This window comes from Mesoplodon mirus (genome assembly GCF_964341445.2).
Source record: "Mesoplodon mirus genome assembly, chromosome: 2".
Lineage (NCBI taxonomy): Eukaryota > Metazoa > Chordata > Mammalia > Artiodactyla > Ziphiidae > Mesoplodon > Mesoplodon mirus.
In genome coordinates this window covers 217,845,774-217,917,862 of record NC_138977.1, presented here as the reverse complement: position 1 = coordinate 217,917,862, position 72,089 = coordinate 217,845,774, and the positions used below count along the sequence as shown (strand labels likewise).

At 38.1% G+C, this 72,089-nt stretch overlaps 1 protein-coding gene across 1 annotated transcript; it reads left to right on the top strand.

Annotated features, from left to right (window-relative positions):
* The first annotated feature begins 25,581 nt into the window (after window positions 1-25,581).
* Window positions 25,582-67,548, top strand: RAB11FIP2 (RAB11 family interacting protein 2). The gene is made up of 5 exons (XM_082630454.1): window positions 25,582-26,486; window positions 31,903-32,345; window positions 33,060-33,528; window positions 57,132-57,177; window positions 62,962-67,548. The coding sequence occupies exons 1-5, from the start codon at window positions 26,134-26,136 to the stop codon at window positions 63,187-63,189; spliced, it is 1,539 nt and encodes a 512-aa protein (XP_082486580.1). The 5' UTR covers window positions 25,582-26,133; the 3' UTR covers window positions 63,190-67,548.
* Window positions 67,549-72,089: the final 4,541 nt, after the last annotated feature.

Below are 72,089 nucleotides of genomic sequence, written 5' to 3'. Positions count from 1 at the left end.
AATACTGCACTAAAGAAAAACTAATTATTAAGGTCCTAAAGGGTAATATAAGAATACTATCTACAAATTGTCAAATTAAACCGTTAGTGCTAGGTATTTGAGGTAGTTGCTTTTTATGTGGCTCATCCTGTGAGGCAGATATAGATAAATACAAAAAACCTCAGTACCATCAAGTAGTAGAACAGCAGCTGTCAGGCTTTCTAGCTGAAACTAAAGAATTACTTCTAAAATTTGTTTCTTCTGCTTAAAAATAATCATTCTTTTAGCACTTTAGTGAAGGGCTATGTAATACTGGAAAAAAATGATTAATTTCACTAGATCCTCTCATAGCATTTCTTGCCCATTTCCCCCTCAAGCGCCCCATGAAGATATCTGAACACAAGAGGTCCCACAAAAAGTTGTCTGACGAAAAAAAAAATCAAATTTAAGCGAGTTGCAGTTTTTAGAACTATCCTTAACGTAAGAAATTTCAATTAAAGCACCCGTTGTGGTGAAGCATCTCCACTTTCATCCTTAGTTTTTCACAAGAAAAAAAAAAGAACTCACCCTTTTCTTCCTAATTTGAACCTCACCAGGAGGTAGATGAGTTTATTTCCTAGAGGGAAGAGGCTATTGTAAAAGTTGGCCTCTAAAGCGATCTTCCACAGTTTCCAATCTCTCACCCTTTTAATCCATTCTCCACACTAACACCAGAATGGTCTTTATTTTCAGGGGGAAAAATGTGATTATATCACATCTCTGCTTAAAATCCTTTGCCGGGCTTCGGCTGCTTAGCCCAACTCCTAAGCGAGGCGGAGGCCCTTTTGTGATTTGGTCCCCCCTGTCTCTCCGGGCTCCCTGCCTCCGGTCGGGAACGCTCGGCTCCGCGTGATGGACCACTGGCGGCGCGTGCGTGGCTTGCCCGTGATGCTCAGTGTTCTCACCCTTTGCTTCTGCTACTTGAACAACCTTTCTCCTTATTCTTCCTTTTCTTTCAAGGACCAGCTCAAACGCCACTTCACGTGTCCTGTCATAAGAGTAGCAATGGTCCTATCAGCATCCATCATTTTCGCAATGATTCCACTTCATCTGATCCCTTTCCTCGCATTATGGTTAATTGTCTAGGTGCCTGTCTCGTTACTCAAGTGAAAATCGTGGAAGGCAAGGACCTCGTCTTGCTCCTTTTCATTCCCAGCATCTAAGTCTATAGGGATATAATAGTGTTCAATAAACTTTTATTGAATAAAAAGGCTGGGGAAAGGGAATTGAGAGGGGGGAGGTGATTGGAGATGGATTATGAGTCTGAGACAGGGGTCAGTAAAACTTTCTTGCTTGTAAGTCCAGAGTTAAGAGAAGTCTTGGATAGAAACCAAGTTAGCCTTTGCCCAGGTTTCATCATTTCCTTAACAGGCTACTAAATAATAGCATAGAAAAGAATATACATTATCTGAGATTGAAAGATGGGAGAAAGTTAATAAGGAAATTATAACGATAATAACAAAGAAAACAAGGAGGTAAGATCTCTCAATTTGGGACACTACTGTAACACAGGGAAAAGGACTTAAAACAGAAACTAGAATCAGAAGACTGAAATGAAATCTCACCTCACTCTGTGATCTAATGGAAAGTGTTTATTTTTTCTTACCTTGTTTCCACTTCTGTGAAGATGGGGATAATAATGGATACTTCTCAATGTTTTCAGGTGGATTAAAGGAGATAATATAAACAAAATGATGATAATAATACCTACCATTTATTGAAGATCTGCTATATGAGAGGCTTTGTGCTTTATATACATTACATTTAATTTCATTTTGAAAAATGTACAGTGTTTTTGTAACCACCCTGTTTATCACTTAGACATTGGTACTCTTTTCCAAACAGTCATGAGAAGTCTGACTTCTTTAGATTTTGTGATATCAGATTCTTAGTGGAGAGACGGGCTCACCGAGTGTCTTTACCTTAGACAAAAACATTCCATAAATGTTTCTAGTGTGTGCAAGTGGCTGATGTCTAGCATTTTAGCCATGTGCTTCCTTAAAAAGAAGGCCAGTTACAGTCAAACTGTGAAAGAGGCAAAGATGTCTGTCATTTTCATCTTTCTGTCTCTCCCTGTCCCCAGTGATTGCAGTGTTTGTGCCCCAGGGTCCCCTCTGACCTGCCCAAGGACTCCATATCTGGTGCTCAAAAATGATCTCTTATCCTCCCTGCAACCTAGTAAAAGATCCAGAGAAGCTGATGAAACTAATTCACCCCATGGCAAACTAAGTGTCTGCTTAAGTCTTTCTGGGTAGGTATTTACAATTTTAAAGAAGTATACAAATTAATGAATCTATTTAGTTAAGAATTCTACATTTAAGACTAATCCAGAGGCAGATTCACTTAACTTTCAGGGCCCTTCATTTGCTTGATCCCCCTTCTAAATGAAAATTTACCCAAGTCATTTATGTTTAAGCCCCACAAAACTTGTAATAACCCCTAACAAGTCCTATCTAAAAGGTTCCAGCACAATTCTTCTTGGCTTATGGCTTTGCCTCTGGGATTGGCTCATTTTCTTCTCAACCATTTTCCGTGATCTCTCATTCACTGACTCTCCCATGATCTTTGATTCACCATCCATGCCTTGGGTAAATCTAAGGCTGGGCAAGGCAGCAAGGGTATCACCAGAAACTCCAATGTTACTCCAGCTCTCTATGGCTCAAAGTGTCCCCTCCAATTCCAGCTCTCAGAAAATTCCACCTTTCACCTCTTGAGTTTAAATGAATATGGTTATGATCACCCTATGCTAATAAAACAAATCATTAAAAATTTGCAGTGTAAAAGGGTACCCAAGAGTGTTTCATTGTGGTGATGGAATGCTTCTGTACTGGATAGTGTTGGTGGTTACATGAACCTATTCATGTGATGTAATACTACACATCAAAAAAAGGGGGGGGTACATGTAAAAACTGATAAAATCTAAACAGGGCCTATAGTTTAGCTAATAGCATTGTACCAATGTCAGTTCCCTAAGGTACTATGGTTATATAAGATATTATCATTGGGGCAAGCTAGGTGAAGGGTATATGGGAACTCCACCATTTTTGCAAATTCCTGTGATTCTTAAATTATTTCCAAATAAAAAGTTAAAATATGAAATGGGTTATTTCTAAATTCATCTGAATAATCTTTTCAAGTTTGGGGTTTAGTTGGAAATACTGGTAAAAACCACCTTTAACATACACCCACTCTTACCCTCTGCCCGAAATGGAAGAATGAAACAACAAAGAGTATAGAAAAGTCTCAGTTTTCACTAGCACCTTGTTTTAATATATATTTCAGCGCAGAATAAAAAGTCTTGCTTTCTTTTACACATCTTCCTTTCTCTAAGTGCCAGAAAGGTAGACGGCAGATTTTGGAGGACCTCCCACTGCGATCCTTTTCCCCACCTATCACTAATCTCAAGCAAGAGTCAGGAAACTGTCTGAAGGCTGATGTGAAACAAGCATATCTTATCCAAGGTGGTTTAAAGAGGATGCTTGCATTGAGTGGAAGGTCAGACTACCTCAGTCATTTCTAAAATGCACAGACTGTACCAGTACAATATGAAGATTTCAGCTGTCTGCGGCTAAATGAGAAAAGCAAGGAGAATAAAGTACACAAGTTATTTTAAAGTTGACATAGCCGCTTGGGGGAAGGACCAATCTTTTATCCTGACATTATGTCCTTTGAATTTTGTTTGTGCATGTTGAACTTTATTTATAAACCCCATTTTGTTTTTATATTGTGTTTTATGAAATGATGATAGAAGATCATTGTTCGTTTATACTTCTTGGCAAAATAAAAACTGGCAATTCTAAGTCACCCACCTTCTAATTTCCCCAATCTGTGAAATCTGACATCCAAGAACCACTGGATTAAATGTCTTTAAAGCATCTTTAACATTTAATAGGTACTCATATACTTAGTCATTTATTTTGCTTATTATTTGCAAAGTGTAGTTCCAGGAATTATGGGATTCAGCTCTCCAAAAACTAAAGATAAGACAGGTGCAGAAATAATAATAATAATCCAAGGCAGGAAGTGAAAAGTGCTGTGCAATTTTGGAAAATAAGCTGGAAATTTATTCTGACACCTATAAATACAGGCAAAGTTGGAAAAGGTGAGAACCGAGATGTCAAGTGGCATGAAATTCATTGTCTAGACCTTTTGGGCAGAAAGGGAGTCTCATATCAAGATTGACAAGAGTGAAGGCTGGAGAAAGGCAAAGACTGTTAAACTTGAAATAAACATGCACTACACTAGAGCAAGTTTAAAGGGGCTCAGACATGAACCAGAACACATGTCTCAGGGGAATCCTCATAGCACAAAGGGAATGAAGTCATTTATCTCTGTACCGTAAGCAGTTTAACAATGACACTTTTTTTTTTACATGCTGAATCTGAAAAAAATATTGTTTGACCACAGAATTATTTGATATTAGATTTTTTAAAGCTGAATCCTTAAAGCTAGTAAATTTTTTAAAAAAACAGTATCTCAATATTTGGATTTATATACATGATGAGCAAAAGGGAGGGAAAAAGCAAGAAAGTAAAGGAAAATGTGAAATGAAAGACAAATCAGGATAGTTATCACTGAGAGAAATAGGGGGTTGGGGAGGGGGGAGCAGAGGAAGGCTGGTGATGAAAGAGAGTTAGAAATTCCTCTGTTGAAAAGAAGATTTTGTTTTCTCACTTCTTATTGTCAGTTACAGCTTTTTTTTGGTTTTTTTTACATCTTTATTGGAGTATAATTGCTTTACAATGGTGTGTTAGTTTCTGCTTTATAACAAAGTGAATCAGTCATACATATACATATGTTCCCATATCTCTTCCCTCTTGTGTCTCCCTCCCTCCCACCCTCCCTATCCCACCCCTCTAGGTGGTCACAAAACACTGAGCTGATCTTCCCGTGCTATGCGGCTGCTTCCCACTAGCTATCTATTTTACGTTTGGTAGTGTATATATGTCCATGCCACTCTCTCGCTTTGTCACAGCTTACCCTTCCCCCTCCCCAAAGTCAGTTACAGCTTTGTTCATGAAACATATAAATAGCTGTGAGTCTGAAGGCTCCAGTGCGGTGGCTGTACTTGTTTTAATGTCTACATAGGTGAAATACCACTAGTTAGAGTCATCATTAATTATGCTAGGCATTTTATCCAACATACTTCCAGGAATTTTAAAACTTAGTCTATCAGTCCCCCCTAGTTTCTAGGCTTCCTCTAGTACATTAACAGTATAATACAATCTTGAAGCTACTTTATAAGGGCTAGAAAAACATAACAATTTCCTATTTCATAAAGCATTATACTTTATGGCACAGCTTTCTAATATGATTATGTATAGTGCCAAAGAACTGATAATTCAATTCTCTAGTCCTTACCACTTTTTTTCCCCTAAAGATATCTGGGTGTATTTCAAATGTGGGTGCTATTTTAGCTACCTATTGCTGTGTAACAAACTACTACAAACATAGCAGCTTAAAGCAATACATGTTTATTATTTTAAAGTTTCTGTGGTTCAGGAGTCTGGCATAGCATAGCTGCTCTGCTAAGAGTCTAACAAGGCTACAGTCAAAGCACTAGCTAGGTTGTGATCTCATCTGGAGACTCGACTGGGGAAGAATCTGTTTCCATTCTCCTTCTGGTGGTTGACAGAACTCATTTCTTGGTGCTGTGTGACTGACATCCTTAGTTCCTAGAGGCTGTCCAAGCTACTTGCCACATGAACTTCTCCATAGGCAGTTCACAACATGGCAGCTTAATTCTTCAAGAGCAGCATGAGACTGAGATCTAGAAAGAAAGTCATATAATATGATGTAATGGGAGTCATATCCCATCATCCTTGCCATATTCTAAGAGTTAAAAGCAAGTCACAGGTCCTGCCCACACTCAAAGGGAGGAGATTATATAAGGATGTGAACATCAGAAGGCAGGGTCCATTGGGGGTCACCTTAGGGTCTGTCTGCCACAGGTGTTAAAATAAACCTTTCATATTTTGATATCCTTTTACACAGACAAAATTTAAAAGGTGAAAGTGATAATATGGAACAGTGTTTTTAATAGGGAAAGAGTTAAGGTCTAGAGAATTTAAAAGGTACTTTTAACAAACTCAGAGTATAATAAATAAAATTCAAGTTTAGGTTTTAAAAATTATTTAACTAATGTGGAACTGAATATATATATATATATATATATATATATATGTTAGCTAACTGATTTCTTGAAATGTTTAAGTGCTAGCAATAGTTTTACATGCTCCAACAGTATTCAAAAATAAACAAAGCAAAAAAAAAAAGAAAAAAAGACTAGTAGAAAATACTTGCAACAAACTTAACAGAGAGAAGATTAAATCCAAAATACATAAAATCTTCAACAAATTACTGAAGATAAATTAAAAAAAAAGAAAAATGGACAAAATATGAATAGGCAATTCACAAAGAAACTGTATACTAAATAAAGAAATAAATGCTCAATTAAGTTTATTTATAATTAAGTAAATAATTTATCAAAACAATAATAAAATATAAACGTTCACTCACACAATTGAAAAGATAAAACAAACAAAAAAAAGGTGTGTAACCTCAAGGGCTTTTAAGGAGGTGAGAAAACAGGCACTCATACATTTAGTGAAAAGATAAGCTTTTTAGAAGGCAGTTTAGCAAAACCTATAAAATTTTAAAAAGGCTTACTATTTGACCCAGCAATTTCATTTCTGGGAAACTGTCCTAAAGAAATACTCCCACTTTTTTTTTGTTATTTTTTACAGTTTTACCGTTTTATTATTATTATTTTTTTGGCTGCGTTGGTTCTTCATTGCTGCGCATGGGCTTTCTCTAGTTGTGGCGAGTGGGGGCTACTCTTCATTGCGGTGCACGGGCTTCTCAATGCGGTTGTGGAGCATGGGCTCTAGGAGCACAGGCTTCAGTAGTTGCAGCATGCAGGCTCAGTACTTGTGGCTCGCGGGCTCTAGAGCGCAAGCTCAGTAGTTGTGGCGCACAGGCTTAGTTGCTTCGCAGTATGTGGGATCTTCCCAGGCCAGGGCTTGAACCCGTGTCCCCTGAATTGTCAGGCGATTCTTAACCACTACGCCACCAGGGAAGTCCCAATACTCTCACTTTTTAAAAAGCAATTCACAGGGATATTCACTGTAGAATTTTATAACGGTAAAACACTGCAAATAACTACAATGTACTATAATAGAAAACTGAATAATGATAGATTCATGCTATGAAATTCTATGAGGCCAATAAAAAGAAAGAAGTTGACTTATGTGTACTTGCCTAAAAAGAGCTCCATGACATATGGAGCTTAAGAAACTGAAGAATTTATATACATATATATATATATATATATATGTGTGTGTGTGTGTGTTGATCTTATGTATATAAACAAGATACCTATACATAGGTACATATATGTGTGAAACACATAGAATGTACATCCAACTCTGACCACGCCCACCTTTGAGTGGGACACAAGAGTAGGAGGGTGATCAGAGACTCTCACGCTTTGTTTTGTGTCACTTGATTTGTTTGTCTTGTGCACTAAGAATGCACAAGAGTAGAAATTAATGAAGTGCTATCACATTTTTGCCATTCTAAATAGAAAAAAACACTTCAATAATTAAAAATAATAAATATTTTTAAGCCAACCATCTAAATTTCTTTATGTCCTTCCTTGAAAACTTCTTGCTAAGTCAGCTAATTTTCCAGCATATGATAAATACAAACAAGAGATTTGAAATTAAGGGGCACCATCTATTTATCATCTATCTATCTATCTATCTATCTGTCATCTAACATCTACCTATCTACCTACTTATCTAACAATTTTCTATCCCTGTTATTTATACTCTCTGCCTTCCCTAAATTGTTTGTACTGCTCTTCATGCTGGTCCTAAAATTTATAGCTGTTTCCCCACATAACATTTAGTTTTCAGGAGCCAAGAAATGACAAGAACAGAATGGAAAAATAACAAGAATGCATAACAAAAATAACAATATTAAAGTAGACCTGGGTCAACATACAGCTCTAGAATTTTGTCATCATCTGTAAAACCTTTCTTGCCTATGTTCAGGTTTTCCATCTAAAAGGTTCAGTAGCTCTGTTTTCTTAGCAAAATGATAACAAGCTGTAAAGCATTCTGATTTATTTTGTCACAGTGAGGACCTTTGTAATATGACCTCATGTCACTTTTTGCTGATATGAATGTTTGTTGCTGTAGTCAGCGCATTCTATTATGCATTCTATACCAGCGTGCAAGCAACATTTTTTATAAAGGTTAATCCAACTTCTTTTACATCGAAAAAGCAACTAAAGAGCTTAAAAATTAAAGCAAAAATTAAAAACATCTGGTTTGGGGTCTTTGCATTTGATTGGGTAAATATGTATATAAATTATACTTAGACCTGAAGGTAGTCACTGCCCATTTTTACTTTATGATTACCTCAAGTCAATGTCGTGTCTTGTAAAAACATACCTATGCTGCAGTTATTCCATAAACTCTATGAAATAAAACACATCTTTCTGGCTCAGTGAAGTTCAGAAAATCTGGGTCTTCGCTCCTATAAATGTATCGTATTGCATTTACTGGCTAATAAAGTCTCAAAGAACAAGATTGCCCTTCTTCTCACAACTTGATCCTTTACAAATTTACAAATGTAATGCTTTAACCTACTTGAACTCAACTCTGGCTCCCTGAGGGAAGATCCTAACCAAGTGGAAGTGTCTGTTCTCGGTTAGCTGGGCCTGGGCTCGCAGCAGCGGCCGCATCGGGAGGGGGCAGCCATGTGCCTGAGGGTACAGTTGGCCTCCGCTAGAGGTTTGTGTAGCCTGAGTTAATGAGGTTAATAAACCAAGGTCAAAACAAGGAGACAAAAGGAGAGAGTGGGCACTGAGGAAGCAGAACACAGGGACCAGGTACCAGAAGGTTTGGTCACAAGACAAGGTCAAGACCTGTTATCAAACCAGAGGCCAACTCCCCAAAAACCAAACAGAGATAAAAGCTGAGGAATAGGTGACATTCTTCAGAATCAAAGTATTCGTTCCCTCCTAGCCATCAAATGCTTGGAGAAATATTTCTCTGCAGAGCTTCTGTATCTAGACAATCACAGCCCCCTTACCTGAAAAGCCTTTGTGACATTCATGTGGTCTTATGGAGGGTCTCATGATAAAAGGCCCTTACTCAAAGCCCACCCAGAACAAGTTATTTTAGTTTGTTTTTTGGTTAAAAGGGTATAGTTTGAAAAGAGAAGCTCCAAAGGAGGTAAATATATAAGAAACTGTAATGACACTGTAGGCAGTAACTTGAACGTGACCTTGTATAAAAATGGCAATTTCTTTATCAAACAATGAAATGTTTTGTCTATACAACTCCAAGCATTCTGAACTAGGAACAATAAAACAATGAGTTTGCACTGGAAGTAGAGGGAAAGTGGAGAAAAGTAAAAACCAAAGAAGAGAGAAGAAATGAGAGGTAGGGAGAGGGAGGGTTAATGTGTTTTCTCTCCAAAGCAGGGGAGCATGTTTCACCTGTCAGATAAAAAGAGCCCATTTCTGCTGCAAATTATCCTCATGGAAGACTGGATTTTTTTCTGAATTCCCTGCATGTTTGTCATTGAGTCTGATCACTTAATAAAATGGATAATTGAAGCTGTTTGCTAAATAACTCCAAAAATGGCTTCAGTTTCGACACCACCACAAAAATGCAACCCATACATTTTCTAGGTAATTTGAAATCAAAGCTTTGGGATCTAAAAGAATTACCTGGTTTTCCATTCTGCTCTGCTACTTCATTGGAAAAAGAACAAACGGTTTCTTAGAGTCTACAATGCACACGCTCCATTTGTTTTGAAGTTTTTAACTGGGCAGATGCACTATCCATTACCCGTGGTTAAGAGCCACTTCTAACTACCTCGCCTCCTCCTCAAAGAAGAAGCAGTGAGTGATCATCATCAAAATGCTGACAGTAAAATGTCTGTTTCACTAAATTTCAAAATAAACCACTGTGACCACTGGCCACCTTGTGCTCGTTTCCTTCATGTATTAACAGTTCAAACTTTTATGGAAAACAAGTACTTTTCATGAAAATGGTTGGTGCTCTGGCTGTCCCTAGATGAATGTGGGACCCTCCGGAAATAACATCGCATAAGGTCCCCAATTGCCAGCATTTTAATCCAGGTAAAAAAAATCAAGTGATGTGAGTCTTTGTGGCGACCCTAAAGAGCAAAAGGTCAGCCAGAAGGTCTGCAGGTGGTCTGTGGAGGTGAGGAGGGGCAGCTAAGGAGCATTGAAAGGCTACAGCTTCTGAAGAATGTTCTCAGGAAAACAAGTACCCCGCCCCCCCAACACACACACACATTTTCCCATCCTCACTCCACTCCCTATAAGAGGTTTTGTTTGTTTGTTTGTTTGTTTTGTTTTATTTAGCATATTTGGGGACCAACCGCCACCATCTCATGAGTTGCTGTCATAGTCCCACCGGGCAGGGGCTGAAACGACCATCTTTGATTAACATATGGAGAAAATCCACCCCCTGTTTTGGAGCTGAAATGCCAGTTGGTCTTCGTTTTACAAATGTGTCTGTAGTTTTATCTTTACTGATGCAGATGAGGCACCGTGACTTTTTTATTTTTTAAGATTTTGAATGTAAGAGAAAAACTTCCCAGTGAAATATCTGTTTGCAGTGGTAATGTGCTTGCCTGAACATTTTGGGAAATATTTGCTTATTCTTTACAACAAATATTTGGCAGAGCAACTGTGTTTTAAATAGTAGCTAAAACTCTGTAGTGGAGGTATGATTACCTAAGGAGTGGTAAACATTTCAATTCAATTCAATGTAGTATTGCTTTCCTAGTCTATGCTTAGCACCCTCTAAGTGCTGGAAGATATCAAAGAAGTGTAAGAAGCAGCTCCAGCTTTTTGCAATGTTATTGAGGAGAAAAGACAGAAATAACAGACAGTGCAAGAGAGCATGAAACGAAGTACCAACATGTGTCCTGCCAAGGACATATTCTTCTTTTAAGCACTAAAGGAAAAAATAAATTGTACTGAAGCTCTGCTAAGAAAAATGGCTTAGCTCTACTTTCATTGGAGGTAGTATGGTACAGTGGGGAAAAAAAAAACAACAGATTTTTAAGGTCAGAGCGTGGCAACCCAGGTCAGTGGGGTGGCAAATATCTAAGACAGAGGGTTCTTACGCAGACCTGGGTTTGAATCCGGACTCTTCCTCTGATTCGTTTTGTGATCTTGGACAAGGTTAGTTTCCAATTGCAATTGAGGATAATGATACAGTACAGTTGATTTATTTCAAAGTCTCAATGAAGTGGGGTATAGACATGAACTGGCTTTACGTTTATCCAATCACTGCTTTTAACATTGTTTTGGGAAAGCCTATCTTTCTCATTGGAAGGCTTGTAATTTCTTATCCGTGGGATAAGCAGTACTGATGCCAGGAAAAATGTCCGGTCCCCGTGTTAAACGTTACTTAGATCAAGCAAAATCACTAGGCAGTTTGGTCCAGAAAACACTTGTTTTGGAAGATAACATCATAAACCCATTCTGGAAGACAAGAGTCAACTAAATAGCTTACTGATCAAGACTAGCTACTTGCTCAACAAGGTTCATTCCAAGACTGGAGTCTTGATTTGCACTTAACCAAAGCTGTTACATCAAAGACTGCCCGGTCTCACCCAGTGACCCCTACTCCTGCCTCGCAAAACCTGCCCCAGCATCACCAGCCCAGACCCTTAGGCCCTTTCCCAACTCCCCACTTTGAGGCACCCCTGAGACTTTGTCAAGGTGGTGTTCTCTCTTATTGCAGTAGATCTAATAAACTTCTCCTGGCTTGATCAGTTTGTTTTCTGGTGGCTTTTTAAGAAGTTAATGATCAACATATCCCTTCAGAATATCTTCAGCAGCTCTCATAATATTCTGGCCACTCTGGAATTAAAACACAAACCTATCTGGTCTGGCTTATAAAGTTCAATTTACATCTTCTTCAAAGCACTCACCCAACCTTACCTTACCCCAGATGTGTGGCTCAAGGGACCTGGGAGGGCAAGGCGGGTTGGCCTTCCTTTTAAGTGGGGGTGAGGCAAGAGGGGGAGGGGACATGGCTTGAGATGACCCTTCCCCCTTTGAAGAACTCACACCCCTGGGAAGAGGAAGGTAACTGGTCCCTAGCTGGTTGTGTGGAGAGGTTTTTCTCATATTGCTGCTCTAGCTGGTTCCCTATGTCCACCAATATGGTAGCCCCTGTGTAGATGGTGCCCATGGCTTTCTCTGGGCACAGTCAGCATCACGCTGCCCCCTCCATCACTAATGTCCTTTTCAAAGAAGAGAATCCTATCCATCACACCTGCCTCACAAAACCTTTCTTGGTACAGTGTTGCCCTGCTCTGGCCCCTCTTATAAACTTTCTGCTCCTTCATATGGAGCCACCAAGAAAATGAGAATAAAACAGAACATTGTAGTGAGAATTAAACACACTTCTAAAATATATGGCCTACAGACAATAACTAGAAATCTTCTTTCTTCCCTGTTATATAGGATACATTGTGATGGTGATACTACCTTTGTAATTAAGAATGAAATATGAGAATATTATCTAAATTTACCATTTTCAAGTATGTAAGAAAAGGTTCACAAACCAAACTACAAACTACAAATGAATGCAAATTTACCATCAAGTATTTAAAAATTCTTGTCCAGACCAATAAGGAAAAAAATTTTGGTGCCAGAGTGATGCTCTATTTTGACTTTTTGTTGTTGTTGCCTCTTAATAAGTAAACTTTAATTCCATGTCTTAAAAATGGATATGTCGTTGTTGATGTGGTTAGACTCTATTCAAGGTGTGAAATTAGTATGTGCCAACATGAAAGGGGGATAGTTTTCTTAATAACACTTTCCATGACATGTCTTAAAGACTATTGCTATTTGGGGGAGAGCCAAAAGAGCAGAGTGAGAAATATTTACAGCATATGACTGTAATAAAAAAATGTAATCATGAACAAACAATACGTTAAACTGGTAGGACATAGTTTACATTAGATCACAGGAATGAATATCAAAAATACAGGCAATATTTTTGAAAAAACAACCAGCAGTGAAAAATTTATTTATAATGCAAACCAGACACTCCAAAATAATTTGTGGTTTACTTAATTCTTACCGTTCATCCTATATTCTTTTGAATAAGCTGAAGGAAGGCACCCGAGTAACTACCTCAGCTGTTTTTGATTTTGATTCTGAATTTTCAGTGAGATGAAAACTCTAGTCTATACAACAAAAAGAGATGGCATGTCATTTTTAGAAATTTAGATTTTTCCCCCTCATTGTAGATACATATTAAAAAGAAATGTATTACAATAAATTACTGTATTTCCAAATTGTCTCATTATTTCTGGGCAAACAATAATTACATATAAATTCTGAATAAAGGAATATCACATTGCATCTTATGCGTTCTGCAATAGGCACTCACAGAAAATCATTACAGTAATAAAACCAGCTGTATGTAATAGAAAGCAAATGATTTACAATGTTACTATGAGAAACTACTTTATTTCATATTATCATAAAAAGAGCAGAGCTGAATATTTGCGTGACAAACAGAAGAATCCAGGAAATTCCAAATGTAACTCAGTTGTTTTTAAATAGGTATTAATGCTTGGAGGTGATTTGAAAGCTTTCTACTCTAGAGAATATTAGCAATTATAATTTGCAGTCATTATTAGTCCAACAATTGAAAGAAAAAAAATCTACAAACACTAATAGAATATAGAAATAAATACTTGGAGTAATATGGGCTTCGATCATACAACATCGACATTACAAGAACTTACATTTAGTGATTGTGAACGCTTTATTTCATTTAAGCTGAGAAGTAGAATGCATTTTTGTTCCTACATGAAGCTTGACCCTGAAATTTGACCCACACCAAAACTCTTCAATGTCTGTGTTTTAATGTTTTATATGTCATTCATCATAGTTGCCTACCAATAGCCTAGTCCAAGAGAATTGGCTCTGTCCACATCCCTGATAAAGGTGAAATCCTCTGCAGACTGTGGGGTCCCAGCTTTCTCCATCCAGCCACAGCCATGGGGATAGAGTCAGAGCTAGTCTGATATGCCCTGCCTCAAGAAAAGTTGAACTGGGCCTGTGAGACTCTTAACATCACCAAACCAGAGAAAGGTCCCAGGATGCAGATATTTACACCTGAAGTCCAAGCTCCAAGTCCCTTGTTAGAGCTACCAAATAAGAGTTGTCTTTAGTGATCATGCTTTTTAGAGAAGCACCTAGTATAGGTTGTTTGATAACTTTTATGGTGGAAGCAGTGGGTGGATATGAAACATATTTTAAACATAATTGAAAAAATACACTAAATGAGTACAGGAAACTAGCTCTTGGTTTATATTTTCATTACTAATCATCATATATGACAATGACATTAAACTATAATACATCCAATACTACAACAGAGTAGGCCATCACTTTGAACTTTGGTGTTGTTCAAAGACATCTTTGCTCCCTAAATTCTAACATCAGTTTTACCTCATGAATGAAAGAAAGCTCTAAGTGATTAACTGTATCAAATGTTGCTAATCTGCCCAATAAGATGAGGACTGACCATTGACCCTGGCAACATGTAGGTGTAGAGTAGGGAAGACAAAATCTGATGGGAGCACTTTCAGTAGAAAATGGGAGAAAGAGAGAAAATCTTGACAAGACTTTCAGGAAGTTTTCCTCCAAAAAGAAATAGAAAAGTGGGGTGGTAGCTGGAGGGGATGTAAGGTCAAATGAGCGATTATTGTTTTAATATGAGAAGTATTGGGGAATATGTGTATTGATGAGATTTGATCCAGTAGAGAAGGAAACAGCTGAGATGCAGGAGGGAGAAGGGAGAATGGAATATGCAAAACCTTGAGATGACAAGGGATGAGACGCATTACCTGTGCAGAGGAAATGTCCTCAGGTCGGGGCACAGATCAGTGATCCGCTGCAACAGGATAGGAGAGTGAAGGAGAATACTGGAGCACCTTCATGAACTATATTTCCATTAATGCATGCAAAATTTGCATTAACTTTGCAAGAAGCCACACCACAATATCAATTTCAACTGCCATTGGAATCAACCAAGGCTCTACATCTTTTCCCTGTTTGCTGTTGAGAGGTCAGGTGTCCAATCCACCGCAGGTGATTTTTAGGACCAAGTTCACTAGAGACATCACTTCAAGTTAATACATTTGTAGTGTTTGTTATATATGCTAATACATTTTAACATTTAGTCCTAATGTACCACCATAAGCTGATAGAAAAGGGGATCCAACACCATCTTATAACATCATGGAGGGACCCCTCAAATCCATGGGCTCTGGCAATCACTTCACTTTGCTTATAATGTATTACCCCTTGTAGTGAGTATAGTATTTTAGGCCACAGCCTGGGGTGATATGTAAGAAATGTAAATATTTTCCCTATTGTTCTACTTAATCTCTGTTTTGCTTCTTCCATTTCTATCCCTGTCAAAATTCATCCAGAAAACATAACTGGATAAATTTAATAATTCCAGGTTTTAAACTCAGGTAATAATTTCTGCCTCCCTACCCTTCTCCCTGGGACAGAACTGAAGTTCTAAGGGCTGAACTGAATTTGAGGCCCAGGGGACTAGCCAGGCTGTTGGAATCTGTTCCCAATAGCATCTCCTTATGTATAGAAATATGTGTAGGTGCCATCATGGTCTGTTCCTGGTCTTGGATCCATGTACTCTAAACCTTTCCAGTCCTGATTTGGACGATCATTTAAGTCTACCAGTGGTTTCTTAGTCATTTTCACACCTCTCTGGAGAAGATGAAATTCTCAGAAGTTTGCTGGTGCCTCTCTAATGACAGGAGGCTCAGGGGGGTACCTTGAATCTTCTCTACCTAGGGTTCCCCTGCCCTGATGTTCTACTGCTACCGTTGCTGCTCCAAGGCCGCGTGGTGCAAAGGATTGGGGAGCTCTAGCACCTTGCTCACTTTCAAGGACCCTCCCAGGAGACAAGATACAAGCGATAACCACTTTTGGTCTGGAGTCTCTATCGACAATATGCCCAATTCTTATGCTCAACAAAAGCAGGAAGAGAAATGTCATGGAGACATTAAAAGGTATCAAACAAGCTTGACCTTCTGTGCCAGTATTCTTATTTTTTTCCCTTCTCCCTGACCAGTAAAATCTTTGTCCAGTCTAATTCTTCCATCAGTTGCATTCTTCCAAAATTCTTTGTTTACTGCATAAACTTTGGCTTTTGTTACCTCTTCCCTTACTGGTTACTTTGACATGGCAAAGCTGATACTGGACCCTGGTACAGTGAGTCTGGTTTTCCTAGCTGCTGCCTGAAACTAGGAGGAAAGTCACAAGGGGACCAGGTATAACTAAGAATGAGAAGCACGTAAGGTGTTATCAATGTATTATCAACCTTACAACCCCATGAGCTTGCTAAGGTGTGTTTTTCCAAGAGGGCACTAGGATTCTCATTCCATAATAAGTTTAAATTTAGTCTAAGTACAGTGTATTTGACCCATCACATATATTTATCTATGTAGCTTTCAAGTTATTATTTATTCATTACCTTATAAATTTGATTGAGTTGAACTTAGCTTGAATGATGGTAAACTAGAATTTTCTTTCTTTTAAATCTGTCCAACACTTATCATTCTAAGCAACTATTGATGCTAGAAGAAAAAGTGTGAATGCTGGTAGGTATGCATGTGAGAGATACAGGACTAAAAACTATGATAAAATTTCATATTTGTAAAATTCTTTATAGTTTACAGCATGTTTTTCCATACATTATTGTGTTTTACTCTTCAGCAAATGTCTAATAAATATAATTAGTAGGCTGAGGTGGTATGTGAGCCTTGGTCTCCTGAGTGGAAACCCAACAATTTCCCAACATTGAGCTATGAAAGCAGAAGAATGAAGTGATATCAAAAGTGACTTGTGGGCCTCCCTGGTGGCGCAGTGGTTGAGAGTCCGCCTGCCGATGCAGGGGATACGGGTTCGTGCCCCGGTCTGGGAGGATCCCATGTGCCGCGGAGCGGCTGGGCCCGTGAGCCATGGCCGCTGGGCCTGCGCGTCCGGAGCCTGTGCTCCGCAACGGGGGAGGCCACAACAGTGAGAGGCCCGCATACCGCAAAAAGAAAAAAAAAAAAAAAAAAAAAAAAAAAAGTGACTTGTTTTTCAATGGATAGGTTTCTCTAATACATTACAATCCGTCTGCAGTTTGTGGATGCCAAACACCACAGAACAGGCTGCTGCTCCAGGGAGTATGCCATGAGCTGCAAAATAGATCAATTGTCTTTTGTTTGTCTCTACGCTCTCACTAAAGCAGTGTTAGGCTCTGGGATTGTGTCAAGGATGCTATGATAATGCTTAAAGCCAATTGAGGTACAAGAGTTGTTCAAAGGATATGAAGGATTTGGTTTCCAAGTTTCCTGCCTCATCCTGAGGTGAGCAATGCCTGAGAGGACAGTCTACTGTACAACCTTCCTCCTTCTTTGTGATGGGATAGGAAAAGGCAATGGTGATGTTTGTGTTGGCTATAGCTTTATCTTTTTCAAATTCAATGAGAATGCAATGTTAAAGAATTTAGCATAAGGTGGGCAATCAGCAAACATTAGCTATTATTATTAGTACAGAGATAACATGCTTAAAATTAGAGTGGTACATGGGAGTTCGAAAACACTGATTAGTCGCTGAATGTTTATGTTACTAGGTGTACCAAAGGATGTCATACTTTTGTTTTTAAATTCGTCACAATTCTAAGTAAAAATCTAGTATATTAAAATATTATCTGGTATATGATCTATTACTTAAGTTTCTAATTCAGCTAGTTGTAGAGATAGAAGGTACATAATTTAGGGAGTCTTCGTTATTTTTCTGCAACTCAAAATCTGTCTAATAAAGTTGTTAAAATGATACTTTAGAAAGTCAGTATTAAATGTTAAATGAAGGTCTGAAATATTAAGGAGTTATTTTATTTTTATTTGGAAAAAAGTGTCTAACAACATTGGGTTTGGCTTAAAACCAAAGTAACTCAGGGTCTCCACTGGCTGGCTCTCACCCGCTGAGCTAGAGAAGCACCTGCTGCAGCTCCAGACCCTTAACCCATTGGTGAAGAATAGCCCAGAACAACCGTGCTGCTAGCCATTGCCTTCAGATATGAGGAAAGCCGTTGCAAAGAGAAGTGGAATTGTACCACCAACCCAATAGCAATGAACATCTTTTGAGAACTTCCTATGTGCCAGGCCCTCTCTAAACTTTACATGACCCCTCATTTCATCCTCCCAACAACCCATTTGGCAGATGAGCAAACCTAAATTTAGAGAGTTTACATCATTTTCCAGAGGTCACACTGGTAGTTAGTGCCCAGGGGACAAAACCTTTCCTAGAATGGACACTCAATGAAAGTTGAGTGAATGTTCCTATTTGAGTGAGTGCCTGTATCCCAGGAGCTTTGGAGAAAGTCTTGTTTTAGAAAATGTTGCAAGCCCTTGATTCCTGAGGTGGCTAATGCACCAGACTTCATTTTTACAAAGCTAGTTTGCTCCATTCCTTTCCAATGTCCAAGTGTATGTAGAAAAGGAAAACAAAACCTCTTGAAATTACAAAGATGATTTAGTCAAAACTTGAGCTTAGAAATTCATACAATGCACTTTGTAGTTTGGACAGGAGTTTTTTTTTAAAAAACTTCCTTAATTTTTCTTAAGACCTCAGGTTACAAGAGCACAGTTACAGGCACAAATTACACAATCTAAATACCTTATTCTCCTGGGTAAGCCTGATAAACAACCACGGTAAAACACAGTTGCTTGTTGATGTGAGTCCATTGGGAAGTAGTTCTGGATAACCTGAGATCCAAGTTTGGAAGTAGAAGAAATGTACAAGTTGCTATTTTACTAAAGAAGAATTTAAGTTGCTCAAGGTCATACATACTGTTGGTTGGTTGACCCAGATGGCCTCTCTCAGTCCAATGTTCCTTCCATTATTCCTTCACTTTTTGGAAGCAAGTATTGCTTTTAGGTCTACTTTGCTAAACTAAGTCTGATGCTTAATTTTGGCTATGTAGATCATCAATGATCATTTCAATAACTAGAAAATGATTATAATATGGTTTCAAAATCATCTTTCCCTATATCATAACCTATAAGTGCTCAGAAGGTGACCTAATCCAGACCATGTAAAAGATAAGCACCCGGTTCTAAGCCAAAACTATTTTTATTATCAGACATTCAGATGGACTAAAACATTGTTCAGGCTGATTGAAAACTGCTTAGCAGAAATCTGACCTTGGAGCAAGAAGAGTTGGGTCTAGCCCTCAAAATGAAATGCTTTTCCCCAGGCTTTATATCAAACACACAAAATATAACAAATACTTTTAAAGTCCTCTACTTTGTTTTGGATAGATTAAATAAGTAGAAAGGGAGAGAGGGCAGTAGATCTTATGTAGGGGGAGAAAAACATCCCATCCAGTGGTTTTGCAAGCTGCTCACCAGTTTAATGCTCTCCAAAAGAACATATATATTGGTTCCAGAAATATTGTAATTCTAATCCCTTATTATTTGTTTTTAAAAATCCTCCATCTTGGATTTTAACTGGTCATGAAAAAATATTAACAGATGTTTACAGAGGACAAGGATGATAAGTTTATGTAACTCTGATAAACATTTCTTTCAATAATAAAGTTATCCCGTCCCTGTTAACTTCCACATAAATCCATAAAAGTAGCAATGTTCTGGAAGATTTCAGTAAGACTCATGATGGTGAGACAATCACAACTTGAAGACAGATACCTGTGTATTTGCAAAATCTTTTTCCAATAGCAATAATCTCTGCTTTTCAGTAATTGTATACATATATAAACTTAGTTTACTTTATCAATATATGTATACATAGAAACAAATCATATATATTAACATATAACATTATCATACATTATAATGTATCTATTTATTAAATTATATATGTATGCTATATATGTTATTAGATATTATATACTATATACAACATGTAAAATTTATAATATATTATGTTGTATGCTTATTATATATGTAATATATAATATATTATGTACAGTATTTTATCTATTTATTTTTATATATAACTTTGAGAATTCTGGAGGTGGAAGGGGCCTCAGAGGCACAGAAAGATTATGACTTGTCACGTCTACAACTCCTTAGTTGCAGAGCTAGAATTAGAACTCATGTCTTCTGATGCTCAGGCCCATGGGTTTCTCACACTATCATTCACGAACTCCTAATAATTTCATTGTCAGTTGTCAAAAAGAGGCACGATTACCCCCCAAAAAAACTTCCCTGCACATGTGCATAGGAGACATATATGGATATCTCTGCAGCATTGTCTATGATACTGAAAAACTAGAAACAATTTAAACATCTTTTGGAAGGAGAAAAGATCAAATTGGGCTTATTCATTTGACCCAATACCATAAAGTATTAAAGTAAATCAGTTCATGTTCTGTGCATTAACATGTATTGACTTTGTTGAGGAAACAAAAATTGCACAACATAATAGTAAGACACCATGAAGAGGAAATTAAAAAGCATCCATACAAAACATTTTTATGTACAAGTATGAATTCTGGTCCACAAATTCTTACCCTTCTCAGCATGTCTTCATAGACTGAAAAAGCTACAAATAATATGAATAGAAGTTAGGTTATTACTACAAATGAAAAGTTTAATACTTTTCAAAACCCCTTTATGTAACTTCCTCTAAATCTTGAGTTGTTAGTGTCAATTTCCTCATGCAGGGTCTATAAATAAAAGTTATATTTACTTCCTTTCTGTGATGATCATTTTCATCTGGGAGAGAGTGCTCTCATTTTGGAGATCTTTTTCTCCTGAATTAGAAAATCCTTCATTAATAAATTACATAAAAAGGGATCTGCTTTAGTATATTGACCAAATTCAATTAGATAATGATAATGCAATTTGCTTCTTTGTGTTATGGATGTACTACTTCAAATTATTAAATGATAGAAAATGCTTTCAGTGGTTCCTATTATAGACTCTTACTTTACAAATGAATAAACAGAGGTCCAAAGAAGGAAAATTACTTCCCTAAAGATATGTAGCTAGGAATCCGTAGCCCTGGGATTAAGATACAGGCTGTTGACTACAGCACTTTAAACTACACACCACACTGCTTCTCCTGCATCACAAACTGTGTCCATACACTGCCCAATCCCAGAGACAAATTAATCAGTGATAAAAACAAAACAGTCACCAAAAAACTCCAATACTAGTTAATAGCTATTATAATTTCTAATCAGCTTGCCAAGTTTAGTTTTTGACTGATTATGTGGAGTTTATCTATGTATGTATCTCCAACATAACCCTGAGTTTTGCCATATCGTATATGTATATAGATTTTATATACATTGAGTTGTATGTATATTTGCAGCATGTGTGTGTGTGTGTATCTGAAGTCTGAAGACTGTAATGGTACATCGGGAAAGCTTCTTGTTGCCCTATGTTTCTGAACCTCCATCTGGAAAACAATACCTGGTACATAATGTATATGTTATGCAATGTATATGTGGGCTATTTAAAAACTAAGAGCACTATAATTGTCCTACAATAGATTTGCAACTCTTAATTTTGAAGATGCTGATGCCCAAAGGGGGAAAAAAATGGAAAGATTCACGATGATGCTTAGAATACGTCTCCTTATGGGATTTTATTAAAGGTGTAGCATTTAGTAAATATTTTCATCTGTGGAATCCTCCACTATGGAAGAATAAATATTGATTATTTTTACTTTCTGCCCAAATCATTTTTATTCATTGCAGCAGTATTGTTAACAGTTAGAAATTTCAGCATTTTCCTCCTTTAAGATATGTTATTTTTCCAAGCCCTTGATTTTTGGAATTACACCAAACATTTCTGGACATATCATTAGTCATAGGATAATTTTTAAAAATTACTTAATTCTGTTATGTTGTCCTTATGAATGCAATCCTTTTTCCCTGCTTAAATTATGGTCCTTGTATATTTTTTATTTTTATTTATTTATTTATTTTTTTTCTTTTGGCGGTACGCGGGCCTCTCACTGTTGTGGCCTCCCCCGTTGCGGAGCACAGGCTCCGGATGCGCAGGCCCAGCGGCCATGGCTCACGGGCCCAGCCGCTCCGCGGCATATGGGATCCTCCCAGACCGGGGCACGAACCCGTATCCCCCGCATCGGCAGGCGGACTCTCAACCACTGCGCCACCAGGGAGGCCCGGTCCTTGTATATTTTTAAATTAGTAAAAAGGATCTTTAAACTGTAAGACAATAAACATTTTTGTAGAACCACTTTGATCTCAGATCTTACATAATTACCATTATATTTCACAATGAGCCAACCATATATTTGACTCAACTGACATGTTTTTACTCTTCATACAAGTAATCAAAAAAGAAAAAAAACCACTTTCTTATAGAAAAACACTTTTATAATGCAATTCAAGATTCTATTTAGTCCATTTTGATTTGTTTGTTTATTTGCTTTCTCCAGGGCAAAAATACACTATTTTCTTATTTTGGCTTAGAACATTAAGTCATGACTTCTGATCTTGCCAGATAGTAAAACTAAACAATTTTGGCTCTAGCCAAGTTTTGGGAAAACTCAAAAGAAATTTAGGTGCAACAGGGAGAGATGTTAGTAATTCCATTTGTTCAGCTCTTGCTTTTAGAGTGTTCCCTGAATTTTGTTGAAGTCTGTTACTGCGTTGCTGTGATCATTGCTGCCAACTTCCACCCTAGAGATGGCTATATTTCAGATGGGTGAAATGATACTTGTAAACACGTTTATAATCATTAATAAAGCTTACCAAACAATTTTAAGCTCTTTAGAAACACACATTCACTATTATAGTTGCCTATTTCTTATTTAATTACAACTTATAATAGAGACGATGACTTTTAAAATGCAGTATATAACAATTCTACACTTAAGTTTTTTTCATGATGTTTATCTTGTTTTTGTAAGTTTCAGGTGTCAGTTTATTTCTCCCTGGACATCCTGGTTGAAATTCCACTGTTGACTATTCCAATGCACCCTTTAAAAACCTGAGAATATTTTTCTTTCAGGTTGACAACTATCCACTCTGGGATCCAGGTGCAGTATTAACAGTAGGATGATTTTGTTCTGTTTTCTACACATGGCTTTTTCATACACTGTTTCTCAGAGATGGAAAATTCTGCCTCTTTTTTACATTTTATAGTAAACTTTCATCAGAATGACCTAAAACCAGGTCTTTTCACTCTAGGTGGCTCAAGATTATTCAAGATTCATCTGTAGTTTGGTTCCCTGAATATCTTGGTGATAAATTAATCTAATGTCTCTTTTTAGAGTGCCTACATGCAGAACATACACCAGCCACTGTGTGTAAGCAGCACTAAAAAACTGTGGTTTCCAATAAATGAAATCTATAGATGCGAGCAAGTGTCAGTGGGCCCCTGAAAGAATGTGCTGGAATCTGAGTAGTTTCGAGGTTTGTGGTGCTGTCCTTTAGAGTCAGGAGAGTATCTTCTTTCCATAGGATTAAAATAATATATAACGTTATCCCCTCTCCCCCTAAGGTTTTCCAACTATATGGTTGCTCTTCTGACACAAATGCATTGGGCCCTCCCATACCTCCATTCAAAAAGTAATGAAAAGACCCTTGTTTCTTAAGAGTTTTAAGTGCTGCAGCTAGTATCCATGAGGATAGCGAGAAAACATGGAGAACACAATGTTCTCCCCAAATTGAAAAGTTTTAAACATTGCCTGAAAATAATAAACACAATACCTTACACTTTTATAGTCATTTTAAGTTGGAAAAGTGTATGCACATCTATCATATTGTTTTACTCTCAAAATTAGTCTTGTGAAGGGAGAAGGACATTCAATAATTGAGTGTCTACTGCCTGCTAAACACTGTGAAGGGATGATCCATGATACACAAGGCAATCCAAAGAGGTTAGACTTTCCTTGGGAAGATAAGACATGAACAGAAATAAATACAATAAAGATAGAATGCCTCTTGTAATAAATAGAGGGAGGAAGGGAGACTTAGAATTATGTTCCATACTATGCCAGGAAATGAATATGTATAACCTCTTAATACCCCTCCCAACTCTATAGTAGCAATTTTATCAACAATTTATGGACTAGGAAATCCAGGCTCCCAGAATCCAAGTTCCTTGTCTCAGGAAGCTAAGTGCCCATCACAAGTTTTCTACTTTATTTCTGGCAGTCAGGACATCAAGCAAGGCTCCTGACTCATCAGCCATTACCCAAACTTTTCCCATTAGATCAGGTTGGTTTCAGAAAAAATGCAGTATTAACACATCCACATTTTCTTCTCTTAACACCGTCCCTTCCATTCCAACAGTGCCGGTGTCCCTCAGGACTTGCCCTCAGGGCAGGTAAGGAACTTGTCAGTTGCCCTTGGTGAGGGAGGCTGTTTGCTTTTCTTAGTTGACTTGGCTGAATACGACCAGAATCAGCTCTGCGTTTGGCTTCTGAAGTTAGATAGACTAACAGAGTGTGAGTGCCCAAGGGGGGTCCTTTGGACGCGTAAGCCCACAGAGTGGCGATGGCGTCTCGGACTTTACGGAGACCTGTTTTACCTGTGAAGAAAACGAGGCTCAGGGAGGGGAAATGACTTGACCAAGGTCATACATTCGATGGTGGCAGATGTGGGATCAGAACCAGGTCTTCTGACTCCAGCCCAGTGCCTCCCGGAATCTAATTTATTAACCCCTGTGTTAGCTTTGGAATCCTTTATCCGCTTCCCTTTCTCCTGTCGTCTGAGTGGGGGATGTCATTCCAGTCAATTAGCAGCCTTCTCTCATTTCAAAAAGAGAAGAGTGGATAAGGGGTTGGGGAAAAGTATGTTTTCGGCCGGTTAAAGGGACTGATTTTATTTCACCACCACTCATCCAACGCCCGCTCGGTGCCAGGCACTGGGCATCCACGGTACAGAACAGACAGCTTCCAAAGATCGAAACTGGGTCTCTCCCAAGACCGGGCGTGCCCCGGGCCTTGACTGCCTCCTCTCGGAGCAGTCTCCCGCTGTCCCCAGAGCCCCCCTGCCGGCCCGTGCAGGTCCCCACGTTCCCAGCGCCCAGCACGGTGCCAGGCCCAAAACGGGCGCGAACCTGCTCGAGGAACATCCAACACTAGGCGCCTAGCTCGCAGCCTCAGCGCCCGCGCGACACGCCCCCGGTCACCACGGCAACCGGGGTGGTGCTGACCCTTGACCCCGGGGCCCCGCCCGGCCCTGCTCCGCCCCGTCGCATTCCCGAGATCAAGATGGAGAAGGACAACCCGGAAGTGCCGCCGCCCGCCTGGTGCTAGGAGCCGCCGGCTCGGCTAGGCCGAGACCCGCGCCCGCCGTCCTTCCGCCAGCAGCCCACCCCGCGGTCCTCCCGCGCCGGAGCGGCATCGTCCCCCGCCCCCGGTCCCACTCCACCCCACAGCGACCCGCCCCCGCCCCCAGGCCCGCCCGAGAGGAGGAGCCGAGGCGAGGGGGAGGAGGAGGGAGAGGTTTGCGAGAGGGAGCGAGGCCGCACGAGCCGCCGGCGGTTCGTATTACCGGGGTCGGGAGGAGGAGCCCAGCCGGGCCCGCGGACCAGCGCCGGGCGGGCGGGAGGCGCGGAGGCAGCGGGCGGGAAGCCCGGGGCTGCGAATTGGGGCGGGGGCGCCCTCCCACCTCTGCCGCCCTCCGTTCGGGCCTTGGCGGCCTGGCCTCACCTGCCCGAAGGCCTGGAAGCCACCAGTCGCCGCCGAGGGCCAGTCCCCGGGGCCGGCGGAGCGTGGAGGTGCGGACGCGAGGCGCGGGCCTCCGCGCGGAGGCCTGGACTGCGCGGCCAGGTGATGGTGGGCCCCTGTGCTTCTCCAGAGGAAAGGGGACCCCCAGAGCAGCTCTGCCCCCAGGCTGCCCCAGCAAGGCGTTTGGACATCAGCCCTAGGGAAGTCGGGCAGCTGTGAGTTTGCCTGTCTCCGTTAAGTGTCCTTAGGATGCAGTGATTAAGGAATCAGGCTCTCCCTGCGGGAGGGTCCCTGCCTGCGCTGGTGAACTCGGTGCAGAGAAAAAGGACAGAATGATGCTTTCCGAGCAAGCCCAAAAGTGGTTTCCGACCCACGTGCAGGTCACAGTGCTCCAAGCCAAAGATCTTAAGCCAAAAGGCAAAAGTGGCACCAATGACACATACACTATAATTCAGCTGGGCAAGGAAAAGTACTCCACCTCTGTAGCTGAGAAAACCCTTGAGCCAGTCTGGAAGGAAGAGGCCTCTTTTGAGCTGCCTGGTTGGCTAATGCAGGGGAATCCAGAGAAATACATCCTTTTCCTCATAGTTATGCACAGGTCCCTGGTGGGTCTGGATAAGTTTTTAGGGCAGGTGGCCATCAATCTCAATGACATCTTTGAGGACAAACAAAGAAGGAAAACAGAGTAAGTTATGTAATTTATTTTGAATTGGGGGGAGTTTAACTATTATCTCATTTATGGATTTCCTGTTCTTGGAAATTATTTGTCTCTCTGGGGCATTGGTTTTTGGACTGAAATATGACCCAGTTTTAAACACCATATTTGCATGAATCTGAAGCAAAAATAGCCCTTGTGAAGAAACATTTTTTAAGTGGAGTCTTTAATGATCCATTACTCTCTCGTTTGTTTGAGGTAAACATCTTCAATAATTGAATATTTTGCGCAGGATTTTAAGTAAACATTGTTTCACTACTTAATAAGAGGTCTGGACCATAGTGTTGACCAATTAAAACAACATATATGTAAATTGTTACAATCTTTAAACATTAACAGTTTTTCAGAAAATGGAACATCAGAAAATTAAGTCTGCCAATATGACGTCTTTTATATATATATATATATATATATATATATATATATATATATTTTAATTGAACTCTGAAGCCGTCAAGTGGTAAATTACCAAATTTAGAACTCAGTATTTTATTTCATCATTATAAACACAGTTGGCTTTTATTTTAGCTCACATTTAAGGGTCAGTACATCTTGATGGAGTCTAAAGCTATTAAAAGAAAAAAGTTTTAAAAGTATGTACAGATATCCTCAACCTTGAATGCAATTACTTCAAAGTTAGTTCTGTAAAGCCAGTGTGTTTAGACCATATTAAATGCTGGTCAGATTGGAGACAGTGATTAAATTCTTGTGATGAAATGATTTAATGACATCTTCAATAAAAACATGGGCTTTTTAATATGACTTCCAAACTTAGGTTAGATGTATTCTAATTTAAAAAACCATAATATAAGTTAAAACTAGGATATATGTCTTAAATTGAAAATAGTATGTTTTCTGAGATAGAGATACTCACCCCTTGCTTAAACTTATAATTTCTCTAGTCTGAGAGAACATTAAAGTTGATGGAATTAGTGAGAGAAAAATATAGGTTGAATTTATAAGAGGACTTCAGATTTCAAAAATAGCTTTGCTGTTTCAGTTATAACTGAAATTTATTTATGCTTTTAAGAAGAACTTTTATAATAACTTTCTTGAAGTTCATGTTATTTTCTTATATTTTAAAACAGCCATCTCATGTTCTTTCTGTACATATCTTCCTGCAAGCTTCTCTTGATTGGAGTTTTTAATTGAAAAAAAATTTTTTTAATCAGGTCTTTGGTTTAATATATGTAGGGTAAAAGGGTAGAGAGACAAGTAATACTAGGAATGCTGGAAGAAAATGGTAAATATTTAACTGAAGAGATGAAAATATTTTAAAAGGAGAGAAAAGGGTTTAAAGAAAGTGTAAAGTTGAATATATATCAGTGATTTTAATAACACTGTTTGATACCTACAAAGTAGCATTCAGTTACTTCTGAGGAGTTCTTCATCAAATTTAAACTGAAAAATGGATAATCACCAAATAATTTATTTCAAATTGCCAATTTTAGATGACCTTACTAAATAATATTTAGAAGTGTTTTGAATGTAAACTTTTAAGTATATTGCATCTTCAGATTTCATACTGCATTTACCGTACTTTTAGTGTTCATGGATGATACACTACAGGCCTTCTCTGAAATATAAGTTTTCCGAGTGAAAGTAGGCCCAACTGTGTGAACCCAGAGATTCTGAGGATGAAATAAGCTTTTCAAGTTTCTTCTTGTTTTACTCCTTATCTTTGGCAGCATCACAGTTACAATAAAGTTGGCTGTAAGCGATACTCCAATATCGTAGTCTCCCTACAGAAATTTCCTATTGGCTACTATATGAAATGGATTAGAACTTAAGGGGAGGAAAATGCTTTTAAATATTATCAAGAGCGCTTGTGATGTTATTGCATTCAGAGTGATTTTCATATGTTATTAAATCCCTAACACTTTCTTTCTTTGTGGATAAATGGGGACCACGTATTTGATGAGATCTCTTTATTGGTAATATTTCTAGTTTTTTAATATGGTTAATAGCTTCCTTTTCCAGCACAGCTGTGCATATGGCCCAGTAAGAGACAGACTTGAGTCACCGGTGTGTTGCAAGAAAGATATTTAATATTCTGCAGATTGCTGAGCCTTGTCAGCCTATTCCCAAGTGCTTTTTAGAAAACCGGTATGAGTGATGAAGGCTACCAGCTGATTTAGAAGTCCCATGGAACTGCTGGGTGTGACACTTTCTACTCTTGACACTGAAGACAAGTATTTACAGCTTGTCTTCCAATTGTGTTATGACAGGCCAAGAAGTGTGGTGGCTAAAACTATCATTTTACTTATTTTTATACCTTGAAATTAAAAGCCTTTTTTTTTTCTTTCAAGGAGAGGGGAAGAGGGGCCTGAGCCAGAACACTTTGAGTTGGGCATGGAAAGAGAACTTCTGTATCTCCCACTTTAATGGGTGTCTGGGTCGGTTCTGGCACGAGATTTAAGGAAACAATACAGTATTTAATAATAGAATGGTAAAATAGTTCATGCTGTTATGTAATACCGATTGATTTTTTTTTTAACAGCAGAAGTGGGTGATGTTGATTTTTTTTTTTTTTTAATGCTCATGAAAAGTAGTAACCATCAGAGTCCCTAGAGTTAGGTATGACTCAAACACATGCAGATTTTAGGACTTCTGTGTGCAGCTCTGCAGTGCACCTGCGTCCTGGCCTCTGGCACCCTTACTGCCAATCTTGTCCCATTTCTGACCACACAGTACCAATTGCTTGGGAATAGTTCCCACATGTGTGGTGGTTTTTGAACATGGACCTGTGCCCACTAAAAATTGAACAGAGGCCATATACAGTTTAAATCCAGCACTCCAGAGGTAAAAAAAAAATCAGCATTAATCCACTAAGCCTCAAATGCTATGTCTTCATTTTATCTTTTTGAAGCCTGGGAAAACAAGTGCTATCTCTGGAATGATTCTTGAAGGTCTCATTAAGACTTCCCTATTATATCCCTTTCGAAACAAAGCAGCTAGAGTTACTTGTCATGCCTATATTTTCAGTTGGTATATTAAAGTTCTTTGCAGTTGGGTTTTTGGAGGGTTTTTTTTTGACGAGGAGGAAGGAAAATACTGTTTTTACAGTTTATATTCAAACACTGCCTTGCTTTATCCATTAAAGCTTACCTAAGTCTTTATCTTTCCTTACCAAAGAACAAAAGAGTGCAACACACACACACACACAGAGTTGTAGCATGGCTGTTTTAAGAATATAGTTCTAGAGATGAAAATTCAGTAAACGTTTATTTAGTGCAAGGCAAACTGCCTTCAAGGAGCTTACACTCTAGCAGGACAAAACCTACATTGCCTTTTTTGCTGGCTCTCATATGTCTCCTGATTAAATACAGTGTCCTGTAAGGTACAACCTGGTATGCGTTTAACCTTATTAACATATGTGATTCATTAGATACAAAAGAACTACTATTTTCATGCAGCTGTTATTCATCAATTTTGGCTATTTTCCTTGTTGACTCCAATCTGACATTGAGAAATTACTTATTCTCTGTGCCTCAGTTTCCTCGTCTGTGAAATAAGGATGTTAGACTAGATGATTTATTTGGTCTCATTTCTAAAATTCTATGAATTTCGATTACCCTTACTCCCTTACATTTATTGGGTTGTTGCTTCATTTTTTCCTCAGATTTGCTTTGATTTGTTATACACATGCAAACCCTATATGCTTAAGAGTTTTTGTTTGGTTCGTTTTGTTTGGGGATTTGTGGGGTTGGGGTTGCATTTCTTGGAAAGTGGATTCACCTATTTTCTATATAACCTGAGTTGTTAATAGAGCATTTCTCATGGGCCGTCCATCAGAAGGATTTGTCCCCCATGGAAAATGCTCTGTTTCCCCAAACTGTGAGTTAATAATTGGGTATATAACCTTGCTTCATTTCCAGGCTTTTCGAGTGCTCAACTTTGTTTTGTTGAAGGTTCTCTATTCCACAGAATTTATTGCTGTAATTTTTTATTTCTAGTCCCTGAGTTTTCAGATTTCACCATTTGCCTCAGATAAGGGATTTTCTCTATTTAGGGTCCCAGGTTAATGCTTTCTATTATAAGATACTCTCTTTTTAAAAAGTTGCTTGTTTTGATGCAACTAGATCTTAATTGATTGAATTGCTTCAAATTAAATAGAAAATATTTCTCTTGCATGTTACTTGCTAAGATGTAGCTGGTATATGTATTATGTGCCAGTTTTCTTTTGCCTGGAAAGGCCTTTGAACCAGTCTTCCAATTGATAGTAAATGTAGCTTCTTCTGGTATATCCTGTAAAATTAGATCAGAGTTCCTTTTGTAGCTAAGAAAATTTAACACTTGCAGAGCTGTATATAAATGATGACCTGTCTCGGATAATATACGGATATATATGGGATATGTCGGATATATACGGGACGGATAATATACTTCATTGTTAAGTAATGTGAAAACATTGTGGAAACTCTCTTCTAGGCTGGAGTTTGTAGTTTTTTTGGCTGTTTGCCCTGTAGACTGACCACTTGTGACACCAACAGCTGGAGAGGTTCTCATGGATAAAAATACTGTAAACAAAACCAAAATAAACTTTGCTTCTTACACATCATTTAAAAATGGGCAGTGTAATTCACTGAAGTGACTAAAAGCATAGGATTTGGCTCCAGTTAAAATAAGTTTTATTTGGTATTGTCACAGTAGCAATAGTTAATGAAACAAATAAATAGATTCTAAGAGGAAGCATGTAAGCTTTCTTTTTTCATCAAAAATGCTTTACAAGATTTATTACTATTTGTCACTTCTTGCATTTTATTTAATTTGCATATTTTATTCAGGAAGAGGCTTTGACCCATTTTATATGAATGTAAATTATATGCAATTTTCATGATTAGCAAACTATATGGAGTAGTCTCCCATATTAACAGAATTCTTTTAATAGCTTTTGCAGAGGAACTATTTTGAGGTAGAGGCTAAATATTTATTTTTTTATTAAAAAATTAGTCATTATCATTTTATGGTGCTCAAAAATAGTTTGTATTGATGAATTATTTCAGGGTCTCTATCTTAGTGTCTTTTAATGCTAAAAAATGTTCTTCAGCCATTAGCAACACTTACCCCAGATGGAAACGTAATAGGCTATGGTTGGTAAGAATTTTCGATGATGAGTGATTTTCAAATCATGAAAGAAAAAGTTGTCTAAATAGCTTTTCAAAAAAGACTGATTTCTTCTGTATATGCCACATGACAGAGACTTACCTGTTTTTTAAACGAAGCATTGAATAAAACCAGAAGCACTCTGGCTGACAATTTCTCCTTTAGTGCTTAGATTGCCTTGATGTAGAGTAACTTTACCTAAAAAGCTATTTGTATACAACAGAGCTCAATAATCCTCTCTTCATTACATGTTACAACCCAGTTTTTCCTTCTCTTTAAGGTGGTTTAGTTTAGAATCCAAACAAGGAAAAAGAGCCAAAAACAGGGGTGAGATAAAGGTCAATATTCAATTTATGAGGAACAATATGACAGCAAGTATGTTTGACTTATCAATGAAGGACAAAACAAGATCTCCTTTTGCAAAATTAAAAGATAAGATGAAAGGTAGAAAAAATGATGGGACATTTTCTGATACATCTTCTGCAATCATTCCAAGTTCTCACATGCCTGATGCCAATACTGAATTTTCAAGTAGTGAAATACAGATGAAATCCAAACCAAAAAAGCCTTTCCTTTTGGGTCCTCAGCGACTCTCTTCAGCGCATTCAATGTCTGATTTAACTGGGGCCCATGTATCCTCGGAGAAGCTGAAGTCTGGCACCGTTGCTCAAACGCATCTTCTCGGACACCAGATAGGTTCCTTTGGAGCAGTTCCGGAAAGTGGTAAGTGACTCATGCATTCTTTCTTGTTGATCCTCTGTGGTTTGAACTACTACCCTCTTAATTTTTAAAGTTTGACTTCAAAGTTAGAGAATAAAAATTGGAGTTTCTTGCTAGTATTTTCTAAATTTAGTCATCAAATATTTATTGAGTACCTACTGTACTCAAAATTGGTAAGTTTATTAAAGGCAGAGCTTGTCTGCATTCAGTACTGTATTTATATTATTAGAGAATAAAAATGAGTCTTGGTTTCTTTTCATGGCCTGGCTTCTTTTTCTTAACTGCCGTTTCTCCTGTCTCAAAAGCCTGAAGCATAAATGAATATTCCGTTTCATCAGAAAGTTCCTAGAAAAGAAACCTTTAATGTTCAGAAGTAAGAAAGTAAATTTAATGCTAATGATGAAAAAAAGTCTGAGAATTTATAGTACTATGATGCCAAGCAGAACCTTTAGTTTTGACATTATAATTTGTTTTTGTGATTGTTTCTTTCTGAGCTGAGTAAATTACTAATTGTCTAGCAAGATACTAATTGTTATTAGCCTACATACCGCTGTACCTTAGCATTTTAAAGTTGTTTTCCTTGATTATTTTAAAAGGTTAGTATCTTTAAATAGCTAATTGCTCTCATTCTAAAAACAGCAGTGTGCACACAGAACGTGTCAAATAGTGTGATGTAATGTGTCACTGATTATGTACTAACTACAAAATTGTTTGCAGGAAGTCTCAGATCTCCACACAGAAGAACATTAAGCTTTGATACTTCTAAAATGAACCAACCTGACAGCAGTGTGGGTGAAGGTGAATCGTCTTTCGGAAGACAAAATGACCCATTTACAAATGTGACTGCTTCATTACCCCAAAAATTTGCAACACTGCCAAGGAAGAAAAATCCATTTGAAGAAAGCAGCGAATCATGGGACAGCAGCGTGAATTTATTTTCAAAATCAACTGAAGTAAGAAAAGAAAATAAAAGAGAAAAAAGGGAGAAAGTTAGCCTGTTTGAAAGAGTGACTGGAAAAAAAGACAGCAGAAGATCTGATAGACTTAACAATGGGGGATCTGATAGCCCTTGTGACTTGAAATCACCTAATGCGTTTAGTGAAAATCGTCAGGACTATTTTGATTATGAGTCAACTAATCCGTTTACAACAAAATTCAGGGCTTCAAATATAATGCCATCTTCAAGGTAAGCTTAACAGGGGGAGATTGTGCTATTTTGGAAAATATTGTACTTGAAAGTATCAAATATCCTTTTTAAATTCCTTTTATTTTACTTGAAAAAAAAATTCTTATCTTATTTTTATAATTAATTTTGGAGCCGGGCAGTGTTGCATACATCTTTGGAATTGAACTTTTTATCTTAGAAGGATAAAAGATTCTTAATCCCCGCTGTAGTTTATTTCTACTTATGTTAGCCAGAAGCTCACCGAAACTTACAGAGAAAACAACATAGCTTTTGATGAGACATAGTGGGAGTGAATCACCAGTGGGTGTTAACTCAAGCCAGAAATTTAGGTGATAAGTTGTGTTTCTAGATGTTATTTTCCGGAGATTAGTTATGGACCAATAGCAGCCTATGGACTATTCTTTAAGAAATGCTGGCTTAAGTATTAATGGTTTTCATAATAGGTGTTAACTATCCTTATTAAATGACTATTTAGAGTAGTTTTTATTTGTGAATGTTTATTGGAATTCAGTGAACCTTGTGGGTACTATAAATACATCAAAGAGTATCTGTAATGATGACTTATAGAAATAATCTATCATGATAAGGCTTAGATTTTCAAAATCTGTTCTCAGTTATGTAATAGTACTTTTCTAATTCCTTAGTACAGGTTGGAACTGTATGGTTTAAATAAAATGATGGATTTTGCAGAAGTGAATGGTGGAATAGCTGATTAAGGAAACCTCAAGCAAAGAGTAAGATGAATTTATTGGAATCTTAAGCAATCATCATGGAAGAGCATGGTAGACTGTTTGCCATGTAACATAGACGTTCTTTCCCAAGGCAAGGACGTATGGTGTTCAGACCCCAGTGGGAAACCTGGCTCAGTAGCTCTGTGACCTCTCTCAACTTCAGCATCTCCATCTTTGAAATAAGGAAAATGTTACCTACTTGATAGGATTGGGAGATGATAAATGATAAAGTACATGGTACAAAGCCAGGCCCCAAATAGGGAACCCATAAACGGTGGTTGCTGTTTACATTGGCATGTCATACTTTGTTCAAGAACAGTGCTTTGTGTTGTCCTACTATAAACAGAAAATTGTACTAAACAATTGCCCTTTTAGGCTTGTGATCTCCTGCCTGTCTTCTGCTTCTGATCTTCTAAAACATGCATTTGGAGTTTTCCAGGGCAAGTTTGTGTTTCTTTTATCAGTAAATGGGTATTTGCTGTGGCTTTAGAAAGTATTGTTCAGTTTTCTTTATAGACCGTACTCCAAAGAAATATGTTTCTATCCTATGGTATTAATATTTTATTGAAGAGTCCATGGTTTTGTTATGCTATTCTCAAGCATTTCATTTTGGTATTTTACATAGTGTACTTCACATATTGCGTTAAGTCTTAAACTACAGAGGTAAATAGAAATGTATTTGCTTTTTTCCCCTCTTTAACTGAACTTTTTTTGAAGAAGATGACTATAAAGAACTGAGATAACTTAGAGATTGGATAATTTACATAATGTTAGAGTCAAAGAAAAGCAAGAAAAATGGGAAACGATAGGAAAATAATTTTTAAATTATGGCAGCATATGGAAAAATAGGTATCCTCAAATTTTTAATTGCCTTATACTTGGGCTTATTTATGTGGACTTAAAAATTAATGTTTTAAAAGTGAGTGTGGCATTTTGTGAAATTCAGGCTTTGTTTTGGGTTACTTCAATATTAATACTGTATCAGAATTAGAGCTGTTTCATGATATTTGTATAAAATGATTGCAAATATGTGAAAAACAGTAGGTTTTTTAACTTTAAGAATTTCTCTTCTTCGTATTCATGAGATGCCAGCTATAAGAACAGAAACATTTGTAGATTCCTGCGAAGTTACTCTTCCTTTTTGTGTCGCAAACCATCTTTGTGATAAATGTAAAACATTTGCAATAAAGGGGGAGGTCTAATTAATAGTATAAAAAAATAAGGTTTGAATATAAATAGATCTAGGAAGAGAGTGCAGTTCAGATTCTTGGAAAGCAACTTTGTCTCGAGTGGAATTAGGAAGGATATAGTCTGAGGTAGTTTGGTCTATTCATATTTATCCTCCCAGTATCATTCCTCAGTTATATGGGACATTTTAGATTTCTCACCTAAACATCTAAACCAAATGCACTTTTGAAGCTATAGACTCACATCACTAGGACACATGCTGTGAATTATTTTTTTCTGTAGTGCTAAATAAGATCCATTTACAGAGTCTCCTGGACTCTTTTTTTAAAAAATTTATTTTCACTAATTTATTTTTTTGGCTGTATTGGGTCTTCGTTGCTGCACATGGGCTTTCTCTAGTTGCGGCGAGTGGGGGCTATTCTTTGTTGTGGTGCGTGGGCTTCTCATTGCAGTGGCTACTCTTGTTGTGGAGCACGGGCTCTAGGCGCGTGGGCTTCAGTAGTTGTGGCACGTGGGCTCAGTAGTTGTGGCTCACCGGCTGTAGAGTGCAGGCTCAGTAGTTGTGGCGCGCGGGCTTAGTTGCTTCACAGAATGTGGGATCTTCCCGGACCAGGGCTTGAACTCGTGTCCCCTGCATTGGCAGGCGGATTCTTAAACCACTTGCGCCACCAGGGAAGTCCTCTCTTGGACACTTGTGACTGATGTTTTTGAGAATGCTGAACAAAGTGAAGGGTAGCTGTGGAACTGGATTTTGTTCTTTAGTGAACTGTCTCCGCTGTGATTGCAGGTACACAGGAACCATATTATTACCCTCTGGGTGAATAATGTGTATGATTACAACCGCAGAATTTTCCTTATGCCAAAAAAATTTTAAATACTAAGGAACGCTTTCTTGAAAGTTAGAGTTTTTATTTCTTTGTAAGTAAAGTCCACCTGAAGAAATCACCTAGTAATCACAAAAATTACTGCATTTTGGTTCTGTTCTTGGAATAGACCCATAGTCTTACATAAAACTGAGAGAGGAAATGAGTTAGGCTTTTTGTTGGGTTACTTCAACAAAGGGCAGGGCTCTTTGAAACACCTTTCCCTGCAGGGACTAATTCTCAGTCTCTTTCCTCTTACCTACCCCCACTTCTTTGAAGCCTCTCTTACTCTTGTAGGAAGAGGTAGCTGTTCCTTGTGCTGCAGCATGTTCTTACCTAGATCTTCCTTTCTGTGGGCATCTCTCATTGTTCACTAATGTGACCAGCCACTTTTTCTCCCTCTCACCTCCATGAACAACATGAGGGCAGAGCCTGCATTTCATTCACCTTTCAACCCTTCATCCCCAGCATGATGGGAAGTAGCTGGTATTGGAAAGCATTTTTTGAATAAATGAACCCGGTGTAGCAGATGGATTTCCTAAAATGCTACTTTCATTCTCTCATTCCCTTAGTCTCCTGCTTCCAGCTCAGTGTGGGCTAACACTGAGACACCTGCCAACACCAACAACAGATCCATAAAGGCAGGTGTGTGCATTTGTATATACAGCTAAACATGATTAAAATCTAAGTGAGTTTTAAGGGACTACCGAAGTTTAATATTCACATCCTAATTAACGTATTTCTGGAGTTTGTTAAGAACTCTGTATTCATTAGGATAGGTTATCAGCTGCAGTAAACAACCTCAGATCTCACTGGTTTCTCCCATAAAAGTTTATTTTTCCTTGTTGTCACAGTCGAATTCTCTGAGACGGGGCTGGAAGAAGTGGCTGCTTTGTTCCATGCTATTGCTCAGCTCAACACAGTTGCTGAGGAACCAGGCTCCTTCCTTCTTGTGATGCCACCCTTTAACACCCATCCTCCAAGGCCGTGCAGCAGGGAGAGAGAGTGGAGGATCACATGTGGGACGTCTTTATGTGCCAGGCCTGGCAGTGGTACCCACTCCTTCCACGTGTGTCCCATTGGGCAGCGCTCAGTCATGTCCCAACCTGAGTGCAGCCAGTTAAGAAATGTGGTTTAGCTGTGGACCCAGAGAACACTGAATTGGGTGTGGTGAGTGTACCGTATTGTGTGTGTCCTGGATGCCAGTTCTAAGAAGTCTGGACACTGTCTAACACTTGGCATGCTGTAAAAGTCCTACTACACATGTATGTGAAAGGGCAGCTGGCATTATAATTTTCAGGAAAATCTTTTCTTAATTTACTATTGGTATTGAGTTGTTTGTGTTTTAAAATTGCTGTTCCTCTTGCTTTTTAATTACAAATCACAGGTAGTTTAGCAGAATCAGTATCAACTAATTTGTTATGTGGTTAACCCTACAATTTGTAAAATAATGATTTTTTGCATCAGCAGTAATTAACTTTCCAAAAACAAATATTCCTGAATGTTTGTTATACCATTTTCAATAATTTGTTCACAACCAGTTCTTCTTTAATACTGGGTTATTTTCCTTCTGGAAAATGGAAATAGGTGGGTATGTTCACCGAACCAGATTTCCCTTTTTTTTTTTACAGAGACACAGCTAGACCATTCACTTAGGTGGGGACATGTGACCAAGTTCTGGCTTATTGAAGACTTAGTGGAAGAGATGTACAGTGGGCCCTCCATATCCCCAGGTTCTGCATTCGTGGAATCAATCTCGGGTCGAAAATATTTTGGGGAGAAAATTCTAGAAAGTTCCAGAAAGTAAAACTTGAATTTGCTGCATGCTGGCGGCTACTTACACAGCATTTACATTGTATTTACAGTATTCACATAGCACTTACATTGTACTGGGTGTTGTTAGTAATCTAGAGGTGACTTAAAGTATATGGGAAGGATGTGTGTAGGTTACATGCAAATACTATGGCATTTTATATAAGGGACTTGAGCATCCAGAGAGTTGAGTAATCTCCTGGGGTCCTAGAACCAATACCCACAGATACCGAGGGATGACTGTATACCAGTTTCAGGTCTAGTCCCATGAAAACCTCCTATACAGTCCTCCATATTGCCTGTCTTCCTCCATACCCTAGGCTGAAGGTTGCCAAATCTGGCTTGCTGCCTGTTTTCGCAAATAAGGTTTTCTTGGAGTGCAGTTTGCCCATTTGCCTATGGCTGCTTTTGTGCTATAATGGTAGAGTTGAGTAGTTATGACAGAGACTGTATGACCTACAAAGCCAAAAATATTTATCATTTGACCTTTTACAGAGATAGTTTGCTGAACCCTGTACTAGCTGGATGGAGGTCTTTAAGAAGGGCAGAGCCATAAGATAGGGACAACCTGGGTCCCTGAATGCATGTGGAAGGCCACCTGATAAACAAGAATAACTGTTGAACCTTGTCTTGAATGATAAATTTTCAGAATATTAAGTTACTGTGATTTTTGCATTTATTTATTATAGCACTTAGCATCATTATTATTTATCATTTACGGCACAGAGGCCATAGTGCCTCTTGTTCTTTTTAAGAAAGCCTAATTCAGAAACCTTTCAGAACCACTGGTGTGCAGCACCAAATCCAAACTCTTGTTCCTAATTTTCAAGGATTATTGTATTTTAGGCTTTTCTTAACTACCCAACTTTTCTTTCACAATTCCTCACCTTTCTGTGCCAGGTGAGTTCATTTCCTTACTGCACCTCTCTACCCTGCTTTCCCTATAAGCCTGGCCAACTCTGTTCCTTGGCTCAGCTGTGGAATGCACTCTTCACTCATCTCTGAGTGTCCTAAGCCTAGCTCGCCTTGATGTTGAAAACTCTTTAATCCTATTTTGATTGATAACATAGTGTTCCCTTCTGTGGAATTCTGCTGATATAGAATATAATTGCTGTATGATGTTCACTGTGTCTCAGTTTTAGTTTGTCCCAACTAACCTGTATCAACTGCTGAACAGTTGTGCTGAATCTTCTTTTGTGGGCGCCTGCAGCACCTAGATCACTGCATGTCATCAGTGCTGATCATTGAGGGCACCTGGGGCTTTTTTTTTTTTTTTAACTACGGTTTGTTGGGTCCTACCTCAGGCTGAATTAGAATCTTCAGTGAGTAGGCCCTGAAATAAAAGTCAACATTTAAAGAAAAAAAACTTCTGCTGATTCTCAGGCTTAAAAATTGTTGATCGAAATTATATCATCTATTTCATAAAAGTTCAGTAAGTACTTATTTATGAATAGGAATCAGGAGTCATGCTGGTAAAGTCATAGTTCAATGGACAGTTTAGTCATATTAGCTTTGTCTACAGGGCCCTAACTAAGTAAAGGGATCAGTGAGGAGATCGGCTTGACTAAAACGGGGTGTGGAGAAGAGTATGGATTTGGTTGAATGGTTAAGAAACATCTAAATTTACTTAGGCATTGAAGACCAGGCAGAAATGTCTGACTGTTAAGTATTTATGGCATCTGTGGATGGATTGTTTTTCAGGATTCAGGTAACACCAAGGCATCAGTAGTGATGAACAACATTTTAAAAATATGCCTGTGTTTGTATGCTACCTATAATAAATTGAAGAGACTACATTTGTGAGGTATATTCTTCTGAGGTTCCAGTTTAGGACTGAAGAATACCTCCTGGTTAATTAAGAGAGTTCATTAATATAAGGAGAAAATTTGTGGTGTATGTCTTATTCTGAAATTTAAAAAAATATAGTCAATAACATAAGCATACTCTGTAGGATGAGGAATGTTGTTTGATGTTAGAGGTAGCTCATCGGAGAGCAAGACCTTACGGGAGATATTTTTACCAGAGAATTTTGTTTTGGGAACATCCTTCTATTTATGACCTGCACAAAGAACACACTTCCCTTCGTTATTTTCTGCCTTGTTGTAGTTGTGAATATACCACGTAGCAAACTCTTAGTTGCGCTACGAGAACTTAATGGTATGTTGTATAATAACATGCCTGGTATCATTGATTTTATTAGAGCATGTATGCATATATTTCCTTTTGCAGTATTTGTTGTGGAAGAACCTGTCTACTTCTTTGCTCTGGACTCAGGCCAAAGAGGTATTTTTTAGGGCAGTACATAAATAGTGTCTGAGATGACGATCTCATATTTATCACTAATATTTTATAATTTTGCATGATAGTATGCCTTTTCCTTTCCGGATCAGGTTAACCTACTTCTCTTTTCCCTTCCTCCGTCCCTGCTTTCTTTAATCAATTCCGGTGATGATTGTACCATACCTTTCTTAAAAGCTGCAAAAAAATTAGTTATCTAGAATGTATATTTAAATGTGTCTCTAATTTTCTCAAATCAAACATCACCATAGGCTTTTTTTTTTTTTTTTTTTTTTTTTTTTTTTTGCGGTACGCGGGCCTCTCACTGTTGTGACCTCTCCCGTTGCGGAGCGCAGGCTCCGGACGCGCAGGCTCAGCGACCATGGCTCACGGGCCCAGCCACTCCGGGCCCAGCCACTCTGCAGCATGTGGGGTCTTCCTGGACTGGGGCACGAACCCGCGTCCCCTGCATCAGCAGGCGGACTCTCAACCATTGTGCCACCAAGGAAGCCCCACCATAGGCTTTTAAGCATGTAACCATTATTATGAAGTTGTATAATATGTCCATAAAAGAGACTTTACTGTAGACTTATATTTTTATTTTAAAAAGTTATAGTAAACAGATGATCCTAAAGAAAAGACCTATTCATAGATTTAAAACCTTCATTTTTATAATGCTCCTTATGGACATTTTTTATTTTTCCTGTATAAGTTTAAAGCTCAGTCTTTGGCTTAATAAACCTTATCCTGCATAAGGTTTACTTTAATAGCAATATTTATTTTTTATCCTTATTTGTCTAATATTAAAGATAATCTCCCTGTTATTCATAGCAACCTATAAATCTTTTACTCAGCTGAAAACTTGTAGCTTCATTTATGAGACAGAAAACAAAAACTTGACATGATTTTTGGAGCCATTAATCCATTAGTGCCCAGGGATTTACAGAATGTATCTAATGAAACAATGACTAGGAGCATGAAATATGCGATGTGATTAGTTCCCTTAACACTAACTAGAACTTTTATGCTTAACTCCCCAGATACTACTTGAAACTTTTTTACCCTTTGTCATCCTAATACTCATTATAATAGCTCTCATTAATTGGTACATCTCCCCATGGGTTAATTTGCAGACACCAGCCATGCCATCCTTTTGCTAACTTACTAATGCAAATTGATATTTATAGACTTCAAAATTGAAAACAATAAAAGCTCTAACAAAAAGACAGACTTTGCTAAGTTATCATTATTATTATTTTGAGCTGAGAGATTGAGATACACAGAGAATCTGTGAGAGAAGAAAACAAGCCAAAAAAATCCACAAAAACTACTGTAGGCTAATAAACTGATGTGAAAATTTCTCAATTTACAGCACTTGACAGGTGCTAAAAGAAAAGCATCTTTAATTTTAATGTGTTGTTAGGACCTCTTTAGAGAGACTGTACAAGTTATTAACAAGGTCCTCTGAGACAGGAGACGGGTAATTAACAAGACCTATGGAGATATAGTTTAGGTAATTAACGAGCTCTTAGGCACTGGACACAGGATAACACATAGCAAGTCCAATAGTTAAAGAGAACAGGTTGTTATGATACGATCAAATACAAGATGTAGTATGTAAGTCTTCGTGAAGTTTCTGATAGGAGAGTATTAAGATTATATTCCAATGACCTTAATGCACTAATTTTTGTAAATCATATATAAATTTTTTGCTTTAAGATAGAATTTGAGAGGATTATTTCTTTGCAAAATCAACAAGCAGAGAAGCTTGTTACATGTAGATTAATAATCTTCGTTAATTGGCATTAATGAACATGTATATTTTAAGAGCAATACATTGGAGAGACATAAATTACGTGATTCTAAATTTAGAGTTTTATTCCGTTTACTTTTTACCTGTGGCCTCTTGGCTAAAATTGTCTATTCCAAATTGGCAGTCTACTTTCCTTGTCCAGTTGAAGACTGGCAGGATCTAGGGCAGAGAGAAGACTGTCCTTCCTCAGTTTGGTTTTTACATAATATGCAAAGGTCCCTCCAGTCATGCTCTTATGGTACCTTTAAGTCTGAGACTTGAGAGTCCCAATTTCAGATACTTGGTCTAATCATTTCCAGTGTAAATTTGAAATTGTTGGGGTATGAATCGAGTTCTGGTTCAGAAAACTCCCAGTCAGCAAACCTTTATTATAAACATGTTATACTCTGAAGATTAAGAATATGAAGAAAGCCCTGCAGGTCTGATTCATTCCATTGCTTCCGATGTGTGGCTGCTCCAGGCCATCAGTATGACTTTTTCTGAATTTCAGATCTGATGATCAAATGATATTTTCATTTTCATTATTTTTGGATGAACAGCAGTACTTTAATAAGATAGAGCAATACTTGCTATAGACAAGGACAGCAGAGGTTATTAAGATATAAATCCTGCTCTTACAGCTCATAACAGCAGGCATGTAAATATTAGGTCTGAATTCCATGCTCAGGACTGGACATTGTATAGGCATTGGGGTACTATGAAAAGACTTTTCAGTTGGGTTGTGATATGATCAGAGTAATATCTTAGATAACTCAGTAGCATGCCGGAGGGGGTATCTGCTGGGGCCAGGAGTGGGAACAGGGAGGAGGCTTTGGGGCAAGAGAACAAGTTGGGAAGTTACCGTGATTGTTGAGGTGAGAGTTGATGGAGGTCACTTGACAGTGAGGATGGAGAAGAAGGGAACCTCTGAGATACATTTCTGGGCTAATATAGCTGGGATTTAACCATCCTGCTTGTGTGTGTGTGTGTGTGTGTGTGTGTGGAGGGGAGGGATGGTGGGGGACTAGTAAAGGAGAAAAAACAAGGAGGATTATTCCAATGATGTGTCTTCAATCGGTGTCTTCAATTTGACGAATCACAGTACTGTAAAAACTGTATTACAGCAATGTCAGGTCTGTAGTCTTGAATCAAACTTGGCATTTCAGTCTTGATGGAGAGGGTTACGTTTTTTTGTGTTTTTAATGAGGTGCTGTCTTGTTTATTTTAGAATTTTGTTTTTAGAGAATAGGAATTACGTGTTTTGAGTTATTCGAGGCAAGCAAGTTAGTATCAACATAATAACAGTTCTTGAGAATTTGTTTTTGAAAGCTGGAAAATACTTTGGCTTCTTTGAACACAAGAATGTGTTCTGTAACTGCTTGTGGACTTAATGCATTGAAAATGTGTTCACCTTAACACTGTAATTACTCCATGTATTTCTCTCCAGTGGTTTTTGGCTTTACCAAACCTTGCCCCCTTTTGTTAGCTTCTCACTAAGAGAATAACTTCTTTCTTTTATACTTTTCCCTTACTTCTGTATACCACTTTTCCAGACCTCCTGCTTCTATGTTTAGAACATTTCCTTTTGGACTACTGTGACCATATCACCTGTGGTTACCTTTTTTTCATAGCAATAAAGCTTTAATTTTTAAAATACGGGTGCTGTTTCTATATATTTAATATATGGTGGTAGTGTTACCTGATTATTTGATGTGTTAAATATAATTCAGTATTATTATATGACAGATAATAATTATAATGTAAATGTGTAAGAATTAATATAAATATTAAACGACAGTATTATGTAACTACTTTGAATATATTATACATCAAGTAAAAATGTTTTATGTATTTTATATATTTATTTTAAGCTTAGATATCTTTCTGACAAAAGTGCTAATACCACTTAAATAGCAATTACATGGATCAACTTGTCCAGGATAAAACTTAATTCAAATTGCCAATTTTTAAAATTATTTTCACAAGCATGTTTGTAAAACTCTACTAGGGCTAGGAGTGGATGGGTTGAAGATAAGATTCATAGGTTACTAGTAGCCTCATAAACTAGGGAGAGGGATGTGTAAGCAGTGACCTGTGATCCAGGCAGAGTGAACTGTGTTGAACACAGCATTTGCTGCGGGAAGGGAGAGGAACAGCTTGCTAGAAATTGGGAGATGCTTCTTCAAGGAAGAGGCCTTTGAACTTTTGTTCCTGACCATTGAACATGATTTTTTGCGTTGGGGAATGAGCAGATAGACAATTGTTTTAGTAAATAGCGAGAAAGCTTATTTTAAAACTTGTGAGATGGCGTTTTGAAGGACTGTTTTATAAATTGTGACTGTGTACTGTTATATCATTAGTTGTCTGCTAACTACTCAGTAATTTTACCATTGCTTTTCTAGTTGGAGCTATAGTCTTTGTCTGTCATTCCCTGCCTGGTAGTTCCTGAGGAAGTATGTTTGCTACTTTAGGCTACCAGGAGCCAATTAGTGAGTGCCCTGCAGCAGCTCTGCATTAAGTATAACAACCTCTTTGTTGTGGAGCCTGGTGTGGGAATGGGGGTATTCAGGTTAATCACATATTTTGTTTACTTGAGGTATACAATATATTGTTTCATGTAGATTTTTTTCACTTTAAAAGAAATTAAATGCCCCAAATAAATTTAAAATGGAAATCATACCAAACATAATTTAGTATTTGATTCAGAAGGTATATTTGATTAACTACTTCTACCTGAGGATTTTTCAGTGTTACATGAGAGTATAAATATAATAATAGAATATCTAAATACAGTAATAGTAGAATATCCTAAAGCAAACAGGATAGGTTTAAGAATTCAGGTTTAGGACTCAGGTCTGGATTTGAGTCTTTGGAATAGCTATATGACCTTACTTAGCCTTTCTAAGCCTCATTGTAAAATGGAATAACAACCTTGGTGTTGTGGAAGAGATTAAATGATGTAAGGCACATAAAGTGCCGAAGGTAGGTTTGCCACATGGTAAACCTGGAAATGGTAGCTCTTGCTATGATCTCATTACAAAGCATCTACAGAATCTGTAACAATTGGTTTAAATAAGTTAAATGAAATTATTTACAAGTAACAATATATTCTCAACTTTAAAAACCGTAAATAAAAGAACTTAGGAGCTCATGTTTTTCACTGACTGATAAAGGACCTGCATTTGGTAGAAAACAATACACTGGATAAAAGTTTTTTTCAAGATGTATGTTCAGTAATAATCTTTGATGAAATAAACTGAACCACATTGAAATTGAGTACAAGTATTCCCTGTATTAAGTAGAAAATTTCCTTTATGACTTTCAAGGCCAGGGTATTCTAATTGATGTATTGCTATAAAATGGTGTGTCCAGAAATTATCGCATAGCACTATTAAGGACAGTGCAGGGTAAATATCTGAGCTGTGGCTTTACCGTAAAGGGTCATGAGGTTTTCAGAAACTCGCAGGACTGAGTTCAAATTAACTTGTTCAGAACGATCATAGTAAGAAGGATAAATGCCACTTACCAAAAGCTCCTCAGGGCCCCCTTTGGGAAGAGGGTCCCTGCCTTAGGAAATTCACACAGGTAGTAGTATATCCCTTCCAACCACGGTTCAGAAGTTGGCTCTTTCATCTCTTTGTCAGTGAAAGTACACTCTTTTGTCTTTGTTCTTTTTGTTGTTGTTGTTTTTGCGGTACGCAGGCCTCTCACTGCTGTGGCCTCTCCCGTTGCGGAGCACAGGCTCCGGACGCACAGGCTCAGCGGCCATGGCTCACGGGCCCAGCCGCTCCGTGGCATGTGGGATCTTCCCGGACCAGGGCACGAACCCGTGTCCCCTGCATCGGCAGGCGGACTCTCAACCACTGCGCCACCAGGGAAGCCCCGGTCTTTGTTTTTTAACCAAGAGTATAAGATTCTACTCGAGTAGTCTCCGAGCTCAATGTTCTGAGAGATAGTATAATGTATAATTTCCAGTAAAATCATTATACTTATCTATTTTGGGGAGGGGGCTGGAGAGAGTATCTTTACACAAAACAGTAAATTCTTTTCTAGCAAAATTTTATCAATTTCGTAGCCCTGCGAAACCAGCTCTTACTTGCCAAGAATGTTTTAAGGCTGGGCTTTTCAGCCTAGGGTGTAGCATGGCCAGAAATCCCCCAGTCACCCCAGCAGCTCTGCTTCCAAGGAGGATACACAGGAGTTTGGGGTTTGTGTCACCCAATGGAGGGGCCCTAGGAAGTCTGGTTGCCTTGAGTGCCTCTCCTTGAAGGGTCTGCAGAGATGACAGGTTACGGAAGCAGTTGCTTTCTGGCCAGGGGCCGCATTGCAGGGTGTCCTTGAACATTGGAGGCCTTCCTGGTGACCAGAGGGCACCAAGGCTTCTTTTTCAGAGCTTGGCTTCGTCCTGGGTACAGAGCCAGCTTGTGGTACTTTTGGCCAAGGGTGTTGTGGGCCAACTTGCTTCGCGCCCCCACCTTCCTGGAAGAGTTACCTCTGCCCAGGTTGTCCTCAACCTCTCCTCATAGGAAAAGGCTGATCAAGGATGCTGGGTTGGCCTTGATCGCAGACAGAACCTGTGCTCCATCAGGCCCTGTCAATGTCCCTGATGCCGTGTTCTCATCACTTCTGTCCAGTTTCACTGTTTGGCTTCCACAGTAAACAGAACTTGCTTTCCACTCCCCTGTACCCTCAAATAGACTCTAGTGGATATATGGCAGACAGTGGACCAGGGTCTACTCAGAGCAACAGGATAATCACAACACAATTTCCCAGAGTGACAAGGTTCCTAAAGATTTAAGGAGAAAAGATTCTTTTTCTATTAAGAGAAGCACAATTACGATAGGGAGTAAAACGTAAAAATCTACCTGAATTTTTAAGTTAAATTTGAGATGTCAAGGCAATTTTATGCTTGTTGTCAGATTTATTCTCATGGATCAGGGGTACTAAAGAGAACAAAGTTTGAGAAGCTTAGTTGTAAAGAAATGGAGAATTTTTGGGATTCATAGAGATTATGTTTGGAAATTTGTGAATTGTTTGATTGTTTTTTAAATAATCATTTCTTTTCTTCACCAGGAGAAAATAGTAAGTTAAACTTGATTGAATGTGATATTCTTGATGAAACATGCCTTAATTTCATGGATATCTTTCAGTCTTCAAGTTTTAGGACTTCTTCAACAGTTATCGTCATTACCATTTCATGATGGAAAAGCAGCTAGGTCTGAATTTGCTGTCCATGATCATTGGTGTCACTGACCACAATTTCCTAATTGTCTTGCCTGCGAGATCTCATAAAAGATATCCTGTGAGAATAATAATAAGTAAATGACTGTTAATCCCCATAGACATTTATGAATTAGGTTCTGTTTTGCCATCACAGTATTAGTGTGCATGCCCAGTCCCAGGAGAGATAATGGAGTATTTTAATCTCTAATAGCATTAATTTGATTTGGTACTCACTCCCCCCCCCCCAAAAAAAAACAGAAAGGAAAAAAGCAGTACTGAGTTGCACTGTGGCTCTTAAGCCCTATTTACATGTGTAATAGACATAATTGAAATGTGCTAAAGGTTGAGTTTACTAGTGGAATCTCTCTTTGGACACTTCATTTTTTAGGGCTTTTATAAAAGGAATCATTAAGAACATTTCTTTAAACTCCTTTAACATTGAACCTCTATGGAATAAATGTTTTCAAGATTTACCAGAAAATTTTCAATTGAATCTGTATTGTGGTCAAATACCTAAACTGGTAGACCTGGTTGGTAAACTGGATAAACTGGCTAGTTGAATGGATTATATTAGAAGTCACCAATTTGAAACTTATTTCAATTCATATTGGCAGTTTTAAGTATCAGAGTAATTCTTTCTGTCTTAAAAAGAATGGAAAAATATTCCATTAATATGCTGTCAGGTCTAGATAAAAGGGATCTTTGTTATTCGGAAAAACGATATCCTCTGCTCTTGGGGGACTTGATACCTTGTTGTCGAAACCTGTATTGACCTACTATTGATTTACTCAGTCAACTATTAGCCCAATCTTTATTAAGCACTGGCTGTTAATTTATTCAGCATACATTTGTTAAGCATCTGCCATACCCTAGGTACTGTGTCAGATGCTAGGACTGAAAAGATTGAGATATCATTCCTTCCTTTAAGCAGTTTGTAGTAGAAAGAGGTGGGGAGGCCAGGGATTAGGATAGATACCCAAAATGCAAACTTTAAAAAAAATTCATTTTCTCTGTTTATTCTTTTTTTCTTTTGCCCTGGTATGTGGGGAGTTTCTTGCCTTTTGGGGGCATTTTTAGAGCAGTTTGAAATCACAGCAGAATTGAGCGGAAGGTATGAGATTTCCCATATACATCTTACCTGCACACACGTAGCCTCTCCCATTAGCAGCATTCCCCAGGAGAGTGGTACATTTGCTAAAATTGATGGACCTACGTTGACACGTCATAGTTATACGTAGTCCATAGTTTACATTAGGGTTCACTCTTGGTGTGGTATATTCTGTGGCTTTTGACAAATGTATTGATATAATGGTGTGCGTTCATCTTTATAGTATCATACAGAGTATTTCTACTGCCCTAAAAGTCTTTTGTGCTCTGCCTATTGACTGGTCCCTCCCCCCAAACCCTTGGAAACTGCTGATGTTTTTACTGTCTCCATAGTTTTTGCCTTTTCCAGAATGTCATATAGTTGGAATCATACAGTGTGTAGCCTTTTCAGATGGGCTTCTTTCACTAAGTAATACGCATTTAAGGTTCCTCCATGTCTCTTCATGGTTTGGGAGTTCACTCTTCTTTTAAGCAGTGGATAATATTCCATTGTCTGGATGCACTAGTGTATCCGTTTACCTACCGAAGGACATCTTGGGTGCTTGCAAGTTTTGTCAGTTATGAATAAAGCTTCTATAAACATTTGTGTGTAGGTTTTTGTGTGGACATAAATTTCAGCTCCTTTGGGTAAATACCATGGAGTGCAATGGCTGGATCCTATGGGACAAGTTCCTGTTGCTCCATGTTTTGTCAGCATTAGGTGGTGTCAGTGTTGCGGATTTTGGCCATGGCAGTAGGTGTGTGGTGGTATCTCGTTTTAATTTGCTTTTCCTTGATATCATATGATGTGGAACACCTTTTTATGCCTATTGCCATCTGTATATCTCTGTATCCGTTGGGATCTTTGGCCCATTTTTTTTTTTTTTTTTTTTTTTTTTTTTTTTTTCCGTACGCGGGCCTCTCACTGTTGTGGCCTCTCCCGTTGCGGAGCACAGGCTCCGGATGCGCAGGCCCAGCGGCCATGGCTCACGGGCCCAGCCGCTCCGCGGCACATGGGATCCTCCCAGACCGGGGCACGAACCCGTATCCCCTGCATCGGCAGGCGGACTCCCAACCACTGCGCCACCAGGGAGGCCCTGGCCCATTTTTAAATTGGATTTTTTTTCTTATTGTTTACTTTTAAGAGTTCTTTGTATATTTTGGGTAACAGTCCTTTATCAGATATGTCTTTTTCATATATCTTCTCCCAGTCTGTGGCTTGTCTTTTCATTCTATTTAACAGTGTTCTTCGCGCAGCAGAAATTTTTAATTTTAATGAAGTCCAGCTTATAAATTCTTTGTTTCGTGGATCCTGCCTTTGGTGTTGTATCTAAAAAAGTATTACCATACCCAAGATCATCTACATTTTCTCTGTGTTATCTTCTAGGAGTTTTATAGTTTTGTGCTTTACATTTGGGTCTGTGATCAATTTTGAGTTGATTTTTATGTAAGGTCTGTATTTAGGTTCATATATCTGACATGGAATAGCACTTCGTCATACAAAACATTCCATTTTAACTCTCTTTTAATCCTAATTCTTTGAATTAGGTGGTGAAATTTCTATTTCTTGATTAAAAATAAAATATGAAATTTAGAGCAGTTTAATAGGTTGTACCTGGGTACTGGGTGGTGGGCAGTAGGTTTGGAAAGATAAATATAGTCAAGCCCAATAGGCTTTGAAAGCCAGGCTAAGAAATTTTGTTATTGTTCCAGAGGAAGGTGGAGGCCAGAAGTTTTTTGTTTGTTTGTTTGTTTTGCGGTACGCGGGCCTCTCACCGTGTGGCCTCTCCCGTTGCGGAGCACAGGCTCCGGATGAGCAGGCTCAGTGGCCATGGCTCACGGGCCCAGCTGCTCCGCGGCATGTGGGATCTTCCCGGACCAGGGTACGAACCCGCATCCCCTGCATCGGCAGGCGGACTCTCAACCACTGCGCCACCAGCGAAGCCCCAGAAGTTTTTTGACAGAAGAATAGTTGAGGTTAGACTTTAGCTTTAGAATGTCCTACCCAGCCATGTTGCATAGGCTGGATGGGACAAAGGAGGAGTGACAGAGACTGAGAGGAGGCTATTACAGCAGTCCGGGCTGTTATAGTCTAGGTGCTCATGTGGTCTTGTGAGCAGAAAGGTAGCTGTGAAAATGAGTAGTGAGGAAACAATGAGAGATCCATGTCCAGAAGCTGAATGGGGAGAATCTGGCAGCTTATTGATGAGGTGTACAAGCTGGAGGCTGGAGTCAGGGGTGCCTCTGAGGCTTCACCGTTGGTGACCAGGAGACTGGTTGTACCAGAAGGAAGAAGCAGACAGAATTGATAGAAAAGTCAAGATGATTGGTTTGGGAGAACTTTGAGGTAAGTTAAGTGCAGGTAAGATATCCAGTCTGAGACTTTAAACAGACATTTGTAAAGGCGGTATTGCAAAGGATAAAGTGATTGTGGTTGAAGATCAAAGATTTAGCAATCATCCGTCCATATAGTGGTGGCAGTTGAAGTAGTGATTTCCAAGGTAGAGTGGAAAAAGAGGTTTGAAAACAGAACGTTAAGAAATAGCTAGTGTTTCCCACCTAGGGTGAAACGGGGAAGAAGACAGGTAATCAGAAACATGGGAGAAAATTTAGGCCACCACATATCACAGAGGGGGAGAGTCTCAGAAAGAACAGTCATCAAAGGGAGCTGAGAGGTTAAAGAGGATGAGGCTGTTACCTTAAGTAAAAATCGTTTGTTGGCCGTGAGTATCGGTGGCGGGGGGGATGTGTTTCAGGTTATAGAAGGTGAAGCAGTGAAGTAACGAAGACAGCAGGAGTTAACTTGGGAGGGACCTGGGAGGGATTAGAGATGGCAAAATAAAAGTGGTGGAACATCTGAGGGGTAATGGACTATGAGTATGCTCTGGTGGGACAGGTGAGGACATACAAACAGGTTAGGAAACAATTGGGGTGACAGTGGGGGTCCACAGAGCAGGTCTGATGGGGTGAGGGAGTGGGAGAATCGGAAGGTGAGATGGATCAGATGGAATTTCAGTTGGATGGGATCTTACTGTGAGTGATCGCATCCCACCTTATTGATTACTGTTCCTCAGTTGAGAGAAACTCCGTTTGTGAAAATGCGTTATAAATTGTAAGGCGGAGTATAAACGTGCAGCGGTAGTATTCAAATCCCAGTCACTTCAGTTATACCATTTCAAAACTGCAGTTTTTCTTTGGCTTCCTTTCTTTCTCTCCTATTTTAAATTATTAAGTGAATAGTTTTTGGCATTTATTATATATTCTTGTATCAGTTCAAGTCCTAGCAGGAAACAAGTGACACACTCAAAACGAGTAATTGAAGAAAGTTTAGTGAAGATATCATGGCTAGGGTTAGGACACCAAGGAAGGGATAGTAGAGTACTAGGGACCAGCAGTATCCGGAAGGGACTGCCATGCTTAGGTGCGAAGGAACAGCCGTGGCTGTCTATACAGAAGCTACTGGCAAAGCTGCAGTGCAGCAGGGGGACTGAAGAGGTTGGTAGGATGGGGCTGGAATACATACCCTGTCTCCCCTTCTTTCTGTCCTCCAGTCTCTTGCAGGTGCCTCCCAGTGGCAGAGCACAACTGGAAGCCAGTGGGCAAGGGGACCCAGGCACTGCCCCTTCCAGAGGTCAGCCTTCTGGGGTGCAGGGAAGGGCAGAATGGAGCAGGAGAGGCAAAGAGGAAAAAATTCAATACCTGTTGCTTTTCAGCCTTCGTTCTGTCTCTTTAAGATTGTCTAAGTCTTGCACTTTTCTTAGTCATTCTGACTGGAAGAATCCTCAGGGAATTGTGTTGGCCTCCTTGAAACCAGCTGTCTCTGAGCTCCCAGTAGGACTGAGGACGTTGGAACCCCCATGTGGGAGAGGTGCAGTTGATGGCTAAAGAGCTTGGATGGTGGTCTTTGGCTGCTTTTCTTTGAATCCTGACTCTGCCCCTTAGTAACTGTGTTACCTTGAGCAAGCTTCTTGACTTTGCTGTGCCTGTTTCCTCTTCTGTAATTCACATTGTAAGATTGTTCAAGGATTAAGTGGGTTAACATGCAGAGTCCTCACAGACGTGCTTGGTACCATGGTTCAAGTCCAGTAATACCAGTCGTTGCTAGGCCGGTGTCATTACTCTCTGCCCTTGCTTCGCTGTAAATGGTGTATTTTTCTTTTCTTCTTTTCAGACTCATTAACGGTTTTGTATTATGTTATAGTTCTCAGTTTACACCCCTCCCCCTCAACTACATTTGTCACCAAAGTGAAGCTCCAGGTCTCCAGAGCCCACTCTGCCAGCTAAACAAGAAGATCAGTAGGATACTCTCCTTTGAAAAGAATTAATGTCCGAAGTTCTTCTCTGATAAAGTTATACTTATTTCCTATACACCATAAGAAATTGAATGGTGTTTAAGAACATTACTCCTCCACTCTGCTTTCCTCTCTTTGCCCCACCTCCCAGACAAGCAGGACACCTCCTGAATTTTGCAAATAACTTGAAGTGACTTATTAAATACAAAATGAGTCAAGTTGTAGGCCAAAGTGGACTTAGCTTTATAATTCCAGCAGTAACAGGGCTTGGAAAGAGGTATCGTAGAAGATGTAATAACAGTTGCTTTTAAATGCCTTGGAAAGAACTTCAGGTGTTGTTACGTGACTTCTCCTTGAAAGATTTAAAATCCTAGAGCCAGGAATGTACACAGTTTGCATTGTCTTATACTGACAAGGCAGCTAGTTAATCAGTTTTAATAGATCTTTGTTCTTCTGTGGGCTTTTTTTTTGTCATGAGGGACTTTTCCACTGTTAATAGTTGCTTCCCTTTCTTAGGTATTCTTGCTCCAAAAGAGAGCAAAAAGAGTTTTAAAAAGAGAAAAGGAAGGACATAGAAGAAAACTCTGATCACTGACAAATCCTTTAGTGATTTCTGTAGTGGTCAGTTTTATCACTTTATAAATGTAGGCTTGCTTTTCTGGCTTATCTGTGGAAGACTAGTCCATAGCAGAAATTGAAGGACAGTTTCAAGTTTCACCAATTTACTTAGTATTTATCCTAACTTCAAAGTAAATTAATGTGACGTTATTGAAGAGATACTAATGATTCCTTGAAATACATTTGAGTACTGTTAATTTTAAAACTTAGAATTTACCAGGAAAAATTCTTTAAAATTTGGAAATATCACAAGGTAAAAAATAAGGTTTTATTAAACCTAAAGACTTCAGAATGTTAAGGTAAAGCATTTTATTAGTTTAAACTGTTTTTAAAAATATTTTTATCAGTCTCAAAGTTACTTTAAAACCCTCTGCTACGACCAAACTCTTTCAGTTCTGATTTCAAAAATTAATTTTTTTGAATTCTGAAGTTTAAATTTGTGTAGACTTTTTCAGTGTGAGCGTGTCTAAGTTTATTTTTATACCTGATTAAAAACACCATTTTCCTTAACCTGTCAACAACTCAGCTGAGCAGACTACATCATTCAGTATCTTGTCTGACATGCGGAAGCAGTCCAGAAAGAAAGACAGCACAGATTGGTGCCACACTTCGACAGAGACATTTTTCCCCAAGCAAATTCATCCAGTTCAGTTAACTTTTTTTTCCCACTTAAGGACAGATCAAAAAAAAAGCAGCTGTAAATGACTGAGTTGGTCATGTATTTGACACGTCAGTTTGTGAATATAAAGCCGAACACAGGGGCGGGGTTCTGCCTTTAGATTCCAGACAATGGCCAGTACCAGAGCCCTGGCCTCAGATCGCTGCACTGGGCTGCTGGGGAGTGTGGGCGAGCTTAGGTTACACTCAGGTGCAGTGGCAGAGAGCTGGGGCTCGCTGTGCTCTGTACCTCTTTCCCTTACAGTTGTGACCATTCTTGAGAATTCTCAGACACTTGGCAGGTTGTCACTGAGTTTCACTTTAGCCCCATAGGCTAAAGCCGTTGGATAGTACATATGGTTAGGTTCGTGATTTTGATAAAATTTTTGTCTTAAATGTCTGTTCCTTCAAAACTCTTATTACAATAAATATAATACCAGCATTTCTATTTCTCAGTTCAATAATTTCTTCCTGAGACATATAATGAAATTTATACAATCATAATACTGTTTATTCTTCAAGGATGTGACAGGATAGATATGAAACATCTAAATAACATTTATGAAAGATTAAATTTGTCAAAAATGGCCTGTTGCTCTGTGGATCAGCTCTAAGAGCCTCATCTTCTGCATGACAACCCTTCAAGGGCTCCTTCCCATCCCGCTGCCTGTGTGCCAGTCTGCTCCGCGTCCTGCAGTGGCACCGCCGTCCGGCAGCCCCAGACAGCATGTGTCTTCAGAGTCCTTTTTCTCTGGCCTGCTGAACCTAACCGTCATGTAATTTTAAGTTCTACTGTTTCTTTGACTTAGTAGACCTTCCTTGACTAATGCTGCAATGGAACGTTTCCTTCCTCTGGGTGGTCTAAGAATTTAACTCGCAGGGGTGCTCTCCCCCTACAAGGGCACCTCTCCTGTGTGCTTACTCAAAACATCAGATTAATCCACACGTCCTGTGTGTTCAGGGCTTCAGCAGTGCGGCCTGTGCTCACTGGGTAGATCTGTGAGCAGAAAACAGGGCTAGGACTGTGTCACCTCCAACACTCATCCACTGGACAACCTCACACAAGCTACCTAACCCCTCTGTGATTCATTTCCTTCTTTTGAAAATGAAGATCATACCTACCTTAAGGGTTATGAGGATTAAATGAGTTAATTTGGGTAAAGTGCTTAGCACAGTATCTGGCACTTTCTAAGTGCTATGCAGATGTTTATTAAATAAAATAACTTACTGAGTGTGCTGAGTGTTTTACATGTGGTCAACTCATTTAATCTTCCCAGTAGTCTTACATGGTAGATCCTGTTACCATCCCCATTTTACAGAGGAAGGAACCCAGACACACTCAAAGGCAAGTAAGTAGAGGGCAGAACCAGGATTTGAGTTCACACCACCTGGTTCCAGGGCCCTCGAGCACTTCTCTGCCCGTAACCAGTACGGAGTGCCGTTACACCGAATGTAAATCAGTTTGTCCTCGAGAATGTCACAGTCGGATGGAGAGAGATGCAGCAGAATGCGTTTCTTGACCTATTAGAGAGCAACATGCTGTGAGATCACGGGGCAGGGAGACGTTAGTCCCACTGGTCCCTGGTGTTGACCTCCTTGGGCCGAAAATCAGGGAGGCTGAGAACCTGCGTGTTATCAGCTGCTCCCCCGGCACTCTAGGCCTAGGGCTACCACATGATAATGTATTGGGGGTTTGTATTTGTTTTCTTTTAAGCCACTTTTCTGTCAGGCTTTTGAGACTTTGCCAGTACAGTGACTCTAGTCTGGGACCATACAGAACACCATAAAGACGGTGAGGTACAGGGAATGAGAAAATGTGTCAGCCGAGTCGGCCTGTAAATGGTGCATCGTAGGTATTTAAAACATGTTTCAATCTTCCCTACCACGTCACCCAACTCTACTGAAATACCAAATTAATCCACAGGAGTTCTAGGTAGAAAAAGTCAGCAACCGGTTCTGGAAGCTAGTACTACAAATCTTAGTCATAACAAACGAAACCTTGGATATGTGAGAAATTCTCTTGAGGTGGTTGTACATGCCTGCATGCCCTGTAGTTTTACAGCTGGGGATAAGTACTTGTAATAATAGATACTTTGCAGTGTCCAGACTTTTTGTGCATACAGTCAAAAGTGTTAAAAGTGAATTTCTTCAAAGGATTCCAGTTATTTGGCTGATAAAGCACAGATAATGAAAAAATATATTTTACAGTTGTCTTTTTTTGGAATAAAAAGGCTCCTAGGACAGTAATGCTTTGTAGAGGTTCTAATGGCTAATACTCTTAAGTGCCGGGTAAAAATTAAACTTGAATAGCAACGATGAAATATTTACTCACCAGATGGCTTTGAAGTTTATCTGCTTTTTGGTTCCAGTTCCCTTCCTAATGGACATGTTTCAAAGAAGAAAACGATTATAGCATTCAGCTGTGATGTTTTCGTCCATCCTCTGTGCATGCAAGAAATCCATTTTGTTTTGGTCCATTTGGGTATTTAAATTTTGAAGACCAGCTACTTAGAAATTCATTAATGACAGAAATGGTTCACACAGCTCCGAATTCATTCTCCTTGATAGGATAACATTTAAAGGTTAATTTTTCTAATTCCTATAGAAATAATTGTTTTAAAAGATTGCTTCAACTCTTTTAGTCTACAGTCTTCCCAACCTAAATTTATTTAAGTCTGTATAGTTTTATATCAGAAGGCCTAAGGTAAGTGAGTGTGTGTATATAAAATGAATAATAACATTATAGAATTTAATTTTATGAAGTATCTCACTAGGTAAAATCGCTTATATTTAAAGATGTTTAGAAACTACATGTTAGAGGTACAGTTCTTCAGTTCTAATAATACTGAAGGGTTTTCCTTCAAAGTTTAAAATTGTAGCTGCTTCAGAATGTTTAATAAATATTGTTTTTCTTTTACATCCTGGATTAAATTTCACTCACTCAGGTAATATAGGAGTTAAGAAATTGTTATTGCAATGTTGGTTAAAATGTTCTGTTTTTATGTTTCCTCCCATGTGTACTATGATACTCTTTTAACATTTATGTTTGTCTTTTATTGCTCAGTTTTCATATGAATCCGACAAGTAATGAAGACCTCAGGAAAATCCCGGTAAGTTGCAGAGGGGGTTAGAGAATTACCAAAAACCAAGCGACAAGCTGTCTTTCTGTCTGGGGCACATTTCTAAAAAGGCCTCCGTCTCCTTGAATCCCTCAGTTACCCACAGATTATAGCTTAGTGATGATTTAGGGAGAAAGAAAAAAAGCAAAATCCAAACTTTATCTTTAATATACCATAGGGTGTGACTTACGTATGATCTATGGAAGTGTACGCAAACATAGTTATAATTGAAGCCAATTTAGAATATACAGGTTTTGTTTGCAGACTGTTTAAAAATCGATATGAAAGCTGTATGTCACGTCAACATTATAGTTGTGAAATAAGAGCCTGTGGAGAAAGTGGCATTTTGTTACTGTTGTTGTAAATCAGGTTGAGGGGAGAATAAACCTGCTTGTGAACATTTAACAGTAGGAAGAGCTTCCTGGCCAGAGACCCATTTAACCAGGAGTGTGTGTGAAAGATCCTTTAGGACACTTACCTTCCAAGTCAGAACAAAACCAAATATATTAACAGGCTTCGTAGCGACCAGCTAAATTAACTCACATATTTTGCAAGGATTATTCAGATATCTTAACTTCATTTCATTGTTATTTGAAGTCTAGTTTTCAACCTCTGTTCCGAGTTCCAGTACATCTTCAGTCTATTCTAAATACTATACTAAGCCTGGAGAGAATAAGTTGCTTTACAAAAATATGAGCACATGTCTTGGTAGGAAACTAAATTCTCACTGAATAGCAGAAATAGAGCCTTTATTCCAAGAGGCTGGTGGTTGCTGTTTGAACCATCTGTCCTTAATGTGTGTGATCCAGATGTATAATAAGAATTTTTCGAAGCAATAACCTATCACAATCTTCTATGGTGTGATAGGCTGAGAAGAAACCATGGTGTTGTGTAAACCATTCTAAATGCAGTCATTTGTCTTTAAAATGGTAGAAAACATTATAGAGGCAGAGGACTCTGTACTGTGTTTTTGCCGTTTTAATGTACATGATGTGTACGTTTTGATGTTTCATAAATACTCAAGTCTTTATATTATGGCAGACTGGCGAGAAACGTCAGAATATATGAAGTCAGCCTTTGATCAGATAGTAAAATGAATTCTATCAGGCGGTTACTTAATCTCAAACAAAATGCGACATCAAAAAATCGATTTAATGTGCAGCTATTGTTTATTAAGTAACCTTAATTACAATTTCTATGTGCTTGTAAATGTACTTTTCCAAAGCTTGTAATTTATTGCTGTAAAAGCATCCTTAGAATTCTTTAAAGAAATAAAATGTGAAAATTGTTTTAGTTAAGGGATTTAAAGGTGATAAAAGAATCCTTGATGTGTGATTATTTTTCTCTGGAATACTAACTAGTCTAAATGACAGTTAAAGGATTACTAGGTGTTGTTAATTTACTGCAAGATACAATTAAGAGGAGAAAGCTCATCCTCGTACTGATCGTTATTGAAAAAAGTATTTGAACAAGTTTTATGTTGAAGATTATAAGATGTTTGAAGTAATATACCTCAAGTTCTTCAATAATAGCTGTCCACCAAGTTATATTTTTTTCCCCTTCTGGACATAGTATTTTGTAATTAAGTTTGTATGTCTTATATGCTAGTGCCAACACCTGTCTGTGAAAGCAGTGTTTAAACAGGAGCAGTAGCCAGTTGAAAGGGCAGTGTGAGCTCTTTAAGGCCTAATTAAGAACTGAAAGGGAGATGAAGGGAGTAGCACAAAAGATGTGAAAGTAGCTGAGATGATATTCCCAGAGCAAAGTTCCTCATTAGAACAATAATGAGATGATCAGAGAATGCCAAGCCTTCATCTTATCTCTCTCTCTCTCCTCTAGTTGCCTTGGATGTCAGTTAGTACCCCACCAATATTTGGTTACCAGGACAACCTTTCTTTAAATCTTCAGTTATTTTGAGTCTTGATAATTTGCTTTTGTTGAAATTTAAATATTGTAAAAAAATATACATTTCCTAGTTTAAAAGGCTAGATTGTGAGTAAAGTAAAAATAGATCACTAGTAATTCTCAAAGTATTTTGCACAACTGTTATTTAAAATTCCAGTTAGACAACTTAATGTAATAATTCTGTTCACTCACCCAACTCTTATTTTCTTATATCTGCATATGGAAATTTTTAACAGAGCTTGGGTAGGAATGAAAAAGGATTGGTTATGAAAGGGGAAGAGAGAAGAAAAATTTACATTAAATTTCAATATAAGAAGACATCTTAAAAACATATGTGCCATCTATATGGAGTGCTAGAGGAAAAACTGTTGAGTACTTAGGAGTCCCATGTTAGGTTATTTGAAGTCTTTACCAGTTTGGAAATTTCTCAATTTTAGTTTTTCTAAGAATAGTATTAAAAGTATCTTTTGAAAAAATAATTCATTTTTATATTTGCCTGAGAGTTTTCCTCTTTAAGCAAAATAATTTTTGTAACCAGAAAATATTTTAATTTCCTACTGTATTAGTTAATATTAATCTTTATTTTATTTGGAATTATATCAACAAACAGAAGGATAGATGTATTTATTGAGTATATTAGTCAATTTAAGAATCTTATGCCTAAAATTAGACGGTTTACATGATGTTCAAATATGGGATAAAATGTGGAACTAAGCATAAGACTGTTTTTAATTATTTTATATTCTTTTCCAGAATATAGTTTATAGTACATGTGTTTCTAAGATGTTTTTTTGCATAAAAACTTGATGCAGAAATTTGGGGTAAATTTTTCACATAAAAGGACAAATGGAAAATTTATTGAAAAGGTCAGAACTGTATTTCCAAGAAATCTGTTTATCCATAAGTATTAGATGGTTGTGAGGGGGAAAAATAAGCCAAATAATGGATTTGTATGTTCTAGATTATGGCTTATATCTTAAGTGTTGAACAATATTGTGGGATAATAATTATTTTGAGAGATTAAATTTTAGATTGATTTGTATCATGGCATTAATTTAAACTCCTTATGTCAAAATAAGAATTTTTTGACATGTCTTTCATCCTCATTGTCTGTAGAGAAATGTTAAAAAATTATTTTAACTACATTCTCTGGTAGCACTGGTATAGTGTTAAATGTAACAATATAAATGATTTTCTAACTGCATATTATCACTTAATTAGTTTGGAGAAATCAGTTCGTATATGTATAATTTGATTAAGAGAGGCCCAGTCTGATTGCTATTATTATGTTAAATTAAGAAAAAAAGTAAAACAATCAATTGGTAATGAATCCCATTTAGTTTAATTTCATTAATCCCTGCAGTTCTCACAAGAACTGCTATTTTTCAGTAAATATTGTATTAGAAAAATGAAATCACATTAGTTGGACATAATCACTTTTTTAGAATGCAGTTCTGAAAAACCTCTTTGCAGACCAGGAGATGTTAGAGTTGAAAGGGACCTTAGAGAACATCTCATTTATCAGAGAAGGAAAGTGAGACTTAGGTGGGTTTCTGTCTCAAATTTGTGCAGAATTACTTAGGTTAAAGTAAGAAACTTTAGCTTATTTTTAATTAATGTTTAAAATATACTTAGCTCTATGGGATGTCTTATCTTTTCTACAGAAACCTGCTGCGTATAATAAATGTCAATAGGAGTGTGTTTAGGAAAATCTAAGTTTTGTATCTCTAGACTACTTATGACCAATTAAACTAGTAAATATGTGTGTATACTTCTTCTAACAAAAAGTTAATTGATCTGAAAGAGAAGAGAATAAAAAGTAAACCAACACATATCTCCGGAATTGTCCTTTAGTTGTCGTAAAGCAATATTCTGAAATGTTTTGGGGGACAAAGGTAATCTATTCATAAAGTTGTATCTATACCCAGTTTCTAATGGTAAAATAAGTCATTTTAAAACTTCCTTTTAGCATCCTCTCTATTCTGTTAATCTAGTAGAGGCTCCTCCTGACTTTTGTCTTTACTACTTAAATAGCTTTGTAACTAATCGCGGTCCCTCTAAATGATCTTACCCACTGCTGCCATTTTCCTAAAACTTAGCTTTAATCATCTTTCCTCTGTTTAGAAACCTTCAGTGGGCTTTCTGTTTCCCATAACACTAAGTGTGATAGCATCAGACATCCTTGATGGTCTGTTTGGAACCCACTGTTCCAGCCTCTCTCTCTGTGCCCGGTCCTGAACCTTATTTCCCAGCCGTGCTCCACAGATCACCCTTATTGGCCACTGTGCCTTGAACCTTGCTTCCTCCTTTGATCAAGCAGAGCCACTGCTTGAGATGCCCGTTACGCATTTCTGCCTGGCAAAATCTTTGAAGGCCTAGTGCAAGCTATATCTTCTCTGCAAAACCTGAGAGATTCTATGGATTGGAGAAGTTTTCAGCCAGGAATATTGTTTTGCCTTTATTCTAGAGAAGGGAGTGCTTGGGTAACACAAGCATCAAATTGGTATCTGTGCTCTAGCTTGTTTCTCTGGTGCAGCAAAGTCATGGGCCTGGGGAGGAGGGGATAAAAAGTTACACTTTGGCTTTACTGATGAAAACTCCTGGATGCATAGCAAATTAAAATAGATCCTGAAAATGAATACAGACAAATTTAATTCTTATGACAAAAAAGGGAAAAAAAAGACCTTTCTACGTTTATCAGTCCTTGTTCTCCGTCCTCCACTGAATAGATTAGATACTATTAGTCCTTAAGAGCAAGGCCAATTTTCTCAGTATTTTAGTTTATTTTCTTTAAAGCCAAATGGAAATGTTTGGAAAGAAAGTGATGAAAACCATTTTAAGTTGTTGAATGTAGTGATAGAACTATGTATAAGAAGGCATGAAGATTGCTACTTTATATTTTGACATTATATTTTACATAATGAAACATCTAAATATTAAATAGATGATGTTACAGTGCACTTTAAATAGATGATGTTACAGTGCCTTTTTGATTAAATTTCTGAGAAATATTTTTCTTTTAATATTAGGATGCTTTGTAATAAAAATGAATCAATGCCTTTTTTTTGGTTTATGTTTGTACCTTTGTGTTAAGAGAATTTTCACCAATAGAATGAGGTTAAACAAAATAAAGTAAGTGAAATGGGAGAGAATGCAGATATACTAATCTTAAGTGTTAGCCTGACTGTAGTCGAACTCTTGAGTTTCCTGACAACCAAGGCAAAAAGGGAAATAAAATAAATTGTACAAGTATTAGTACTAGGAGGAGAAAATAGACTAGTTACTCAGAGGAGAAAAGGTTCTATTTGCCTATAAGTTAAAACAGTAGTTACTCCCATGGAACTTCTTATAAAGGATGCTCATGGATTTAGTTTTGAATGCCATCAACATTTCATAGCAAACTGGAGAAGCAGAGTTGATATTGCTGTTTCTTGTAACCATCTTCAATAAAAAGGTAAAGACGTAACATTAAACTACAGTTCAGCGGAAGCAATTCCACGAGGACTAAACTAATATCCAAATGTATAGTTTTCAGTAGCTTCTTATATTTCCTAAAGTTAATTCTTACAGATCTTTTGATTTTGTCTATTTTAATTATGTTTATTATTGAGCATTTTATCTCTTAACTTAATCTTAAATTACATGGTCAATTTCTTATATTTAAGAAGTTAGAGTTGTAATCAAGGCTTTGGTGTATCTGCTTTAGACCTTTCCTCAGAACTGGCTAGCCATTCTGTGAACTGTCACATTGGTTCTAGCCAAGGACAGAGAAGAGTTTGACGAGGGTTTGAAACAGTTGAACTTCAAAATAACTCCTAATTTGCCCCTGATGTGCTGTCTATTAAAGTGACCGTCTTTATCCTACTCTAGGACAGCAACCCTTTTGATGCCACTGCAGGCTATCGTAGTCTGACCTATGAGGAGGTACTGCAGGAGCTGGTAAAACACAAAGAGCTCCTTAGGAGGAAAGACTCCCACATCCGGGAGCTGGAGGACTACATCGACAACCTCCTTGTAAGGGTGATGGAGGAGACGCCCAGTATTCTCAGAGTGCCGTACGAACCGTCCAGGAAAGCTGGCAAGTTCTCCACTAGTTAATAAGCCAATGGTACTGCATTTATAATTGGGGAAAAAAGAAAGGAAGAAAGAGAAAAAAAGGAAGAAAAGCTTGTTACTGAGAGAGACCGCGCTATCAGGTTTCATTACATACTCTCCTGCATTGTGAAGAACTGTTTCACCTGTAAATATTAGCAGGGACTAGCAAGAGTGACCTTTGAAGTGAGCTAAATAATTTAAACCTTTAAAGTGAAAATGGGCCAGATTCTCGTGAACAAGCAGTTCCTTAGGATTCACTTAGGTGCTGGTGCCGGCCCACTAATCTGCCATAGGCCTAGAAGTATCTTCAGAAGTACGTGACTTATTCCTCAGGAACAGATTTCTCATCAACAGAACTGATACTGTGGTTGGTTTCTCAGAAGTCAGTTTGTACAGATTTAGCTGCAGGAATACTGCTCATTATAAACACTACTCAAAAAACAGCTCATATTTTATATACATATATGTACGTGAATAGTCTGTTCATGTATCTTTGTATATAAAATACATGCATATACCTCATATATACATGTGTTTTTAGAACATTTAAAGACAACTGGTTGCCTCTAAAATTAGGATACCAATTAGGATTTCTTAATTTGAAAATGTATGTGTGCTCTATCAATGCAAAACAAATCATCATTGCTACTATAATGGTTTGTTACACAGAAGCTGCTTCAAATCACTCTTGACTATGTGAACCTTGGTTTCAAAATAAGCTGCTACTATATATTATTCCAGCGTCAAATCTTTTCTTTTTTTCCAAAAGTAATGATCTAAAGCCCCTTTTTAAAGAACGATGTGTTTTAGGAAACTTGATTAACCTTGCAACAGCATGAATTTCTTGAATTAATTTTTTATCTTAATATTTGAGTTTTGTTTGAGCTATAAGCGGAAGATAAGCAAATGTGATTTGTTGAGATTCTGAATGTCTTTAAAATATTCAGTACTAGCAAAGAAAATATTAGGAAGTTATATCTGAAGATAATTTGGAGGTGGGGGGAAGTAGGTGATCATTCTGATGCCTGATAACCCAAAGCAATGAACAAATTCTAGGAATGAAGAATTAGGCTTGGTTTCAAGTTACATAAATAATGGAACAGATGGTTGCATTTGGTTTCTGAACCAAAATAAGAGTTGCTAAAGGAGGGGCGAGTTTCTAGAATAGATCTTTACTGGCACGACATTTTACACTATTCTGCAGCCACCCTGTAAGAGTAAATCAATATTACAGAATTGTGTCAGCTTTGTTTTTAAGTCTGCTCCCCAAAAATGTTGACTACTCTCACGAATTTTCTTTATATATTTGTACAGAATTAGTCTTTAAAGTGAAAATGATATAAAAATATTACTAATCATCTGCTGATTTTTTTAACTTTAAAAGTCTGAAATCCATACTATGAAATACTGAATCTGTGTTTTCTAAAGGAAATTTAAGATGAAAAATTCACCTGTATATGGAGACATATAGTCCCCAATCTTTTACCAAATGCATTTCTGTCTAATATTTATCTCTACTAAGACTTCATTGAGAGTTAAATACAAAGCACATATAATAGTTTTGCTCAGTTTAATATTTTGAATCAGATAATACTTGGCCAAGCTTATATTCACAAGTTAAAATCCCTTATTATTTGTATTTTTCTGAGTTTCTTCAGTTTTTCTATGAGAGCATAAATTTTTTTTTTTTTTTTTTTTTCGCTGTACGCGGGCCTCTCACTGCTGTGGCCTCTCCCGTTGCGGAGCACAGGCTCCGGACACACAGGCTCCGCGGCCATGGCTCGCGGGCCCAGCCGCTCCGCGGCATGTGGGATCTTCCGGGATCGGGGCACGAACCCGTGTCCCCTGCATCGGCAGGCGGACTCTCAACCACTGCGCCACCAGGGAAGCCCGAGAGCATAAATTTTGAAATTCTGAAAAATTTTCTGAAATACAAAAAATTAAATAATTTTTAATAGGAGACAAGGAGAAATAGCTTTCACCAACTTTTTCCTCCACTTCTAAATTTCTGTAAATAAACCTCACAATCTGGTATAGAATTTTATTTTCCCATTTGAGGTCTTGGTAGTTCTTTTTAACATGGTGCCATTTTTAGTTAACATTTATTAAATGTTGCACAATTCTTAGTATTTGTTTTTTCTGTTAGTATAACTGAGGCTCTTCTTACACTTTTAAAAGTACAAAAATCCATGTGTTTGCAGTATTATGACATTATCTGCAGATATTTTAATATGCTTTGGCCAAATTTACTCTTTATAGAATGAACCACGATGCCAGTGTTGTACTGGGGATATGTTTTATGTAAATAGAGCTCATGAAAAAGTATGGTTAAGGGACTGCCATTCTTTTTATGAGGAAATTCATTTTTAAGGAGGATTCTTTGCCTGTATAAAAACTGTTAAAGATTAGACTTATCCATATGTTAATGACTGGGTTATAACTGCGTCAATATTTTTATCTTTAATTCTGAGACAAGAATTGTATTGAAAACTGAATCTGCATTTATCACTGCCCGAAATGTTCTGTTCCGATGTTCACGAACTTTCTTTCACTCGTGACCTGGAATCAAACTGACTATATATATATATATATTCATAATCAATCGGTCAATATAAGGAACTAAAAACAAAAAGTAAAAATGAGTTCCTAAGTAAACATAACAGTGTTTCCTGTGTTTGTGGGCAGAAGTGCAAATAGAGTAGTTTTAATTTTTAGCGTTGTAGAAAAAAAGGCCAAAAGATCACATTAGTTTATTTTTGCAAACTATAACTTTTAAGTATTTTAATGGTATATTTTGTTAGTAACTTAGACAAGGAAATGAAACATATGTACTCATTAAATAACGCGCAGCACAATAGACTTATAGACAGAGTTTACTTTTGCTTTTATGCTTAAAAAAGGCATGCTCAAAAATATTTCCACCAATTAGAGGATTTTTTTAAATTGCAGAGTTTATAATAGTCTCAAACCTGTCTTAAGCTAACATACTTCTGTTACATAATTAAAAATATTTCTGCTAAGATTTTTTAAACAGTATAGTTTTACAACCAGCTCCCCTCCCAGTTCTAAAATTCAGCTTCAAAGTATTGAACATAACTATCCTACCACTTAGGCTTCAGGTTCATTTATTAAATACCAGGGAATAAATCTTAGAATTGTATATAAAATGATGTGTCACCCATTCACAAAAAATATTTAAGTATTGCTTTTTGCTGCTGTGTTCTGCATTGAGCCTAGTTTTGCCATCCTCCCATGAATGTAGTATTATCCATAGATTATACGTAATTACATCTATTGCTTTTAGAGTAAGTGAAGATTTCGTTGTAATTTTCCAGCTGTGAAAATGTTGCCTGTATTTAAAAGGGTTTCATGAATGGAAACCTAAGTAAAACTCAGCTCGCTAGTGACAGACTTGCTTTCCTCACATCCTTCACCAACTCCTCCGCCCTCACGCCCCACTGGCTACCACCCCCATAAGGGTGCTTATTCTTTAGCAAGGAGAATCTCAAAAAAAAAAAAAAAGAAGAAGAAGAAGTATTGCTGTCTTTAATATATCTAGAAATTGTTACACTAGAACTTTTTTTTTCCTCTTAGGTTTTTAGAAGAAGCAGCCTACCTTGGATTTGTAAAACAAGGTGAAACTTTCTGATGTCTGTGTGCTCATATGTCTTATAGATATGGTTGGTGTCACTTGTGTGTGTGTAAATGAAATATGAAGCATGCTCATTCCCTCGATCTCCTTGAAGTAAAAGGGAAAGGATCGCAGGGCTGCTGGTTCATGATTGTACATGGAAGGGTCTGTCAGCACACACTGAAAGCCCCCGTTTTCACAGATTTATAAGTTTAATAATCCAGATGCAATCATTGGAGGTATTTAATATGCAATAGGTAGCATCTTAACTAATGAATCTGCATAAGAAGGGTTTTCTGGTGTACTTAATAAGAAGTGTAGAAGCTCTGCAAGCATTAAACTGGAATTGGCATTTTATTTCATTTATTTTCCATGTCAAAAAATACACTCTTAAAATGGAATTGAAGTCTGTAACAAATGATACATTTGGGCCTGTCAATCTTTGATCTTAGGGGTGGTTTGATTTTGTGGTACAAAAAGAAATGCTGCAGATCTAGAAATGTATGTATTTAGCAGGTATTTGAAAGATACAAGCGTTATTTATAACTGAAGAGTATTACACTTAGTAAAATGCTCTAGTAACTTGTATACATTTTTGCAGGTACAAACTCCAAAGTATGTAAGCATTATGTAACATGACAGTTGTATAATTTATGTAATCTGATGCATGAATCAGAATTTTTATATATGATTATTGGTTTATTATAGTTGATTAAAATGTTTAATCTTAATTTGGTGGTCATAATTTCTTATTGCAGATAAAACAGCATGAATATTCATTTGTACATGAGCCCTCCTTGTCTTTTAAAAATACAGTAGGATGCCTCTTATTATTTGATGTATGGCAGCAAGTATTCTGTAAGACCTACAAACTCACTTCACTACGAAAATAGTTTTGAAAAGTAAGGTTTAGCGTGGACACTGTTTAGCAGCCCTTTGTGTATAAGATATCCCCTCCCAGGGACAGAACTTACTGTTTGGTAGCAAATTACATCTGCGTATTTATACAGAGGCTAAGACCTATGCTGAGTGCTTTCTCTGTATGCATTAATTTCATTTATTCTTCACAGCAGCCCTCTACGGTAAGGACTGTACAAGCTTTCAGAGGAAATTGAAGACAGCTAACAAAACAGCTATTTGTGGAACTCAAGAGTAGAGTTGGCAAAGCCATGGCATTTCTCACTATTTAGTGTCCAGCTCATGGCAGAGACCACTAATTCATGCCCACTTCCAGCCCTCTCAGCCTGCAGTCCAGGTATACGCCTGTCCATCCCAGATGCTGTCTGAGGGAAGCAGGAATCTAAGGGCCTGGGATGATGGTGTGGGTGTGGGTGTGGCAGAGTGTTAAGCAGTTGTATTATTCTAGATTATGAGACGTGATCCACACGTCGTGGTCCTGAAAGTAAGTCATACACTCTTGGAAGAAGGGAGTTCTCTGCAGGCCAGAACACCTTCCTGGTCCTTAATTGCCCTCAATTTTAGAGGCCCATTTATTGTATCCTTTTACTTCCCCTGGTATTTCTCTGGATTGTTCCCCTTTCTGCCTATCTGCAGCACACACGTTTATTTTTTCTTAGTCTACTGAGACAAAGATATTTGAGGTAATTTGAGGGTAGAGAGTTATTATTCTGTTAAAGTGGCTGTTTTCCACATAGGTTTGTTCTAATGCTGTGCCTCTCTCAGGCCAGATGGAAATGAAAGTGAGGCCAGGGTTGCTAAACCTGATTGTCTCAGAGACTGAAAACATAGAGTTTATGTGAAATATGATTTCCACATGTTAGCAACTGATTCTTTAAAAAAACAAACAAAAAACCCACAAAACCGCAGGCCACTAGTGCACAGTCTTCCTTAGTCAGTGTTTCTGATGCACCATCATCATCGTCATCATCATCATCAGAACAGTGCAGAGCGTAGTTGTTTACTTCCCCCCCCCAAGATGATCTTGTATTCAATCAAAACCTGACTTGGCCAAGGGGCGTGGGGGGCATGTGTGATGTGTAAGACGGAATTACAGCTCAAGACTCCTGGGAGGGAGGGGTGAGAGGATAGGGAGTAACTATTCAAGTGACTCTAGAGTTTCAGTTATGTAAGATGAATATGTTCTGGAGGTCTGCTGTGCAACATGGTGCCTACAGTTAATGACACTGTACTGTGCATGTAAAAATCTGTTAAGGGGGTAGAGCTCATCTGAAATGTTCTTACAGCAGTAAAGAAAAAGCCTTTCTCAGGTACGCCTGCCCCTGAGTCTGGCAGTGCAGTTGCTTTTCAGAGGGAGAACAGCACAGTGAATCTGAGTGACAGTCCAAGGGCCACCGCTCTGGTGTTTAGAGCCTTTTAGAATGTTATCTAGTATCTGATACATACCCTTTTGTGGTAATTATGATTTTTCAGTATCTTATTTATGACGGTCTTGCCTTTTGGTAAAAAACTGTATAAAAACTATTAGTGTCCCAAAGATCAGTTTAGCACTTAATACTGTCCTGTGTTCAGGTCACATCACGTATGGTATGTGACAACTTCCAGTCATCTAAAGTCAATGTGTTGTTGTGTGTGTGTGGTTTTTTTAGGGTATAAAATACATATTTCAATTGAAATATAATGGTCATTGATTCCGTAGTTTCTTTGATTTTGTACATCCACTATTTAAAATTCTACTGTACTTTTGGACGCCAGCCAGATCAGGAAAGCTGGATGGTTAGATCACTGGTTGTCAAAGTGTTGTCCCCAGAGCAGCATTGGCAGTATCACCTGGGAACTTGGGAGAATGAATGCAAACTCTCAGGCCCGACTCCAGACCTACTGCATTAGAAACTCTGGGGGTTGGAACCAGAAAGCTCTATTAACCAGCCCTGCAGGTGTTTCAGATGCACATTCAAATCTGACTACCATTGAGATAGAGACCCCCCCCTTTTTTCTTAGTTTAATGTACTTCAGAGAATTTTTTTTAACTTAATGTAATTTTCCTTGCCAGTCCTGAATTTATTTATGAACCTGTTTTTTTAGTTTTTTGATAAAATGAGTATTTTGTGTTTTAAAGAAACTTAAGTCTGATGAAACTTCATATAGATAGAATGCTTGTAAGATAATGCACAATGCGTATGCAGAGTAGAAACATAGTTAATACCGTTGATTCTTTGATATCTTGTTTTGTTTGTGCAGTGAGATTTGCTGTTGTGATGGGGAAGGCAAAAATGCACATGGGCCTTAATGCGAAACTGCCAGAATGTCTTCCTTTGTTCTGACGTGGCAGCCAAGCTTGATTAAGGAGGGCATCTTTCTCAGCCTCACAGAGGCCTTGAAAACTGAGGTAAAAGATATTAGTGTAGAAAGGAAACAGAAAATGGAGCCACATATGGAATGCGGTAGAATACAATTTTTGAATGTATGTGTGAAATTGGGCAAAGAACCTTAATATAACAAGTGAAGCCAACTTGTGACTTGAAGTGAGAGGTTCTGTTTAACAGGCACTTTGTAACTTTGCTAGTTACAATCATTTTGTCAAATAGTTCATAAAAAGCTTACATTATTTTCACAATCAAAACTGAGTCGAATTCTCGTTTCTAGGGAAATCTAGAATGAAATGTAAGAGTCTTGTTAGATCTTGCATCAGATACTAGAAACACTGGATGATTAGGAAAAGACCATTATGCATTAGGTTAAAAATAACATAATTTAAAATAAGGGTGGTATGAGAGAGGAACATGCAATAGCAGAGTATTTTATTGGTTTTTATTCCTCGGTGGAAAAATGGCTAGAACATGAACAGTGTAACATGGATTCAGAGACATCTGAACACTGGCAAAAGTTGTTGGGTTTTTTGGTCTTGTTTGTTTCAATCATCACTCTCAAACCCTCAGTGGAAACTTCAGTGCCAAACATTAGATTAGCCTCTGGCAGAAAGGGAACTAGAGAGCACAGGTCATTAAAATCACGGCTGATTCTGAATCCTCAACTTGAACCTGTGCTTTCGACCTCTTTCAGCAAAATTTTGCTAAAGTTAGACAAAGAGTAACAACATTGGCTTATGAATTTCATTTCCTTTCCTAGTAATGAAGGAGGCATTAATGAGGGGGAAATGGCAGGAAAAGCCTGGGGAATTGGGTGGGGAAGGCGGCAGTGGGCCAGGCTCACAGGAAAACTAGTTGCCAACCTCAGATTAATTTAGGTTATAATCTGAAACCATATAGGACCAGCACTTTTAAGAAATAAGTCATTTGTCACAAACAGTTGACTGATCCGATAGCAGTATTTAGTGTTTTTATGTTTACATTTAAAGATATTTTGTTAATATACTGTTACTGAACATCTTTCATGATTTATAAGCTATAAAATATTTTAATCCTTGACTCATTTGTTTTACCAAGCTATTCACTTAATGCTATATGATATGTAGCACTTGAGACCATCTGTTAGGAATACTTGAATAATATGCACACTGTGAAGATATGTACAGCAAATAAAGCAGAAAACACATGAAATAATTCAGGAAGAGTTTGTGAAGACAATCCTTGCATTTTAATTTTTAAAAAAATGTCTGAAATCTAGCAGGAAGTCTTTCCAAAACTGAAGCTCTTTTCTTCTTCTGGGCAAATTGCTCTGCTGAGTGGCCTTAAGATGTCACTTTGACTTTAAGTGAATAGATCTTAAATAAAAATATTGGCATCAGTACTACTTAGAATTGTCCTTCTGAGCATTCCTCATTAAGTGTGAGAAGTTACTGCAGAGTAACGGCGGCAGCTGCACGGGAACCAGGGTAAGCAGGCTGTTTTGTGAAGCGGGCCCAAGCGGGAGGCTGGGACTAGGACAACCTGGGTGTCCTGGGGTCATCCCTGGAGGACGGATTTGGGGGGAGCATCAGGTTGAATTTGGTAGTCTTGGAAACACTGAGCTGGGTGCAGCGAAATCCTAGGCCTTGGATGGTACTTTAATCCTTTTGGGAGGTTAAAGCTATTTATTTCCTTCATTCGAACTGGTGGAGGATGGGGGCAGGTTGGTGCCCTGGGTGGGTCTCCCCAGAGCAAGGGACCTTATTGTGAAAGATTGAAAGGTTTCCTAAGTCACTCAGCTGCATGTAGACATCTGGATTCTTAGTCCACCCACCTGTTAGTTGGGAGTGATTCCAAGGAGCCTCGCTCACTCCCAGGAGGCTTGTTGTCACTTAAGGGTCACACCACCTGATGAGCTTGTAGCCTAGACACCTGTCATGATGCCGCCTGCCTCTAAGAATGGGCCGGAATGGTATATACGTGGGACAAAGTTTAGTTCCCACCAG

Excerpts from the sequence above, each read along its gene's own strand:
- RAB11FIP2 (XM_082630454.1), top strand. The coding sequence starts at position 26,134 with ATGATGCTTTCCGAGCAAGCCCAAAAGTGGTTTCCGACCCACGTGCAG. Across the intron at positions 32,346-33,059 it reads TGGAGCAGTTCCGGAAAGTG|GAAGTCTCAGATCTCCACAC; the intron begins GTAAGTGACTCA and ends AATTGTTTGCAG. Across the intron at positions 57,178-62,961 it reads AAGACCTCAGGAAAATCCCG|GACAGCAACCCTTTTGATGC; the intron begins GTAAGTTGCAGA and ends ATCCTACTCTAG.